Source organism: Lathyrus oleraceus, chromosome 2, assembly GCF_024323335.1.
Source record: "Lathyrus oleraceus cultivar Zhongwan6 chromosome 2, CAAS_Psat_ZW6_1.0, whole genome shotgun sequence".
In the NCBI taxonomy this organism is placed as follows: domain Eukaryota; kingdom Viridiplantae; phylum Streptophyta; class Magnoliopsida; order Fabales; family Fabaceae; genus Lathyrus; species Lathyrus oleraceus.
Genome location: NC_066580.1, coordinates 104,851,616 through 104,923,704, shown reverse-complemented (window position 1 = coordinate 104,923,704; position 72,089 = coordinate 104,851,616).

Genomic DNA, 72,089 nt, shown 5'->3' with positions numbered 1-72,089 from the left:
TACACCTGGTCATTTAAAATAACACATTTCAATTATCATGAATATTCAAGAATATGCGTTCGCAGCGGAAAATAATGAATATCCATGCATTTCATAAAGTGATTCATGTCCCATACAATGATCATCTCTCAATAATCTCTTTAAGATAAACTAAAACCATATCCGTTCACAAGTAATAACATAATACATATCCAAATAAGATATGAGTTCAATACTACTAATCTACCCCGTGTTACATGACCAGAGCATTGACTCACTACTTAGTCTCTAAAATAAAGCACCGAAGCTCTCCAGCTAATCTCGAATGAGCTACCGTTCACTTACTTCAGAAGTACTACTCTGGAGTATCTGCACGATGCCCATGTAAAGACAACATTCAAACAGAAGGGTGAGAATTCAAATCATTATGAAGAAGTATAATAAAGCACAATGATTAAATTAACAATGAACGAAATTCATCACGCCTTGTATAACCATGTCAATAATATTAACCAACATTTATTTCACATGTTTCAAGCACACATAAAAACTCAGGGAGTATAATATTACAATCCAATACTATATTCCCAATTATACACATAACTACCATTATCACATAATCACATATTTTGCCAAATTATGTATCCAAACATCACCAAATTCAATTACTATATCTCATACACACCTCACAATCACATCAATGCAAACATTCAATTATCACATAACTCTAACGTGACTCAATGCAAGACATGTGACTCTATGCATGTGGTACCGCAATGTGAACCCAACGTTTCATCGCTTTCCGAGTCAATCTCTAAAATCCAAGCCACGCTTCCGATCCGGACAAGATCAAAGCCACTGCGTCTATTTCCCATTAAGGATCAACGTCTGCTACGCCTATTTCCATTCAAGGATCAACGTCTATTACCGTGTGAACCCACAGTTTCACCGCTTCCACCATGAAGCCGACCATGCCATGAATGAATGTACAAATACCAACACATATGCAATTAAGATCATCTCTACCATCTTAACATTTCACATATCACCATAATTCAACTCTATGAATTATCCACCAATGGTACATATACACATTCATAACAATATATCATTCACAAATATAGGCTAACCGGTTAACACAAAACAGAATGCAGAATTTTCTGCATTTTTCATCGTTGGAGGACTTTCGGACCTCCGATTTTGATTCCGTAAAAAGCCAAACGCTCAGAAAATTATAACTCATACAATACTCTAAGTATATAAATTTAATTTTCAGTTTTAACACAATTAAATCACCACAATCAAGAATACTCATCAAAATCTAACAATTCCAAAAACCATGAAATTTAGGGATTTCAACGTAAACATATTTCTACCCATTGACCCAATCATACTAACCCATAATAATAAGGATTCTCCCCCTTACCTCTTCAATTTTCTGGAAACCTTAGTTTCTCTCTTGTTCTTCCCCTCTTCTCCTTACTTTTCCTCTTTTCTTTCTCTATTGCCGTCAATGACCAAATGAGTCCTACTTCTCACTCCCCTCTTACTATTCTAGTATTTATATTTGGGCTTAAAGAATGATACCTCTAATTTAATTATTAGGCCCAATAAGACCTAGTATTATAATATCTCTATTTAATTCAAATAAATTAAACCAACCCAGTATACACACCAAGTTAATTAATATAATCAATTACTCAATTATATCTCATATCAACTAAATAATTAATTAACACACCAAATTAATTAATATAATCAATTATTCAATTATATCTCATATCAACTAAATAATTAATTAACACACCAAATTAATTAATATAATCAATTATTATACTACTTAACAACCAATTAATTAATTAACACTCCAAATAAATAAAATAAAATATAATAATAATATTAATATAAGAAATAATTACTAAAATTGGTTTGTTACAACTCTCCCCCACTTAAAGGATTTTCAGCCTCGAAAATACCTCAAACGAACAATTCCGGATACGATTCCTTCTTCTTATCCTCGAGTTCCCAAGTAATATTGCCATTGGCGGCTCCGCCCCATATCACTTTCACCAAAGCAATCTCCTTACCACGAAGCTTCTTCACTTCTCGATCTTCAATTCGCATAGGTGATGTATCAACCGTCAAATTATCCCGCACTTGCACATCATCTAATGGGACAACATGCGATGGGTCCGCAATGTACCTCCTCAATTGAGACACATGGAACACATCATGAAGATTAGAAAGTGATGGTGGTAATGCAATCCGATATGCCACTTCACCTATCCTCTCAGAAATCTGATAAGGACCAATGAAACGCGGCGTCAACTTACGCGACTTCGAAGCTCTACCAACACCCGTTATTGGCGTAACTCGAAGAAACACATGCTCATCTTTCTCAAACTCAAGAGCTTTCCTCCTCTTATCATGATAACTCTTTTGACGACTCTGAGAAGCCTTCATCTTCTCTTGAATCATCTTAATCTTATCCGTAGTCTCTTGAATCAACTCGGGTCCAACCACAACACTCTCTCCTGATTCGTACCAACATAAATGAGTTCTACACCTTCTACCATAAAGAGCCTCAAAAGGTGCCATTCCAATACTCGAATGGAAACTGTTGTTATACGTAAACTCGATCAAAGGCAAGAAACTATCCCAATTTCCTCCTTGTTCCAAAACACAAGACCTCAAAAGATCTTCAAGTGACTGAATAGTCCTCTCCGTTTGACCATCAGTTTGCGGATGATATGTCGAACTCAAATGCAACTTCGTACCCAAAGTACTTTGCAAACCTTCCCAAAATCTCGAAGTGAACCTCAGATCTCTATCCGAAACAATGCTCGACGGAATACCATGTAAACATACAATCCTTTCGATGTACAACTTAACAAGTCTCTCCATCGAATAATCCATCCTCATGGGAATAAAATGAGCACATTTCGTCAACCTGTCCACAACGACCCAAATCGCCTCACAATTACTCAATGTCCTCGGCAAGCCCGAAACAAAATCCATAGAGATACTATCCCACTTCCACTCGGGAATAGATAACGGTTGCATCAAACCAGACGACTTTTGATGTTCAATCTTTGACTTTTGACAAGTCAAACATGAATACACAAATTCCGCTACATCCTTCTTCATACCTTGCCAGCAAAACATCTTTCTCAAGTCTTGATATATTTTAGTAGCACCAGGATGAATACTCAGACTGTAAGAACAAAAAGTGTTCTACAACAGACTCCATGATTTTGATGATAACAAAGGATGAAACCAAAAATGGCACCCTAACGAAAAGTTTCTAAGTGTGCAGGGTTCTAAAGAAAGAAGAAATAAATCTGATGATGTCATCAGATGCAAAACAAGATCAGATGCAAAATCTCAAGTATCAGAAGCATCTAAAGAGGAATCTCATTCAAGAAGCTCTGACTCTGGACAAAACTGCAAAGTATCAGAAGCATCTGAACATGAAGTTAAGCCTAGAAGCTCTGATTCTGAACATATGTCTTCTGCAAACTCTGAAGTTATCAGCGCCATCTGTACTTTCAAGAGATAACATCAGAAGCAAGATCTCCAGATACACGAAGACTCTAATCAGAATTGTTAATCATGATGAAGTAACGTTTAAGCCAAGTTAAAGTTCTGCAAATGGATTTCCTCAATTAGAAAGAGACGTTAATCTCCACTTCCAAGAGAGAAGATACTAATTGTGGTAAGTAGTCACTTCTAAGAGAAAAAAGTCTACTGCAGAAGCTATTAATGGAATGGCGTAACTACATCTCAATATCCAACAGATTCAACGCTACTTCAACTCTACTTCAACTCCTATAAATAGAGAAGAAATCTCATTCAGCAAAAAAAGAAATCACTAGCCAAAACTATACTGAAATTATATCACGCTCAAGAAAAACATCTTTGTTCTTCAAGGATTTTCACTAAGCTTTTGCTTATCAAGTGAAAAATTTGTTCTTAAGTTTGTAATATTTGCTTTCTTAGAAGCACTCTAGATTACACATCTTGTATCTAATTTTTATTTGATTTCCTCAAGTGACTCTTTGTAGTCTGTAGACTTGAGAGGACTAAGAGATTTTCTTCTCTCTTAGGGGTTGTTTGTAATCTTTCAAGATTAGTGGATTAAGTCCTTGTTGAAGGCGAAATCACCTTGGCCGGGTGGACTGGAGTAGCTTTGTGTTATAAGCGAACCAGTATAAAATCATTGTGTGATTTTCATTATTGCAAAAGCGCTTATTTTTCAAACAATTCAAACCCCCCCTTTCTTGTTTTTTTCTCACCTTCAATTGGTATCAGAGCTCCGGCTCTGTTATTGATTTTCAAATCAAACACTTAACCGTGTAGAGAGATCCAGTGCGAGAAAAACAAATGGCCCACTCAAATGAGAAAGATTCTTACAATGCCAAGCCTCCTGTTTTTGATGGAGAAAAGTTTGATTACTGGAAAGATAGAATCGAAAGTTTCTTTCTGGGTTATGATGCTGACCTCTGGGACATTGTCACAGATGGATACAAACCTCCAACCTTAAATGGAGCTGAAGTTCCCAGAAGCAAAATGTCAGAAGATCAGAAACGTGAGTTCAAAAATCATCACAAGGCCAGAACAATACTTCTAAATGCTATATCATACAACGAATACGAAAAGATCACCAACAGAGAGACGGCTAAAGATATACTTGACTCTCTGAAGATGACCCATGAAGGAAACTCCCAAGTCAAGGAGACCAAGGCTCTGGCGCTGATCCAGAAATATGAAGCCTTCAAGATGGAAGATGACGAAGCTATAGAAGCTATGTTTTCCAGATTCCAAACTCTTATTGCAGGTCTTAAAGTGCTAGACAAGGGATACACGACTGCAGATCATGTTAAGAAGATTGTCAGAAGTCTGCCAAAGAAATGGAGACCTATGGTTACTGCTCTGAAGTTATCAAAGGATCTGAACAGTATCAGCCTTGAAGAACTTGTTAGTTCTCTCAGAAGCCATGAGATAGAACTAGAGGAGGATGAGCCTCAGAAAAGGAACAAGTCAGTGGCGCTGAAGTCCAGACCTGAAAGACGGAAGTCAGACAGAACCAAAGCTCTCCAGGCAGAAACTGCAGATACTGACGACTCTGAACCTGAAGACTCTGATGATGAAGAAGAACTGTCCTTACTAACCAGAAGAGTTAAGCAACTCTGGAAAAGAAGGAACAACAACAACTTCAGAAGATCAAGACCCAGAGGGGATAGATCAGAGTCAACTTCAAAAGGTAAACCTAATAAAGATATTACCTGTTTTGAATGTAAAGAAACAGGTCATTATAGAAATGAATGCCCCAAGCTGAAGAAAGATAACTCTAAGAAAGAAAGCTTCAAGAAAAATGCCTTCAGAACAAAGAAGGGATTAATGGCCACCTGGGACGATAGTGAATCCGAATCATCAGAATCTGACTCTGATGAACAGGCCAACGTAGCTCTTATGGCTACCACATCCAGCAGCTCAGATGAAGAATCTGAAGAGGTATTTTCTGAACTTTCTAGATCTGACTTAGAATCATGTTTATCAGAAACTCTTACCTCTCTTCAGAAATTAAAACAAAAAGTTAAAAACATTAAAGGTCTTCTTAAAGCAAAATCTGAAGAGTGTAGTAAACTTGAGACAACAATTCTAACAAGAGATGATACAATCATGTCTTTAACGTTAGAAAGAGATGAAGCTAAAACGAAAAGCTTAGAATTAGAAGAAGTGTTGTCCCAAGCACCACAAACTTCAAATGAAATTATTTATAAATATGAAGAAGCCTTTCAACAATTTCTGAAGAATGGGATAAATAGGAGTATTATGGCATCCATGATTTATGGAGTAGGTCAGAATAATAAAAGGGGAATTGGGTATGATTCTGAGGAAAATAAAACCTCTACCAGTAACCAAATTAAATCGCCTTTTTCATACCACTACACACACACACAGGAACACAAATTTAAAAATGCTAGAAGACCCAAAGTTGTAAGAAACTCTGGGAAGACTAATCTAAAAGGACCCAAGAGATTCTGGGTACCGAAAGATAAGATTATCTATGTTGCAGATATCCTATGCAGCAAAGTTCAGACACCAATCATGGTACCTGGACTCTGGATGCTCGCGACATATGACGGGAAGAAAGTCTATGTTCCAAAGCCTGGAACTTAAAGACGCTGGATTTGTAGGCTTCGGAGGAGATCAGAAAGGAAGGATCAGAGGCTCCGGAACTATTGGTAACGGTACTCTTCCCTCTATATCTGATGTTCTTTATGTAGAAGGATTAATGCATAACTTGTTATCCATAAGTCAATTAAGTGATAACGGTTATGATGTAATCTTTAATCAAAAAACGTGTAAAGCCATTAGTCAGAACGATGGCTCTGTCCTTTTCACAGGCAAGAGGAAAAACAACATTTACAAAATAAATCTTTCTGATTTAAAAGATCAAAATGTTAAATGTTTAATGTCAGTTCACGAAGAGCAATGGGTATGGCATAGACGCTTAGGCCACATTAGCATGAGAAAACTTTCTCAGCTAACTAAACTTGAGTTAGTCAGAGGCTTACCTAAACTGAAGTTTGCTTCAGATGCTCTGTGTGAAGCTTGTCAGAAAGGAAAGTTTTCAAAAACATCTTTTAAAAAGAAAAATGTTGTTTCTACCTCCAAGCCTCTGGAGCTTCTTCACATTGACTTATTTGGTCCTGTGAAAACAGCATCAGTCAATGGAAAGAAGTATGGACTAGTAATCGTTGATGATTACAGCCGCTGGACATGGGTAAAATTCCTAAGGCACAAGAGTGAGTCTCACTCTGTATTCACCAGTTTCTGTTCTAAAGTGCAAAAAGAATTTGACTCTAAAATTGTTAGAGTCAGAAGTGATCATGGTGGAGAATTTGAAAATAAAGATTTTGAAGAATTATTTGATTCTAATGGAATATCCCATGATTTCTCCTGCCCTAGAACTCCACAACAAAATGGAGTTGTAGAGAGGAAGAATAGGACACTCCAAGAAATGGCCAGAACCATGATCAATGAAACAAATGTTGCAAAGCACTTTTGGGCAGAAGCTGTAAATACAGCGTGTTACATTCAGAATAGAATCTCTATTAGACCTATTCTGGAAAAGACTCCCTATGAACTGTGTAAGGGAAGAAAACCCAACATTTCTTATTTTCATCCTTTTGGATGCATTTGCTTTATATTAAATACTAAAGAACATCTGAACAAGTTTGATTCCAAAACACAGAAAGGTATTATGTTAGGATACTCAGAACGCTCTAAAGGCTATAGAGTATACAACACAGAAACCAAAATTGTGGAGGAATCAATTCATGTTAGATTTGATGATAAGCTTGACCCTGAAAAGTCAAAGCTAGTTGAAAAGTTTGCAGATTTAGAGATCACTCTGGTAGAATCTGAGAAAACTCCAGAAGCAACTGTCACTCCAGACTCTGAAGAAATTAAATCTCCAGAAATTCCAAGGAAAGTCAAGAGTCGTAGCAACGTATCTGAAGATTTGATTTTGGGAAACAAAGATGAACCTGTTAGAACCAGATCTACCTTCAGAACTTCTGAAGATATTCCTCTGGGACTAGTGTCTCTGATTGAGCCTACGTCCTGTGATGAAGCTCTTCAAGATAATGATTGGGTGGCAGCTATGCAAGAAGAGTTAGATCAATTCTCCAAGAATGATGTCTGGGATCTCGTTCCTAAACCCAGAGGCACTCATGTCATTGGAACCAGATGGGTTTTCAGAAAAAAACTGAACGAGAAAGGAGAAGTTGTCAGAAACAAAGCACGACTGGTAGCTCAAGGTTATAGTCAACAAGAAGGTATTGATTATAATGAAACTTTTGCTCCAGTCGCAAGGTTAGAGTCTATTCGTCTTCTTGTATCATTTGCTATTAATCACTCTATAAAATTATACCAAATGGATGTCAAGAGTGCATTTCTTAATGGTTATATCTCAGAAGAAGTGTATGTCAATCAACCTCCTGGTTTTGAAAATTCAAACTTTCCAGAACATGTTTTCAAACTTAAGAAATCCTTGTATGGACTTAAACAAGCTCCCAGAGCTTGGTATGAACGCTTAAGTAATTTTCTTCTGGAACAAAATTTTATCAGAGGGAAAGTTGATTCTACACTCTTCTGTAAAAACCTTAATAATGATCTCATGATATGCCAGATTTATGTTGATGACATTATTTTTGGTTCTGCTAATATCTCTGTTTGCCAAGAATTTTCTAAGCTAATGCAGGCAGAATTTGAAATGAGTCTAATGCAAGAACTAAAGTTCTTTCTGGGAATTCAAATCAATCAAACTCCAGAAGTCACGTACATTCATCAAAGCAAGTACATTAAAGACGTTCTGAAGAAGTTTGACATGACTGAATGCAACTCTGCAAAGACTCCCATGCATCCAACTTGCATTCTGGAGAAGGAAGAGGTAAGCAACAAGGTTTGTCAGAAGCTCTATCGAGGTATGATAGGCTCTCTTCTCTATCTGACTGCTACTCGTCCTGATATTCTCTTTAGCGTTTGTCTTTGTGCCAGATTCCAATCAGATCCTAGAGAATCTCATTTAACAGCTGTTAAGAGAATTCTTAAGTATCTGAAAGGAACTCCTAACCTGGGCTTGATGTATGAGAAAACATCAGAGTATAGGCTTTCTGGTTATTGTGATGCAGATTATGCAGGAGATAGAATAGAACGAAAAAGCACATCTGGAAATTGCCAGCTTCTGGGAAACAATCTAATCTCCTGGGCTAGCAAAAGACAGTCAACTATCGCTCTATCAACTGCAGAAGCAGAATATATCTCAGCGTCACTGTGCACAACTCAGATGCTCTGGATGAAACATCAGCTAGAAGATCTTCAGATATTTGAGAGTAACATTCCTATCCTTTGTGATAATACTGCTGCTATTTGTTTGAGTAAGAATCCTATTTTACATTCCAGAGCCAAACACATAGAAATTAAACATCATTTTATTAGAGACTATGTTCAGAAAGGAATAGTAACGCTGAAGTTCATTGATACAGAACATCAATGGGCAGATATCTTTACTAAGCCTCTGGCTGAAGATAGATTTCGTTTTATATTAGAAAATTTGAACATTAAAAATTGTCCTGAATGAAGTATGGCTCTGAAAAATATAAAATAAGATTCTGATAAAAAAAAAAACAAATACACTTCTGCCTCTGACTCTGATACTTCTACAAGTTAAGAAGATATCTGAGTTAGAAATCTTCAGAAACCAATCTCTTGGTATTCCTGAAGATCAGATACATCAACGCGTGGAACTCTGAAGCGTCAAACTTTAGAACTTCTAGACAGCTGTCAAGAAATTCAAAAGGCAGACGTTTGAGTTTTCCTCGAGCAGTGTGCAAACTGTGGGATTAGACATTCATTAATGAGCTGTAATCATTTTTCCCCCCAAGCGTGCCTTTTTGAGTTTTGTGTCTAACGCATTCTGAGGTGTCGTTTTGCATGTGTTTTTACTTAGGTATATAAACACTTTTCTCACATTTCACACACTTATCACTCTCACTCACTCTTAAACCCTAAACCCTCTCTCGAAGTTTTCTCTGCAACTTTCAAATCTTCATCTTCTTCATCACAATGGACGCTCAACAACAAGAACTCTTCAACCATTCTCAACAAGTGGAATCTAGTTCCAATCCCCAAACCTCAAACACTCAAACACCCATGGTTATAGGCGTCACCACGACCCCAGTCTATCAAGAACCTCACATTTTGGAACGTGAACAACACATTCATCTTTCAACTTCCTTTGAAGGTTTGGATGTATTGTGTGAATCGCTGGTGGATTTTGAGAACTTGAGAAGAAACGGTGTTGATCTTACTGAAGATCTTCGCAAGCAAGGTTGGGAAAACTACTTCAACAGGCTTTATGGTCCCATTTACCCTCTCCTTGTCAAAGAATTCTGGAGATGTGCAGATGCTGATGACCAGTTCATTGTCTCGTTTGTTCTGGGTGTGAAGATTGTCATCACTGAAGCATCAATTGCTTCCTTGCTAAACATGGAGAAAGCTGGAGGTAAGAGGATTTACAACATTCCTCCAAGGTCCAAGCGCATCACAGAAGTCATTAACCCTACAATCTTCAAAGCAAACGCTGAAGGAAACCCCTCTAAGAACAAGGAGCTTCATCAGAACCTCCGAGTTTGGCTGAAGATTATTCTGGGAACAATCCATCATCGTCCAGCCTCCAACTCTTCAGATTACATAAATGCTGATCAGAAATGCATCCTTTACTGTATTCAGAAGGGTATCCAGATCAACCTCCCTGTTCTTCTCTTCAGATATCTGAGAGATTCAGTCAGAGAAACGAGGAATAATATGAAGCCCAGATCCTACATTCCTCTGGGAAGATTGCTCTCTGATGTCTTCATTGAGCATGGCTTGGTAGATGATCTGGAGAAGACCAGATGTATGGATGATCTGGCAATTGACGTTGGAAAGCCTCTGAATGCCAGAAACCTGAGGAGCATGGGAATCATCAAAGACATTAGAGTCAAGCCCACTATGGATGTGACCTGGGAAGCTCTGAAAGATCAGAGGAAGATGCCTCATGGCCTTGAAAGGTTCTTCAAGAATGAACCCAGAGATGCCATTGCTATCTACCTTCAGGATCGTCTGGATGAAGGCATTGATATTTCTGATTTCCGCCTTGAAGACTGTCTGGACTCTGTAGAAGATTTGGTCAGATACAAAAGAGGTCTTTCTGAGAAGAAGATAGCTGAGGAAGCAAGGAAGGCAAAGAAACCCAGACTTGGAGAATCTTCTGGTACCAAAGCTCCTCTGAAAATCTCTTCTTCTGGTAAGTCTATTCCTCCTGTTACTTCTGTAATACCTATGATGGCCTCTTCTACTCCTCTCCCAACACCTCCCATATTTACAACCTCTGAAATCCCTCCTTCAACCATCAGAACCTCTCAACCTCCACCTGTTCTAAAAATTGCTCGTAATTTCACAACAACCTCTGACCCTAATCAACTATATCACCACAGTTCTTCCTCATCCTCTGAATATGAATCACCTCCTTACCTTTCCCCTTCTTCTGACCAAGAGCTCTCTGAACAAGAGTCCTCAGACCAAGAACACTCTGACCCAAACTCCCCAACCATAGCAACACTCTATGCCCATAGACTTGCTTCACAAAGAACACAAACCACAGAACCTGAAGTAACCTCTCCCCTCCAAACTTCACTTCCACCACAACAAACAACAACCTTACCCTCTGAAACTCAACCATCTGATCCCTTCACCTCTAATATCACTCCACCATTTATTCCCGCTGTACCTGGACCAGACTCTGACCCATTAGACCTAAACCCACTCTATGCTTCATCCCCCAGTCTTCAACCAGACGCAGATTCTGAACTTCAAGCAGAATCTGAACCTCAACAAACTGAACCTCAACCTCTAAATCTCAGCCCTCAAAACTCTCCACCTCATTCACCTGAACCTGAACCTGAACTTACCATACCTACCCTTGAGGAGGCCATTTTACAGGTTGCAGAAGCTTCAGTCCAGAAGATCAAGTCTCTGGCTAAAAACTCTGAAGTTAGTGATGATCCTAAATCTGTTAGGACACACTGGAACAGAGTCATTAGTTGGATGACCTCTGAGTCTTATAGGCTGAAGAGTATCTCTGAACAAGTCAGAAATGGCTACATCAGAGACTCTGAGGAAAGGCTCCAAGAGAGATTGGCCAGAGAAGCTGAGGCCAAGAGATTAGAAGAGGAAAGATTGGCTAAGGAAGCTGAAGAAGAAGCTAAGAGGTTAGAAGAAGAACGCCTGGCAAAGGAAGCAGAACTTCTAAGGATTAAGGAAGCTGAAGCCAAGGCTCAGGCAGATGCAGAAGCCCAAGCTGCTGCTGAAGCTGAAGCTCAGCAAGCTCTGATTCAGGGGGAGTCTTCCTCTGCGATCCCTCTGATTCTTAACACTCTGAAAGAGATAAAGCAAGATCAGCAAGAGATCAAGAAAGATCAGAATGAGCTTCGTGCCAGGATGGACAAGCAAGATGCTTTGAATGAAAACATCCAGAACATGTTTGCCATGTTGCTTCAGAGACTTCCTCAACCTCCAAACCCTTAGGCACTTAGGATTTATTTTGTTTGCTTGCCTAGTGTTTTTGTTTCTGTCTTTTTTTTTTTTGCTCTGATATTCTCTTGAATCTGATGTTTTGACGTCTGTTTGCCTTTGTGCTTTTTAATGAAGTGTTTTTCTCTTTATTATTCCTTTTTTTTTATGCCTTTTTGATTATGCCAAAAAGGGGGAGAAATTATTAAATAGCTCTGATGAAAATTATGTCTAAAACCTTAGGCATTCTGCAACAATTGTAGAAATAGCTCTGATTAAATAATAGCTCTGATTAAATAACTCTAACATTAAAATTAAGAAATTGCAGAAAGTTTTTCAGAAATCTCATTGCTTGGAAAGCTCTGGTAAGAACTTCTGAACTCCCTAGTACTAACTCAGGGGGAGCTTTTGTCTATCTGATCTAATATTTTTCATGTTTCATCTGATAATTTTATTTGTTTTGTCATCATCAAAAAGGGGGAGATTGTAAGAACAAAAAGTGTTCTACAACAGACTCCATGATTTTGATGATAACAAAGGATGAAACCAAAAATGGCACCCTAACGAAAAGTTTCTAAGTGTGCAGGGTTCTAAAGAAAGAAGAAATAAATCTGATGATGTCATCAGATGCAAAACAAGATCAGATGCAAAATCTCAAGTATCAGAAGCATCTAAAGAGGAATCTCATTCAAGAAGCTCTGACTCTGGACAAAACTGCAAAGTATCAGAAGCATCTGAACATGAAGTTAAGCCTAGAAGCTCTGATTCTGAACATATGTCTTCTGCAAACTCTGAAGTTATCAGCGCCATCTGTACTTTCAAGAGATAACATCAGAAGCAAGATCTCCAGATACACGAAGACTCTAATCAGAATTGTTAATCATGATGAAGTAACGTTTAAGCCAAGTTAAAGTTCTGCAAATGGATTTCCTCAATTAGAAAGAGACGTTAATCTCCACTTCCAAGAGAGAAGATACTAATTGTGGTAAGTAGTCACTTCTAAGAGAAAAAAGTCTACTGCAGAAGCTATTAATGGAATGGCGTAACTACATCTCAATATCCAACAGATTCAACGCTACTTCAACTCTACTTCAACTCCTATAAATAGAGAAGAAATCTCATTCAGCAAAAAAAGAAATCACTAGCCAAAACTATACTGAAATTATATCACGCTCAAGAAAAACATCTTTGTTCTTCAAGGATTTTCACTAAGCTTTTGCTTATCAAGTGAAAAATTTGTTCTTAAGTTTGTAATATTTGCTTTCTTAGAAGCACTCTAGATTACACATCTTGTATCTAATTTTTATTTGATTTCCTCAAGTGACTCTTTGTAGTCTGTAGACTTGAGAGGACTAAGAGATTTTCTTCTCTCTTAGGGGTTGTTTGTAATCTTTCAAGATTAGTGGATTAAGTCCTTGTTGAAGGCGAAATCACCTTGGCCGGGTGGACTGGAGTAGCTTTGTGTTATAAGCGAACCAGTATAAAATCATTGTGTGATTTTCATTATTGCAAAAGCGCTTATTTTTCAAACAATTCAAACCCCCCCTTTCTTGTTTTTTTCTCACCTTCACAGACCACTTCTATGCCCTTCCTCATAAATCCTCTTTCTCAAATCCGCAACATCCGGAACACAAACTCGATCACGACACCTCATGATACCATTCCCATCAATCCGAAAGTCACCACCTTTGTCTTGATTAATCAATGTCATAACATCGACTAATTTCAAATCTGACTTTTGACCTTCTCTAATCTCGTCAATAATGCCACACGTAAGTGTAACACCTCAAAATTTGCCCTCCTCTCTTGGGACTAGCTTTGCATTTTTGCATATCATTTTTAGGACATTAGGCATTGCATATTTGCATATCATGTTACATTGTGCAAGTCTTCCTCCTAAGTCTTGGTCAGAAGATAAAGAGGTTGAGATTCAAGCCTGGGGGTTTCATTGAATGGATCACTAACTATCTGAGGATGTGTGATTCAAATCAGGGTTTCTTGGTTGTCAAGGAGATTGATCTTCATCTTAGGTGCAATGATACATCATCATCATCATGGTCTTGTTATCAGCCAAAAGATTCAGGAGATTGATCAGATACTTTGGAATTAGGGTTTTGACCACTGGTCAACCCTAATCAGTTGCATTGGGCCAATCAGGGCTTGGCAAGGAGATGGGGTCTATAATGGATATGGGGATCATTTCATGATTACATTGAGCTTATGGAAGCTAGTGTATCACCATTGAGCCATTTCATCAGAAGTTTGAGGCTCAACTTGATCAGTGCATTGCCAAATTCATCTATCAGCTGAAAAAGTCAACTGCGGTCAACTGTGCTTGATTTTATGGATTTGGAGGTGGGAGAGGGTTGGATACACTTCATTCATGTTGAAACAAGTTTCATTTGACATTTCAAAGCTCAAGAATGAAGAAAATAAAATCAGGAGAAAAGTTGCCAAAAATGGAAAGTGACTTGTAATGGAAGTTTCCAAAAATGGAAAGTTTTTCACCACAAAATTACATGTCCAAAAAAGGTTCAAATGAAAATTTGTTCAACATGAAAGTTGTAGACCTTGTTCTCACCTTTCCAAAAAGTCCAAGAACTCGAAATTCCCATGTATGGTTGACAAGTTATGGTCCATTCATTTTCCAAAAATGCCTATAATCAAAGTGGCATAACTTTCACATGGAATGTCCAATTTGAGTGATCTTTTTATGAGCAAACTCCATTTCACATGTACTTTCATGGTGCATAATCAAAATTCATCAAAAATGGTCAATGCAAAAAGTCAAAATTCAAGTGGACTTAAGTGTATTTTTGGTGTGAACATGTGATTTTGAGATTTACAAGGCCAATTGACATGAGACCAAAGCCAACACACTCCAAATGCCAATTGAAAGTTGTTTGAGCTGTCATCTTGCTGTCACATAGCCAATTTGGAAAGGTCACTTTTGCCCTTGCATTAAGAAAACACATTATGCTAATCCAACTCATTTTTGCTAATTTGAGATTAAGAAGTGATTAAGGCATTGGTATAAAGCTCTAATTGTAACAGAATGCTAAACACAATTGCACATTCCAAGAAATCTAACAAACTTTCCCTCCATTTTCTCCCAAAACCTCTCAAAATTCATCAAGCATTTTTCAACTTTTCTTCATCAATTCTCAACCAAATTGAGTGATTCCTTTTGATTCGTGCTCCATGAACCAAGATCCACAACTGTTTTGATAAGCCATTGCCAAACACATCAAGATTCGTGACTGTCCAAAGCTTGTGCAACAATGGAGTTTTGAGATTTCTTCCAATTGAAGCAACATTGAGCTTGGTTGATCGCTCCATTAACCTTCCTATACCTTGATGTTCATCTGTTTTGGCAAAATACATCCAGAAACATCAAATTCGAGCGTTGTCTTCAATCTAAGGTGCAATTTCGACCTTCTCCACTTCTTAAATTATCATATGTGTATTGTAGTGCATTCAACGTAGATCAACATGATATGCTTGGTTTGTGAATTGATTGACTGTGGAGAAAGATATCGCGATTTAAATGTTTGATGTCATAACTTAAAATGCTCGATCCCGATTGTATGTTAGGAATTAGGTTGAATTGATCACATATCTTGAATCTACATGCTCATGCGGTTCTTTTGACTATCCATTTGTTGATTTTGATGAAGATTAGTTGTTCATGATTTTCTGCGTTTTCTGGACATTGTTTGATGAAGAACGATGAACATATGCATGTTTGATCCATTTTTCTGGATTTGTTTTCAAATTACATGTTTCCCGCGCCTTTCCACCAATGAAAACATTTCCTGGCCACTTATTGATACGGCGTCGTTTTGGTTTAGTGTATCAGAATTACAATCGTGCCATTTCCTATTTAATTTAGTTATTATTTCTTTATTTGTTTTTCATTTCATTTTCATTTTGTTACAAGAACTTCAAAAATGCATAGAGGCTTCATTTTTCATCCAAATTTTGTGAAAATTTTTGCATTATTCTCATGATGATGTGTAGAATTTAATGATTATTTTTGTGGATTTTTTGCATGTGTAGGAAAATAATTATCCTAGGGTTTGTGGAATGTGTCACATTTATGCATGTCTTACCAAATCCTTCATGAAATGCTCATACCTTCAAAGAAATGAATGAAAATTTTTGTGCTTATTCTGGACATGTTGATGGTTATTTTCATGTAGAGTTTTTGATTTTTGGATACTTGGTTGATTAGATATGATTTTTTGAATAAAGGTGTGACAATTTGTGTCACACCAAGCTAGGTCAACTTCATGATTTTATTTGCCTGACCTAGAACTGTTGAATTGCTCCAATTTTTTGTATGAATGATCATTGATATGTCACGATTGCATGTGATTTTTGCTGGAATTTTTGATGGAGTTTTCTAATTGATTGATAATTTTCTTCTCTGTTGGCTCATTTTGTGAATTTGTGTGACACATGTTGGCATTTTGTTTGTGAAATTCTCATAGTGTATTGGATGAAGATGAAATTTGACGTGAGCATTGTAGACACATTATAGGACATCATGGTTTTGATCCCATTCATTTCTTAATTGTTGTCACTGTTTTATGATTTTTGGAAGATGATGCTTGTGTTGATACCTTGAATTGGCTTGTATAAATGTGTCTGGACTTCTTGATTTTCATTGATCTACTTTCTTTTGTCCAATTGAGCTGAAAATTGACATGCTATACATTGAATGTGTCCTATTTAGGTGTGAATTTTTGTGGAATTAATTGAATTGTTTTGATATGGATTTGATTGAGATAGTTCTGTTTGGTCATTTGAAGTTGCAAATTGCATGATTGATGTTAAATTGTGCATGAAATGATAATGGTGATTGATATGAGCATGGGACCAATTGCATTTGCTTTTAATTTGTTTGAATGTGATTTTGGTTGGTTTGCACTTGCTGTTTTGATTTTTTTATCCCCTTTGGACCCTAGGCTTGGCCTAGTGGTCTAGTTTCTCACATTTGGTTTGGATTTTCAGGTTAAAAGTGCAAAAGGCTTAAGGAGAAAAATTCAAGTTGTAAATTGAGTTTTGTTTGATGTTGTGAACTAACATTGGTTTTGTTTTGTAGGGTTAGAAGCTTGAGTTTGAGCTCATGGCTTGCACTTGTGTGCATTAACTTGTGTTTGACTGTACAGATTAACATTTGCTGTTTACTGTGGTTTGTCTGAGTACTGATGATACTTGATTGATTTCAGGTACATTAAGTCGCTTACAGTTCTTTAAGAACTTGCTTGCTGCTGCTTGGTTTTATAAACCAGTTGAGGTAGACTCTCTTGTCTCCATGTAGTCTGGAAGACCTGGCTTGTTATTTAGCCAGGCAACTGTCTGAAGTCCTCCTTAAGAGGCGATGTTTGTGATTGTTTACTTTTGTGCCAAGCAGGTAAAGACCTCTATGAGGCAATTGGCGGAATCCAAGGGATATGCAATCTATCCCCCGCTATTCTGTTGAGTCGTCCCTCTGCTCACACCACTGTGTAGATGCATTGGGGCACAAACCCAAGATCTTGTACTTTGTACAGTTGTGTCAGAGTCTTTGAGCGTAGAAGGGTCCCTCCATTCTGGACCCACGCTCCTTTGTCTGAAGCTCTCCCTGGTCAGGGATAAGAGCTGTGAAGTCTAATCTTCACTCACCTCTCATCAGCTTCACCTTAGCCTCTCAATGGCAAGGTTAAGAGCTAACTCTACCTTGTACAGATGACTTGCCTCGGCAGTCCACCCTTGTTTGAGCCTCACTTGACTGGATATAGTGTGTGCTATGTGAAATGTTTGTTTTGTTTTGTTGATGCTTGCATGCTTGCTTTCTTCCTGGATAGGGTTAGCTTGCTGTTGTGCAAGTAGGTAGAAACCATAACATAGGGCAATGATGCATGATAACACTAGGCTCGAGTACAGCTCCCTGGTAGTGTGTCTCCCCTTTGTCTCTGGTTAGAATTTCTTTCCCTTTCAGGGGAACTACGTCGCCCTGATCCTCATACCAGATGAGGTACGTAGGCAGGAGACCGTGCGAGGTCTCTCCGGGCACTTTTTTTTCTTTTTGTGTGTGTTTGCTTGTTTCTTCTTGTGTGTCAGGATATGGATGTAAGCCCAGCGATTGGCTGTCCGTATCCTGAGTGTGTTTGTTTGGTTCGGAAGCCGATGTAAGTCCAGCAATTGGCATTCGGGTTCCAGGTTTGCCTGTGGGTGTGTGTGTCTTGTTTGGCGTGCGTGAGCCGAACTACGGCAGCTCTGATTCTCGTTCCAGACGAGATACGTAGGCATAGGATGCAATGTCCTATCGAGCTCTCTTCCTCTTAACCCCACCTGTGTTGTCTTCGGTGCGTGTGTGTGTGTGGTGTTTTAGCAACCTTTTCTTTTCTTAGAGCGTGGATCCCGTCGAGTACGGCGGACGTGAGGGGTGCTAATACCTTCCCCTTGCGTAACCGACTCCCTTACCCTTTCTCTTTGGTCGCGAGACCATGCTTTTTCCAGGTTTACTCTGAGCGTTTCCTTTCCCTCTTTTGGGATAAATAACGCACGGTGGCGGCTCTGTGTTGTTTTTGTTTTAGCTCGCCGGTTGTTTTTCGCGGATGCGACAGCTGGCGACTCTGCTGGGGATTTGCTGAGATGTTGACCTGTGCTGGTCCATCTTCCCTAAGCGAGTCTCTCCTAGCGTTCTAGGATAGTTTAGGCTGCTTGTTTTGTTTTATTTATTGCATTTATTATTCTGACCATGTATATTTGCATAAATATTTGCATGCATCATACTGTCATGTTGCCGTCCTCTGTGCAGGTGGTTCCTTTGTTTTGGGGTGGGTGTTCTGAGTGGGGCTAAAACCCAGGCCCGAGTATACACCTAGGATTAGTGTGGTCTCATGTTGCCTCCTTCATGTTAGGTCAACATGTGCCTGGCAACGTGATGTACCACTTTGGTTGAGTTACTTCATTTGAGTTGTTGACTCTGGTGACCGATCATTTCCCGGATCTTTGGTTTAGACGATCTTAAGAGAGCTACAATGGCACACCCGAAAGGGCAAACCCATTGAGTATCTTTGCCCGATTGTCGAGACTATTATCCGCCTTAGGGTGACCTGATTAGAATTTACCTGTGAGGGGAGGGTGATTCTTACATATGCTTGTTCAGATGGTGACTTTGATGGTGACTATTGGTTCCGTGGATCAGAGTCGTATTTATAAGTCGGATTTATGGCCGTTTATTGCCGAGACGCCGGAGTGCTGTCCGTGGTATTTATCAGTGGGGATCCGTTTATTTCAGGATTCCTCGGGCCGATTCAGAGATGGTTGGGTATCTGCTCAGAGGTTGTCTAGTGATGATGATGATGTATCTGTCAGTTCCGTTTATTTCGGAAACCATTGAGTCGGATTTGTGGTTACATTTTCCTTCAGATGGTTGTGATCAGGTTCAGAGATCAGGACCAGGGTTCAGTGTAACAGATGATCAGATGACTTGGAGGATGGCTCAGTGCATTGCATTCATACATCTGCATCATTCTCATTTTGCATTCATCTGCATCAAACCTACGTCTAGCCATATGGGGAGTATTACGGATTGAGAAATCTGGTGGAGAGACATTCTAAATGTCAGAATGTGGATGTCAAAATATTATCTGTCTCGATGAAATCAGGATCAAAAGACAGAAGCTTCCTCGTATGGATAGACGTTGCATTCATGCATATTAACCTGTTTGCTGTTTTGCAGGTGTCAGTTCTAACCTGTTTGATTGACACAGGAATGATGAATCCGCCCAACGCCGACATTCTCGAGCTGAAAGAGAAGATGGGAGAGCTGATCAATGTCATGCAAGAGTTCGCCTTGGGGCAGAAAGTAATCGCCGAGAAGGTGGGGAGGATTGAAGACTGGCTGAGGAAGGGGGAAATACAAGGAAATGCTTCGTTGTCTGGACCGAAGAAATCCTTTGGTAACGACCAGCGCAAGAATGAGGGGGAATCAAGTGTTGTGTATGCCCAGAGAGGACACGGTAGGGGTCGTTACTACCAGCACACTGCTGCAGTAACCATCCCTGCTGGTAATCAGTCAGTCCGACAACATCAGCCAACTCCACAGAGAGCACAGGGAGCTGGGAGCCGAGTGAGAGTAAAGGGGGTCGATCGCCATTTCGACAAGCCGCCCGTGACATATGCTGCTCTGTTTAAAAAGTTGATGGATTTTGGGTTGGTTCAGCCGAGGGCGATGGTTCCGATGAGATCAGATCAGAAGCCTCCTAACTACGATGAGAACGCCCAGTGTGAATTTCATTCTGGAACACCGGGGCATAACATTGAGGGTTGTAGAGCATTCAAGAATGTTGTCCAGGATCTGGTAGACTCCAAGGCTATCAGTTTTGCGCCATCACCGAATGTTAATGCTAATCCCATGCCGGCGCATGGTCAGGCGATGGTGAGTGCAATTGCTGAAGATTCGGGTCACGCCTGTACAGTGGGTGAAGAGATCGACAGTGACTGCGAGCTGGAGTCGTGGATCAAATCGTGCGTACCAGGAAGCTGGAAGGCCTAACAGATCAGCACTGTCACTCGTCCGGAAGAGTAATATTTCTTGTTTTTCAGTTTTATGTGCATGAAAGCCTTACGTGTTGCCCGACACGTAATGGTTCATTGAAAGGGCCACCTCATGTTTCATTTTGCAACATTTTGCATCATCAATAAATGGATGTTTTTCACATCAAAAGCGGTGTTCCCTGTTTTTCATTTATTTTTGCAGTTTAAAAAACAAATAAAAATGGCAATGTTTGTTTTCATTTTTTCCTTTTTGATTTGTCTCGTTCCGACTTAGAAAAGCAATTCTCCGGATCTCGTTGATAACAATTCGGTTACACCTCATATGACTTCGACAATCCGATCTATCATGCCAAAGAAGAAGGCGAAGAAGATTGTGATCTGCTGGAATTAGCCAGGTTGTTCAAACAAGAGGAGAAGGTGATTCAGCCGCATGAGGAGCAGTTGAGACAGTAAACCTATATACTGCCGAGGTCAGAAAGGAAATGAAAGTTGGGGCCGCTTCAGAGGCAAGTCGAGAGCAGAATGGTAGCCCTGTTGAAAGAGCATGTGGATACCTTCACCTGGTCGTGTCAGGATAGGCCAGGGTCGGGTACCGATGTCATTGTGCACAAGCTACCATGGAAAGAAGATTGTCCTCTAGAGAAGCAGAATGTCGATGCCACGTATCAGAGTGACTTTGTTTCATGATATGATTCATCATGAAATTGATTGCTATGTTGATGACATGTTAGCAAAGTCCCAAACAGAAGAGGGGCATCTGGTGGATCTGGCCAAGCTGAGTGGACTGGTTGAGACAATTCAAACTGAGGTTGAATTCAGATAAGTGCACTATCAGAGTGCAGTCCGGTAAGATGTTGGGGTTCATTGTAAGAAAGGAATCGAGGTTGATCCTGCAAAAAAAAAAAAAAGGAAGTGCCTGAACCGAGAACAGAAAAAGAGGTTCGTGGTCTCCTAGGTAGATTAAACTACATGTCATGGTTCACATCTCACCTAACAGCCGCGTGCGAACCTATACTCAAGCTATTGGAAAAAAAGAGATCAAACGGTCAGGTGAAATAATGATTGCCAAGGGGCGTTGAAAAAATAAAAGAATAAGTTGCAGGAACCTCTGATTCTGATACCTCCTGTGGAAGGAACAATTGTTAATCTGGTACTTGACAGCCCTCGAGGGGTCTACGAGGTGTGTACTGGGGCAGCATGACGAGTCTTGTTGAAAAGAGCATGCAATTTACCTTAGCAAAAAGTTTACCGACTGTGAAACAATACATTCACTGTTCGAGAAAACTTGCTGTATTTTGGCATAGGCTGCTCGCCGACTGAGACAGTATATGCTGATTCATACCACTTTGTGGATTTCCGAGATGGATCCGATCAAGTATGGGTTTGAGAGTCCAGCATCGACCGGACGGGTTGTGAGAGTGCAAAATAATGTTGACTGATTCGGGATACTCTCAGAAAGCGATCAAGGGGTGTATTGTCTGATTACCTCGCCCAGCAATCCATTGAGGATTGTCAACCGATGAAGTTTGAATTCCCTGATGAGGACATCTCGAGGTGCTCTGATCGAAAGATTGAGAGTAACCGATCCCGGAGGAGGGGCCTGACCCTGAATCCGAACGGGTTCTGATGTCTGATGGGGTTAATGTGGATGAGTTAGTACCGTGTTGGTTAGGCCAAAAGGATCCCGTATTCTTTTTGTTGCCCAGATAACATTTGAATGCACCAGCAAGGGTGGCAGAATATGAAGTTGTACCCTGGGTATCGAACTTCGATGCGTGCATCCACTGGGGCAACGCCTTTCTCATTGGTATATAGAATGGAAGCCGTGCTACCGGTTGAGGTTCAAATTCCCTCTTTGAGAGTCCTGATGGACGTGAAATTGCAAGAGGCTGAATGGGTAAGGACCCGGTATGAGGAGTTGAGTCTGATTGAAGAAAAGAGGCTGGCAGCCATCTGTCATGGGCAGTTATACCAGCAACGGATGAAACGTGCTTTTCACCGAAAGTTGCGACCTCGTGTATATCACGTGGATGATATGGTGCTGAAAAGGATCCTTCCTCCTCAAAACGATCGAAGGGGCAAATGGACACCTAATTATGAAGGTCCATTCGTGGTCAAGAAGGTTTTCTCTGGCGGAGCCTTGTTGTTAACGACCATGGATGGCGAAGATTTTCCATCCCCTGTGAATGCGGACGCAGTTAAAAAATACTTCGTATAAAGAGACCCGCTGGACGAAAAGAATAAAATAGTCCAGGAAAAAATGGGCATCCCGGCAAACCGAAAAAGAGAAAAGGTTCGGGCAAAAGTTAGGGATAATAATAGAAAATAACTGTACACCCGGCAAGTCGAAAACATGAAAAGGCGACTTGGGCAAAAAGGGGTATCCCGGTGGACTGAAAACCCGAAAGGGCGGTCCAAGCAAAAGAGGGATTGAAACGAACAACTGCGTCTAGCATGATCGTTTGTGCTTTGGTTAAAGCATCATGGATAATACCCGGTAGGGATCAATCAGAATCGTCTTGTTCAGAAGGCAGAAAGCACGGGGAGTCTGAGGACATATGGGGTGTAACCGAGTTGGAACTCGATGAGATCACGGGTTTCACATTGCCATTAGGATAGATTTTTCCTTTTGTGCAATTACCTCTTTTCAGGAATTGCTTCCTTTGTATTGCTCATTTGTGCCACACCTTTTCAGTCAATAAAATGCAAATTCAGTCAAATAATTTTGTTTTTGTTTTTCATTACCGCTTTGATTGCAAAAACATCCAGATATTTTTGATAAGGAATCTTGCATTTTAAGACATACAGGTCCCTTCCAATGCATGTTTATAAGATTGAAAGCTTGAAATCTTATTTGGAAGGTTGAGCGACCCAAGTGATGAAATCTTGACACGCCTGGGGCACGGTTTTATCTAACGATCTCTTTTGCAGGTGCTGTTAGGTATTTTCACTCACTTGCAGGTTGTGATGTGGAAGCTTTTGACAAGACAAATCCCCGTGGAGTCCGGTCAGGGACGAATGAATTGAAGGAATGACGAAAAGACGTCGAGACGTACGACGACCCTTGGAATTAATCAAGAAGACTCTTCAAAGTCGGAAGATTGAAAATCTGTATAAACCCCAGGAGTTCGATCTTCGTCGAGCGCGGAGCGGTTGGGAATACAAGATGATGGAGCAGAAAAGGTCCAGACGAGTCTGGGAATTCTCAAAAGTGGAAATCGGATGCGAGATTGGGAGGTGGATACCATGGTTCGACAAGTCGACGGGTGTTCTGTACCAACTTTTCTCATTTCCCCAGCGTAGTCCCCAAGCAGAATCAGAGGACTAGCTCCCCAGCAGATCCAAGGTCTGTGGATCCCCTAGCTGAGTCAGGGTGGTTATCCCCGGCAGGTTTAAAACGGTGTTTCCTCAGCAGCCAGGCCTGAAGGTTGCTATTCCCCGAGTGGAGCGGGTTTCAATGAAATATATCTCCAGCAGTGTATCCTACATGTGGATTGGATGGATCGTCCCCAGCGGAATGGCATTCGTTTCCCCTAGCAGGGTCAGGATGGTTATCCCCGGCAGGTGTCAGATCGATGCTTCCCCAGACGACAGGCCGGGAGGTTGCTGTTTCCCAGTAGAGCTATTTGTGAGCATTTCCCCAGTGAAGTTGCCAGGTATCTGTGAGGGTTCTCCAAGCAGAGTTGGGATGTATATCCCCAGCAAGTCAAAGACTGGTGTATCCCCACAGAGCGTTGGTGATTTCTTCCCCAGTGAAGTCCCCAAACGGATTGGGTGCAGAGGGGATTATTCAGCAAGGGTTGCCTGTTTCCCAGCAGCAGCGATATTCCCCAGCAGGGTGGAGTTGGAGTGATGGCGAGTTCCTCAGCAGAGCGCCTCGAGCTCCCCAGAAGAGTTCCTTGAGGGGGATACCTTTTTATGCATTCATCATGTAGATAAGCATAGCATATTGCATAATAAATCGCGTAGCATTTCCATAATTATGGGGCATTACGCAGAAAAATATCATGCATCATATTGCAAGCATAAGCTAGTCTCAAGCCGTGGTTATTGTTTGAGAGGTGGTTTTGCCCAAAGGTGAAGGTGTTACTCTGAGGAGTTTAGCATCATGATTTTGAATCAAAGTTTCTGTCGAGCAGAGATGGGAATGTTAATCAAGAAAGTTTCGGGGTCCAAAAAGAAAAACAAGAAAGAAGATAATCCCCAGCTAAACACGAAGTGTTTGTCTGCCAGGGTTGAATAGAGAGCAGTCGGCTCAGGGCTTGTCATCCTCAGCATGGGTCGTTGTGGCACTCCGGCCAGTTTCCGATTTCCAGATCGAAGAAGTTCTCAACAATCAGGACGAAGAACTTGTGGCACTCCGGCCAGTTTCCGATTCCCAGATCGAAGAAGTTCTCAACAATCAGGACGAAGAACTTGTGGCACTCCGACCAGTTTCCGATTCCCAGATCGAAGAAGTTCTCAACAATCAGGACGAAGAACTTGTGGCACTCCGGCCAGTTTCCGATTTCCAGATCGAAGAGGTTCTCAACAGCCAGGACGAAGAACTTGTGGCATTCCGGCCAGTTTCCGATTTCCAGATCGAAGAGGTTCTCAACAGTCAGGACGAAGAACTTGTGGCATTCCGGCCAGTTTCCGATTTCCAGATCGAAGAGGTTCTCAACAGTCAGGACGAAGAACTTGTGGCACTCCGGCCAGTTCCGATTTCCAGATCGAAGAAGCTCACGATGATTAGATCGATGCAGCTTGCGGCAATCCGGCCAGTTTCCCGGTATCCAGACCGAAGTGGTATCCAGACCGAAGAGGTGTTCAGGCCAAAGTGGCGTTCAGGCTAATTCCCCCGGGTGGTCAGGCCATGGTTATCCCTGCGTTACCATTTATTTTGGTATCCAGGTCGACATTTCTGTTTCGGCATTTCCGGCCGACTTTCTCCGTACCATACGGGTTCTTCTTTGAAGATTGTGCTTCTTCGCCGATCCTGACAGACGTTGTTAATTATTTCCCATCAGAGTGCAAATTGTTCGTCTGTTCTTGGTATTCAATCACTCTTCACCCTGATCATCTGAAAGCCGAGGCTATTTCATATCGACAGGTTCACAGTGGATTGAATAGGGGCAGCTGTAACACCTCAAAATTTGCCCTCCTCTCTTGGGACTAGCTTTGCATTTTTGCATATCATTTTTAGGACATTAGGCATTGCATATTTGCATATCATGTTACATTGTGCAAGTCTTCCTCCTAAGTCTTGGTCAGAAGATAAAGAGGTTGAGATTCAAGCCTGGGGGTTTCATTGAATGGATCACTAACTATCTGAGGATGTGTGATTCAAATCAGGGTTTCTTGGTTGTCAAGGAGATTGATCTTCATCTTAGGTGCAATGATACATCATCATCATCATGGTCTTGTTATCAGCCAAAAGATTCAGGAGATTGATCAGATACTTTGGAATTAGGGTTTTGACCACTGGTCAACCCTAATCAGTTGCATTGGGCCAATCAGGGCTTGGCAAGGAGATGGGGTCTACAATGGATATGGGGATCATTTCATGATTACATTGAGCTTATGGAAGCTAGGGTATCACCATTGAGCCATTTCATCAGAAGTTTGAGGCTCAACTTGATCAGTGCATTGCCAAATTCATCTATCAGCTGAAAAAGTCAACTGCGGTCAACTGTGCTTGATTTTATGGATTTGGAGGTGGGAGAGGGTTGGATACACTTCATTCATGTTGAAACAAGTTTCATTTGACATTTCAAAGCTCAAGAATGAAGAAAATAAAATCAGGAGAAAAGTTGCCAAAAATGGAAAGTGACTTGTAATGGAAGTTTCCAAAAATGGAAAGTTTTTCACCACAAAATTACATGTCCAAAAAAGGTTCAAATGAAAATGTGTTCAACATGAAAGTTGTAGACCTTGTTCTGACCTTTCCAAAAAGTCCAAGAACTCGAAATTCCCATGTATGGTTGACAAGTTATGGTCCATTCATTTTCCAAAAATGCCTATAATCAAAGTGGCATAACTTTCACATGGAATGTCCAATTTGAGTGATCTTTTTATGAGCAAACTCCATTTCACATGTACTTTCATGGTGCATAATCAAAATTCATCAAAAATGGTCAATGCAAAAAGTCAAAATTCAAGTGGACTTAAGTGTATTTTTGGTGTGAACATGTGATTTTGAGATTTACAAGGCCAATTGACATGAGACCAAAGCCAACACACTCCAAATGCCAATTGAAAGTTGTTTGAGCTGTCATCTTGCTGTCACATAGCCAATTTGGAAAGGTCACTTTTGCCCTTGCATTAAGAAAACACATTATGCTAATCCAACTCATTTTTGCTAATTTGAGATTAAGAAGTGATTAAGGCATTGGTATAAAGCTCTAATTGTAACAGAATGCTAAACACAATTGCACATTCCAAGAAATCTAACAAACTTTCCCTCCATTTTCTCCCAAAACCTCTCAAAATTCATCAAGCATTTTTCAACTTTTCTTCATCAATTCTCAACCAAATTGAGTGATTCCTTTTGATTCGTGCTCCATGAACCAAGATCCACAACTGTTTTGATAAGCCATTGCCAAACACATCAAGATTCGTGACTGTCCAAAGCTTGTGCAACAATGGAGTTTTGAGATTTCTTCCAATTGAAGCAACATTGAGCTTGGTTGATCGCTCCATTAACCTTCCTATACCTTGATGTTCATCTGTTTTGGCAAAATACATCCAGAAACATCAAATTCGAGCGATGTCTTCAATCTAAGGTGCAATTTCGACCTTCTCCATTTCTTAAATTATCATATGCGTATTGTAGTGCATTCAACGTAGATCAACATGATATGCTTGGTTTGTGAATTGATTGACTGTGGAGAAAGATATCGCGATTTAAATGTTTGATGTCATAACTTAAAATGCTCGATCCCGATTGTATGTTAGGAATTAGGTTGAATTGATCACATATCTTGAATCTACATGCTCATGCGGTTCTTTTGACTATCCATTTGTTGATTTTGATGAAGATTAGTTGTTCATGATTTTCTGCGTTTTCTGGACATTGTTTGATGAAGAACGATGAACATATGCATGTTTGATCCATTTTTCTGGATTTGTTTTCAAATTACATGTTTCCCGCGCCTTTCCACCAATGAAAACATTTCCTGGCCACTTATTGATACGGCGTCGTTTTGGTTTAGTGTATCAGAATTACAATCGTGCCATTTCCTATTTAATTTAGTTATTATTTCTTTATTTGTTTTTCATTTCATTTTCATTTTGTTACAAGAACTTCAAAAATGCATAGAGGCTTCATTTTTCATCCAAATTTTGTGAAAATTTTTGCATTATTCTCATGATGATGTGTAGAATTTAATGATTATTTTTGTGGATTTTTTGCATGTGTAGAAAAATAATTATCCTAGGGTTTGTGGAATGTGTCACATTTATGCATGTCTTACCAAATCCTTCATGAAATGCTCATACCTTCAAAGAAATGAATGAAAATGTTTGTGCTTATTCTGGACATGTTGATGGTTATTTTCATGTAGAGTTTTTGATTTTTGGATACTTGGTTGATTAGATATGATTTTTTGAATAAAGGTGTGACAATTTGTGTCACACCAAGCTAGGTCAACTTCATGATTTTATTTGCCTGACCTAGAACTGTTGAATTGCTCCAATTTTTTGTATGAATGATCATTGATATGTCAAGATTGCATGTGATTTTTGCTGGAATTTTTGATGGAGTTTTCTAATTGATTGATAATTTTCTTCTCTGTTGGCTCATTTTGTGAATTTGTGTGACACATGTTGGCATTTTGTTTGTGAAATTCTCATAGTGTATTGGATGAAGATGAAATTTTACGTGAGCATTGTAGACACACTATAGGACATCATGGTTTTGATCCCATTCATTTCTTAATTGTTGTCACTGTTTTATGATTTTTGGAAGATGATGCTTGTGTTGATACCTTGAATTGGCTTGTATAAATGTGTCTGGACTTCTTGATTTTCATTGACCTACTTTCTTTTGTCCAATTGAGCTGAAAATTGACATGCTATACATTGAATGTGTCCTATTTAGGTGTGAATTTTTGTGGAATTAATTGAATTGTTTTGATATGGATTTGATTGAGATAGTTCTGTTTGGTCATTTGAAGTTGCAAATTGCATGATTGATGTTAAATTGTGCATGAAATGATAATGGTGATTGATATGAGCATGGGACCAATTGCATTTGCTTTTAATTTGTTTGAATGTGATTTTGGTTGGTTTGCACTTGCTGTTTTGATTTTTTTATCCCCTTTGGACCCTAGGCTTGGCCTAGTGGTCTAGTTTCTCACATTTGGTTTGGATTTTCAGGTTAAAAGTGCAAAAGGCTTAAGGAGAAAAATTCAAGTTGTAAATTGAGTTTTGTTTGATGTTGTGAACTAACATTGGTTTTGTTTTGTAGGGTTAGAAGCTTGAGTTTGAGCTCATGGCTTGCACTTGTGTGCATTAACTTGTGTTTGACTGTACAGATTAACATTTGCTGTTTACTGTGGTTTGTCTGAGTACTGATGATACTTGATTGATTTCAGGTACATTAAGTCGCTTACAGTTCTTTAAGAACTTGCTTGCTGCTGCTTGGTTTTATAAACCAGTTGAGGTAGACTCTCTTGTCTCCATGTAGTCTGGAAGACCTGGCTTGTTATTTAGCCAGGCAACTGTCTGAAGTCCTCCATAAGAGGCGATGTTTGTGATTGTTTACTTTTGTGCCAAGCAGGTAAAGACCTCTATGAGGCAATTGGCGGAATCCAAGGGATATGCAATCTATCCCCCGCTATTCTGTTGAGTCGTCCCTCTGCTCACACCACTGTGTAGATGCATTGGGGCACAAACCCAAGATCTTGTACTTTGTACAGTTGTGTCAGAGTCTTTGAGCGTAGAAGGGTCCCTCCATTCTGGACCCACGCTCCTTTGTCTGAAGCTCTCCCTGGTCAGGGATAAGAGCTGTGAAGTCTAATCTTCACTCACCTCTCATCAGCTTCACCTTAGCCTCTCAATGGCAAGGTTAAGAGCTAACTCTACCTTGTACAGATGACTTGCCTCGGCAGTCCACCCTTGTTTGAGCCTCACTTGACTGGATATAGTGTGTGCTATGTGAAATGTTTGTTTTGTTTTGTTGATGCTTGCATACTTGCTTTCTTCCTGGATAGGGTTAGCTTGCTGTTGTGCAAGTAGGTAGAAACCATAACATAGGGCAATGATGCATGATAACACTAGGCTCGAGTACAGCTCCCTGGTAGTGTGTCTCCCCTTTGTCTCTGGTTAGAATTTCTTTCCCTTTCAGGGGAACTACGTCGCCCTGATCCTCATACTAGATGAGGTACGTAGGCAGGAGACCGTGCGAGGTCTCTCCGGGCACTTTTTTTTCTTTTTGTGTGTGTTTGCTTGTTTCTTCTTGTGTGTCAGGATATGGATGTAAGCCCAGCGATTGGCTGTCCGTATCCTGAGTGTGTTTGTTTGGTTCGGAAGCCGATGTAAGTCCAGCGATTGGCATTCGGGTTCCAGGTTTGCCTGTGGGTGTGTGTGTCTTGTTTGGCGTGCGTGAGCCGAACTACGGCAGCTCTGATTCTCGTTCCAGACGAGATACGTAGGCATAGGATGCGATGTCCTATCGAGCTCTCTTCCTCTTAACCCCACCTGTGTTGTCTTCGGTGCGTGTGTGTGTGTGTGGTGTTTTAGCAACCTTTTCTTTTCTTAGAGCGTGGATCCCGTCGAGTACGACGGACGTGAGGGGTGCTAATACCTTCCCCTTGCGTAACCGACTCCCTTACCCTTTCTCTTTGGTCGCGAGACCATGCTTTTTCCAGGTTTACTCTGAGCGTTTCCTTTCCCTCTTTTGGGATAAATAACGCACGGTGGCGGCTCTGTGTTGTTTTTGTTTTAGCCCGCCGGTTGTTTTTCGCGGATGCGACAGTAAGCTTCAACATACCAAGCTTAACACACGAAGGTGTCGCTTCATAAACCAAACTCAAATCTCTAAATTGCTCCAACAATTCAAACTCTTGAATCATCAACATAGACATGTGCAATGACTTCCTACTCAATGCATCGGCTACAACATTCGCCTTTCCAGGATGATAATTCAAACCAAAATCATACTCTTTCAAGAATTCCAACCATCTCCTTTGCCTCATATTCAATTCTTTCTGATCGAACAAGTACTTCAAACTCTTGTGATCACTAAACACATCAAACCTCGATCCAAACAAATAATGTCTCCAAAGCTTCAGCACAAACACAACGGCGGCTAACTCTAAATCATGCGTCAGATAATTCCTCTCATGAACTTTAAGTTGCCTTGAAGCATAAGCTACCACTTGCCCTTTTTGCATCAGAACACCTCCCAAACCCAACAAAGAAGCATCACAATACACAACGAAAGTTTCTAACGGATCCGGTAAAATCAAAATTGGAGCCGTAGTCAATCTTCTCTTAAGCTCTTGAAAATTCGCTTCACACTGCGAAGTCCAAATGAAAGCTTGACCTTTCCTAGTCAATTGCGTTAATGGTAACGACAACTTGGAAAATCCTTCAATGAACTTCCTATAATAACCAGCCAAACCAAGGAAACTTCTAATCTCAGCAACAGACTTAGGAGCTTCCCATTGAGATACAACTTTAATCTTCGTAGGATCCACAGAAATACCACCACTCGAAATCACATGTCCAAGAAAACTTACTTCACTCAACCAAAACTCACATTTAGAGAGTTTAGCAAACAACTTCCTCTCTTTCAACACTGATAACACAACCTTCAAGTGCTCGACATGATCCTCTTTACAATTGGAATAAATCAATATATCATCGATGAACACAACAACAAACTTATCCAGATAATCATGAAATATTCTATTCATATACTCCATAAATACACCAGGTGCATTAGTCACACCAAAAGGCATCACGGAGTATTCGTAGTGACCATACCTTGTCCGAAAAGCAGTCTTTTGAATATCCCCGGCCTTTACACAAATCTGATGATACCCAGACCTCAAATCAATCTTGCTAAACACACAAGCTCCAACCGGCTGATCCATCAGATCGTCAATCCTCGGAAGTGGATACTTGTTCTTAATTGTCACTTTATTCAGTTGTCTATAATCAACACATAATCTCATAAAACTGTTATACCCCAAAAATTACCCATCATTTTTCCTAAAAAAAAAAAAAAAAACGAAAAAAAAAAAAAAAAAAAAAAAAAAAAAACGAAAAAAAAAAAAAAAAAAAACGAAAAAAAAAAGAAAAAATTTTTTTTAATTAATTAATTAATTAATTAATTAATTAATTAAATAATTAAAATAAATATATAAATAAAATATAACAAATTCTTTTGGACTTGGGTCTCCCTCATTTCAAGCCCATTACCCACGAAATTAGTCTATAAATACTGAAGTTTCAGTAGGGGAGTGACACTTGGAGTTTACACTGGGAGATTCACTGGAGAAAGAAGGAAGAGAAGCAAAACACTCTGAGGTTTCCTTGGAACAAAACCTTGAGGAAAAAGAAAGAGAGAGAACAGAGAAGGACGGATAGAAACTTTGGCATAGGAACCCTGCCCACCCGGAGAATTCAGAGTAAAGAAACCCTGAAGGCAGCCCATCTGCACCGAAGCCATCGCCGTCCAATTCCCGCTGCCTAACTTATTCCGATACTACAAGGGGTCAATCCCTTCAACCTTGAATTGGCAAACAGGTTTGCGTATCTCTATTGTTTATACTTTCAATTGGCCATATCTACATATATAATGCATCATGATTAAATGTTGATATATAATTTGCTTTCGTATGGGAATTTAAATATGCCTGAATACCCTGAATGTTTGACCATGTTATTCCTGTGATAAAATGCCATAAAATTCAAAGTTCCTAACGTGGGGCTGTTTTCAAATTCAAAATCCGTGGCCTATTCTGTTTTTTTTTATGTTTTATCATAGCCATGCATTATTCATCCTATCCTATTTATTGTTGTGATATTTCTCCGGTGTAATCTTCGATTGCACCCTGATTTGGTGTTCTGACATGTTTCTTTTTTTTGAGTTTCGTAAAGGTTCACATATCCCAGGAAAAGGTTATTGGCTAGGTATTCCACTTTATTTGTGGGATACCCTTGTGGAGTTTCACCCTAAATTAATTTTTAATGTATTAATTTCTAATGTATTAATTTTTTTAATATATTATTTTTAATAATTTTAATGTGGAGTTTCATCCTAATTATATAATTAATTGTAAAACTTTGCCTTTGAATAAGTGATCTTGGACCTCTCTTTGTTGCCTTACGATTACGATATTACGGTCATGTCCCGCGAACGTGGGGATACCCTTAGCAAAGACCCTTCGGTTAAATCATCATAAAATAAATTATAGTCCCTCGGATGTTGCCTTCGAATATACAACTTTGTCCCTCGATGACCCTCCGATGTTGCCTACGGTTAAAAGATGATAGTCCCTTCGAATGCTAAGATATCCTCGTAACTGTTGCCTTCAATGACCTATCGATGACCCTACGATGACCCTTAAACATCCAAAGGATAAAACTACTTATTTCTCAATAATAAGGACAGTTTTACCCTCATAAGGATAGGAAATGCTCATAAAGACCTTGGGTCGGTATAACTCTTAATTGCTGGCTCACAACCTAAAACATTTTTTCACACCTCACACCTTTCAAAATACCTTCAGAAAATCACCACTTGGTATACATTCATACTAGAATCATTACCGAGTTATATTTTTCTAAACAATTTTCAAAACTAAACGAGATAATCATTTTGTATACATTCATACTAGAATCATTACAAAGTTAAATTCTCTTTCCAAAAACAATTTTCCAAACAATTCACAAACACTTTTTTTTTTCAGACAAAAATAATATAAGTGATCGAGCAATTAAGAGCCCATGGATAACCATGGATACAAAGGGTGCTAACACCTTCCCTTTGTATAATGTACCTCCCGAACCCAAAATCTAAATTAAGGTCTTTCCTGTTCTTTTCCACCTTTCCTTATTGGATAAAAGAAAAGTCGGTGGCGACTCTTGCTAACCGCGACATTGCGATTAAAACCACAAAAAAGTCCAGTTCACCGTATGACAGAACTGGCGACTCTGCTGGGGACTCGGAATATTTAAAAAGAGAGGTTACCTTAAAAACAAGATCACTTATTCAATTTGTCTGATTTATTTTTAAGGGATTGCTTGGGTATGTTATGCTTGAGTGAAAGATCCTACACCCGGATCTAGTGTACCTTAGGTAAGTAGCAAGAGATCATCGCGACTGTCCGGCGTATACTGGAATGGTCAAAATGATGGCTACGGTTAATGTGGCACTTTGGATGTCCTGATGTTCCTCATGTTAGTTGAGGAAATATTTGGCATTCGCGTGGTGTCATAAAAGCATTAACCAGACCTTTAGAACCCTAATTGACTCATCCTGGCCATTAGAAAGTAGTGAGATAACTGGCTTCGGTTCCGACTGGAGTTGGTTGAGACTCGATACTACACTCTTTGAGATTGGACTTTAGGGAAGCTTCGGTCAACCACTTGGTGTTGCACTGAAGTGGACTTAAGGAAAGGTCAATGATTTGAGATCCTTCTAGAACCCGGTTACTATTCTAAGACAGGTTGAACCAACCAAACTTCAGTGGGGAGGGTATTTACCTATGGAACTCACGCAAGCCTTAAAACCTAGGAATGATTGTTGTGTGACTTGCTTGTGCTTGTTATTTATCTAACAACATGACATCATAACAACATAACATCATAACATCATGGCATTGTACTAACCATTTCAAGGATTTAGGGATTTAACTCTGCTAAAAAAAAAAACAGAAAAAACAAAAACAAAAGCAAAAACAAAAGAGAAAAGAAAAAAAAGCTCTTTTTGTTAGTTTATGCAAAGTTAAATCCCGAAAGTCCTTGAAAACATTTCATACATTGCATTGCATCGCATAACAGGTATTCTAAAGGATCAGTGTTCTCACGATTTTCCTATCAAACAGATTCCAGCAGATTCAAACAGATTGAACAATGGCTCTCGAACAAACTGTCAAAGATCTCCAGGCCCAGAATGCTCAATTCCAGGAAATGATGCTGAGCTTATCTAAGGGGCAGGAAGAACTGAAAGCTCTTTTGATGGAGAAGAAGAAGGACCAGAAACCTGTGGGTTACATCAACCCGGGGAGAAGGCTTAAGGGACAGGTTACAGGAGTCAAGATTAGAATTCCGAAGGATTCAGAAGAAGAGACCGAGAATGATTCGGAAGATGAGAATCCTAACCTCGTCAATTCTGAGGACGACGATGAAGATTATGAACATAAACAGTACTCTCCGAAGGATGATAAGTACAAGTTGCTGGAAGAACGTATGCTAGCTATGGAGGGGCAGAAAGTGCCCGGTCTGGATTTCGAAAACTTAGGTCTGGTCTCTGATGTGGTCATTCCCCGCAAATTCAAGGTTCCCATTTTCACTAAGTATGATGGTGCCTCTTGTCCTCAGATGCATCTAAGGGCTTATGTGAGAAAGATTCAGCCGCACACTACTGATAAGAAACTGTGGATCCATTTCTTCCAAGAGAGTCTATCTGGCACACAGTTAGAGTGGTATTATCAGCTTGAGAGCTCTAACATCCGCACATGGACTGATTTAGCAACAGCTTTCTACAAGCACTACCAGTATAATTCTGAGTTAGCGCCTACTCGACTACAGCTACAAAATATGACTATGGGCTCTAAAGAAAGTTTCAAAGAATATGCTCAAAAGTGGAGAGATTTGGCTGGCAGAGTCAAACCCCCTATGACTGATCGAGAGTTAGTGGACATGTTCATGGGTACACTGACTGGCCCATTCTACAGCCATCTACTGGGAAGTTCCTCGTCAGGTTTCACTGAACTTATCTTGACAGGTGAACGGGTTGAAAGCGGCATTCGAAGTGGAAAGATACAGGCAGCTACTTCTGCAAGCACCAAAAAGTCCTATCAGGGAAAGAATGAATCAAATGCTGTGTACACTGAGAGGAAGCATAACAAGAAGAATCGTGACCATACTGTTGGGGCAGTTACAATTGCCGCACCGCCATCTCAGAACTTCCAACACAGACAAGACAGGTCGAGAAGACAGTTTACCAAGATCAATATGACTTTAACCCAAGCACTGCAGAGTATGTTAAAGGCCAATTTGATTACCCTCAGAGGCCCTCCTGCAAATCCCAACACTACTTCTCCTCGTTATAATCCCAACGCCAGGTGTGCCTATCACTCCGATAGCCCCGGGCATGATACGAATGATTGCTGGTTGTTGAAGAACAAGATTCAGGATATGATCGACGCTGGAGAAATTGAATTTGATCCTCCGGCGACCCCCAATGTCATCACAGCACCTATGCCTAATCATGACCAGAATGTTAATGTTGTGGACGACAATTCTCACGTTACTGACGTTGCTGATTTAGCATCTCCTCTCCTGATCGTTAAGAAGAATTTATTGCAAGCTGGTTTATTTCCAGGTTGTGCTGAAGATTGCGATCTCTGTGTACTCCGACCCAATGATTGTTTGAAGTTGAAGAACGGCATTCAACGGCTGATGGATGATCGTACAATTCTACTTGAAAGGGTTCCTAAGGTGGACAACTCTATTGAAGAGGTATCTGTGATTGCTAGGTCCAAAGCTCCAGTGAAGATTACCGCTACTAGAGTGCCTGTGAAGATTACCACTGAGCCCAAAGTGGCTCCCCTGATTATTACCGCACCTGGCCCCGTGCCATATTCCTCCAGCAAAGCTATTCCGTGGAACTATGGAGGCGACGTTTACATCCATGGCATAAAGCAAGTTGGTAGTTCTGCTAATCCTAATGATATTGTGGGGACTAGTAAAGTTACTCGAAGTGGAAGGATCTACTCCCCAGAAATCTCACCTCCCGCTCCCGAAATTCGAGGAAAAAGACCAGTCAATCCTCCTCAGTCAGAGACATCGGTCGAAGTTACTTCTGAAGATGTTGCCAAACAGGAAATGGAAGAGATGCTGAAAATCATCCGTAAGAGCGATTTTGATGTAGTGGAACAATTGGGGCATACTCCGTCTAAAATCTCAATGTTGTCCTTGTTATTATCCTCTGAATCCCATGCCAATGCATTGATGAAATTCTTGAAGACCGCTCATGTGCCTCAAGAAACATCCGTCGATCAATTCGAACATTATGTTGCTAATTTGACTGTTGACAATGGCCTAGGCTTTTCCGATGCTGACCTGACGCCAGCAGGAAAGAATCACAATAAAGCTCTGCATATCTCCATCGAGTGTGAGGGGATCACCCTGGCTCACGTGTTGATCGACAACGGCTCTTCCTTGAATGTGCTCCCGAAAGCTGTACTCGATAAATTTGACTACAAAGGCATTGAACTGAAACCTAGTGATGTTGTGGTGCGTGCTTACGATGGTGCGAAGAGTGTTGTCTATGGTGAAGTGGTTCTCCCTATCAAGATAGGACCTCAAGTCTTCAACACTACCTTTCACGTGATGGACATTCGTCCCGCCTACTCCTGCTTGTTGGGGCGCCCTTGGATCCATGGGGCAGGTGCGGTAGCTTCGTCGCTTCATCAAAAGCTGAAGTATCCAATAGCAGGCATGGTTGTCACTGTATGTGGAGAAGAAGAGTATATTGTCAGTAGTGTGCAAGCCTTCAAATACGTCGAGATGGATGGTGAATTCTTTGAGACTCCTTCTCAGTCATTTGAAGTGGTTCCTCCACCCAGTCCTGTCCTTAAGCCAACTCCCCTTGTGCCCAAGGTTGTTCGTGCTCCCCCTGTCATGATCTCTCTGAAAGATGCTCAAGCCGCGGTTGAAAGTGGTGATCGTATTGGTTGGGGTCAACTGATCAATGTACCGTACAAGTCTGATAAAGCTGGCCTGGGGTTTAACTCTGGAAAGATAGTCAAAAATCAGATTAATGCTATGGAAGATGCTGATAGTGATTGCGACTTGGATAGCTGGATTTTCCCAACAATTGGTGACGGACTCAACAATTGGAAGACTGAAGACATTATCCCGATTTCCTTTAGTCAGGAGTAATTGTTATTGTTTATTTTAGAGTTGCAAATTTTAATTTTCTTTTACAATTAAACTTCTTAAGGCATCGTGTCTATGCCCGGGGCACGATAGCTAATTTGTTAAGGGTTTTTGTCATTTTCATAAGCATATTTATATTCAATAAATCAATGGACGTTTTGCATTCAAATATTGCGCTCTTTGTCTTTCCTATCATCTTTCAAACAAGCTATGTTTTCTTACACACACGCACGTAACGAATTGCAGATCCCTATCCACTCTGGATCCTGTTGATAATAGTTCTACTACTGTTCATTATGACTTTGAAAATCCGATCTACCGAGCCGAAGATGGAAGGGAGGAAGATTGTGAAGTACCTGAAGAACTTGCCAGACTGTTACTGCAAGAAGAAAGGACTATACAGCCGCATGAGGAGTCAGTTGAGACTGTAAATCTGGGTACCGAGGTGGACAAGAAAGAAGTCAAAATAGGAGCAGGCTTGGAAAGCAGTGTCAAAGGAAGGTTGATCCAGATGCTACATGACTATGTGGAGATTTTTGCTTGGTCTTACGAAGACATGCCAGGGCTGGATATCGATATAGTGGTGCATCGTTTGCCGATGAAGGAAGATTGTCGTCCTGTTAAGCAAAAGGTTCGTCGCATGCGTCCTGAAATGTCCGAGAAAATCAAAGCCGAGGTGATGAAACAATTTGACGCTGGTTTTCTGGCTGTTACTTCTTATCCTCAATGGGTTGCTAATGTGGTACCAGTGCCAAAGAAGGATGGTAAGGTGCGAATGTGTGTGGATTACAGAGATTTGAATAGAGCGAGTCCCAAAGATGATTTTCCACTGCCACATATTGATGTTCTGGTAGACAACACCGCTCAACACAAGGTATTCTCCTTCATGGATGGATTCTCGGGTTATAACCAGATCAAAATGGCACCTGAGGACATGGAGAAGACTACGTTTGTGACGCAATGGGGCACCTTCTGTTATAAAGTAATGCCATTCAGTTTAAAGAACGCAGGAGCAACATACCAGCGTGCTATGGTGGTTTTGTTCCATGACATGATCCATCACGAAATAGAAGTGTATGTGGATGACATGATAGCCAGATCTCATACTGAAGAAGAACATCTCGATCATTTATACAAACTGTTTGAGAGGCTGAAGAAATACAAGTTGAGATTGAACCCGAACAAATGCACCTTTGGAGTAAGATCCGGTAAACTCTTGGGCTTTATTGTCAGTGGTAAAGGTATTGAGGTCGACCCAGCCAAGGTGAGAGCTATTCAAGAGATGCCAGTTCCCCGTACGGATAAAGAAGTCAGAGGTTTCTTGGGACGTTTGAATTACATTGCCCGATTTATTTCCCATTTGACCGCTACTTGCAAACCCATCTTCAAGTTACTGAGAAAAAATCAAGAGATGATATGGAATGATGAATGTCAAGAAGCTTTCGACAAAATCAAGAAGTACCTCCAAGAACCTCCGATTCTGGTACCACCAGTTGAGGGAAGACCTCTAATCATGTATTTGACCGTTTTAGAAAACTCAATGGGGTGCGTGTTGGGGCAACATGACGAGTCTGGTCGAAAAGAGCATGCCATATACTACCTTAGCAAAAAGTTTACCGACTGTGAAACAAGATACTCACTGCTCGAGAAAACTTGATGTGCTTTGGCCTGGGCTGCTCGCCGACTAAGACAGTATATGTTGAATCACACCACTTTGTTGATTTCTAAGATGGATCCTATCAAATACATATTTGAGAAACCCGCCCTCTCCGGAAGAATAGCAAGATGGCAGATGATTTTAACAGAGTATGATATCCAGTATACCACCCAAAAAGCAATCAAAGTAAGCGTGCTAGCTGATCATTTGGCTCATCAGGCAGTGAATGATTATTAGTCTATGAATTTTGAGTTCCCAGATGAGGATGTCATGCTTGTTACTGATTATGAAGAACCTGGACCAGAGGAAGGACCTGAAGTGGGATCCCGATGGACTATGGTTTTTGATGGATCGTCTAACGCATTGGGCAACGGTATTGGCGTCGTGATCATTTCCCCCAAGGGTGGCCATACGCCTTTCACCGCTAGACTATGTTTTGAGTGCACCAACAATATGGCTGAGTATGAAGCGTGTATTTTGGGACTCAGAGCTGCTATAGACCTAAGAATCAAGTTCTTGAAGGTGTACGGAGACTCAGCCTTGGTAATCAGTCAGGTCAAAGGAGAATGGGACACTAAACATCCGAATCTCATCCCTTATCGAGAACGGGTGTTGACATTAATCCCATACTTTGAAGAGATCACATTCGAACATATTCCACGAGAGGAGAACCAGTTGGCAGACGCATTAGCTACCATGTCATCTATGTTCAGAGTCAGATGGGACAATGAAGCTCCCCGGATTACCATTGAACGACTAGACGAACCAGCATATTGTTATGAACTTAACGCTGATGAAGTAGAAGAGAAGCCTTGGTTCCACGAGATAAAAAGATATTTAGAAGCTCAGGAATACCCTTAAGGGACATCCATCAATGACAGGAAATTTCTGAGGAAGTTCTCCGCTAAATTCTTTTTGAGTAAAGGAATATTGTACAAACGTAACCATGATTCGACTTTGCTTCGCTGTGTGGATAGAAAGGAATCAGAGAAGATTATGGAAGACATGCACGACGGTATCTTTGGGACTCATTCTAGTGGACATACGATGGCCAAGAAGATTCTGAGATCAGGGTATTATTGGTCTACCATGGAAGCTGATTGCCACCATCACTCCAGAACTTGTCATAAGTGCCAGATCTATGCGGATAAAGTACATGTGCCTCCTGCTCCATTAAACGTGTTGACGGCGCCTTGGCCCTTTGCAATGTGGGGCATTGATATGATTGGCGAGATTAAACCTACCGCCTCTAATGGACATCGTTTCATCCTTGTTGTTATTGATTACTTCACAAAGTGGGTGGAGGCAGCCTCATTTGCTTCTGTTACTAAGAATGTGGTGGCACGATTCATCAAGAACAGCCTCATCTGCCGATACGGCGTCCCTGAGAGAATTATCACTGACAATGGCACTAATTTGAACAACAAGATGATTACTGAACTCTGCACGCAGTTCAAAATAAAACACCATAACTCTTCTCCGTACCGGCCAAAGATGAACGGCGCTGTAGAAGCGGCTAATAAGAATATTAAGAAGATTATACAAAAGATGACGGTAACATACAAAGACTGGCATGAGATGTTACCATTTGCTCTTCATGGTTATCGTACTTCGGTACGAACTTCGACAGGGGCAACTCCTTTCTCTTTAGTCTACGGAATGGAAGCCGTTTTACCAGTGGAAGTTCAGATTCCCTCTCTAAGGATCATGAAAGAGGCGGGCTTAGACGAGGACGAATGGATTCAGACTCGACTCGATCAGATAAATTTGATGGATGAGAAGAGACTTGCGGCTGTATGTCACGGGCAGATATATCAGAAGCGCATGACCAGGGCATTCAACAAAAAGGTCAAGAGACAAGTGTATCAAATTGGCGACTTGGTAATCAAACACATCATCCTACCACAAACTGACCCCAGAGGCAAATGGACTCCCACATACGAAGGGCCATTTGTAGTTAAGAAGGTATTCTCAGGTGGAGCCATGATACTCGCTACAATGGATGGTGAAGACTTCCCACATCCCGTGAACGCGGACATAGTTAAAAAATACTACGCATAAAAGAGACCCGCTAGATCGACGTATCTAGGCAAAAGTAAGGGCATCCCGGCGAACCAAAAGGGTTCGGGCAAAAATTAGGGATATATAAAAAAAAATGTACACCCGGGAAGTCGAAAACCTGAAAAGGCGGCTTGGGCAAAAAAGGGTATCCTGGTGGACTGAAAACCTGAAAAGGCGGTCCAGGCAAAAATTAGGGATTAAAGCGTATGACTATGTCCCGTTCTCAGTCAACTTTATCCAAGTTCAAGGGATTGACCAAGCCAATCACTTCTATCCGACAGCAGGGGATGAGATGCTTGAAGACATAATGACAGTAGTAGACTTAAAATCAATAAGACTTTTCTGCATAGCTTTCTCTTTGTTTTTGACAATTTCCTCTTACTAGGATTTCTGTCTCCTTGTACACAAATTGCCTGTTCATAGGCCTCCTTTCAAAATCAATGCGATTCATTTCAAAAAAGATGCTTTTGTTTTACTTTTTCTGTTTTGTTTGCGTAAATGTCCATTGATTTAATTTGAATTAATATGTGCATTTGAATATGATAAATGTTTACCAAAATATATGCGTAGAATAGCAATAGCAATTACTACCCGACTTCAGGATCGAGGAGAAGGTCTAACCATGCTTCCAATGAATCCGCTACCAATTCTACTCCCCCAGCAAGTCTGTTATTCCTCAGAAGAAATTAGCAGTATTCCCCGGCACAGCCAGTTACTCCCCAACAGAGGTCGGCATCATCAGACAGATTGATCATCTCATCCATCCTCAGCCAAGATCTGTGGAATATTTCTACCATCAGACAGAATCAAGAACCCCCTGCCGAGAAAGGGTCATCGTTACAAATATCTCCAATCAGTAGATGGGGATTTATTTTCCCCAGTAGAGTCCCCAAGCAGAACTTCTCATACGCATAACTCATTCATTACACCATTTCACAGCATACGCATGCATACAACATTCGCATTTATTTTAGCATAACACGAAACATCTCATACATCATGACATAGCATGAAGCTAACTTTTCTTTGCAGGTTATTTATCCTCCTGATATAGTCAAAATAAAAGGTTCATTCAGACAGACACCTTTATCAATCACATTCAAGATTCAGATACATACAGTTCATGGGAACATTCATTCTGACAACACTTCGATATCCTCCTAACGATGGCATCTTTAAGCCCATCCCAGACATTTATTGCAAGTACAACATATACAGGTTATCAGATACAGCCTAACGTACGGTTCATTCTGATTCAGCCCAACATATGACTTCTTCAGCAACTCCAATGCGGTCTAAAGTACGACCCATTTGGACCTTCAAATCCTCAGATGCTGCCTAGCGTACGGTACATTCAGGGGTGTAGTCTAGCGTACGACTACTTTCTTCTTCGGATACAGCCTAACGTACGGCTCATTCTGCAACTCAGATACGATCTAGCGTACGATCCATTCTGAACTCCAGCAACTCCAACGCGGTCTAACGTACGACCCGTTTGGATCTTACAACCCTCAGATGCTACCTAACGTACGGTACATTTCTGAAGTGTAGTCTGGCGTACGACTACCGCTTTCATCATCAGATGCGGCCTAACAGACGACTCATTCTGCGACGGTCTAACGTACGACCCGTTCGGATGTCCATCCCCTCAAATGCTACCTAACATACGGTACATTTCTGAAGTGTAGTCTAACGTACGACTACCCCTTTCGTCATCAGATTCAGCCTAACGTACGGCTCATTCTGCAACTCAGATACGATCTAGCGTATGGCCCATTCTGATCCTTTATCCCCAACAGCATATGACACACTCCGACTCCCCAGCGAAGTCGGCAGCCTAATGGATGACTCATTATTCGGTCTAATGTACGACCCAGTGTGGCACCCATGTCTTCAAATTGGCCTAATGTACGGCTCGATCTGAAGCTTTCGTCATCAAACCTCCCGGATGGCATCTTTAAGCCCATCTCCATCAAGACCAACTGTCGATTCTCAAGTGCAAATTTTTGGGGCATTTTAGTGTTCAATAATCTTCCACCTCCAGACCACGAATGGCATACACGCCATCCTAACTCTCTCGATTCAAGAATATTGAACAGGGGCAACTGTCATACCCCAAAAATTACCCATCATTTTTCCTAAAAAAAAAAAAAAAAAAAAAAAAAAAAAAAAAAAAAAAAAAAAAAAAAACGAAAAAAAAAGAAAAAAATTTTTTTTTTAATTAATTAATTAATTAATTAAATAATTAAAATAAATATATAAATAAAATATAACAAATTATTTTGGACTTGGGTCTCCCTCATTTCAAGCCCATTACCCACGAAATTAGTCTATAAATACTGAAGTTTCAGTAGGGGAGTGACACTTGGAGTTTACACTGGGAGATTCACTGGAGAAAGAAGGAAGAGAAGCAAAACACTCTGAGGTTTCCTTGGAACAAAACCTTGAGGAAAAAGAAAGAGAGAGAACAGAGAAGAACGAATAGAAACTTTGGCATAGGAACCCTGCCCACCCGGAGAATTCAGAGTAAAGAAACCCTGAAGGCAGCCCATCTGCACCGAAGCCATCGCCGTCCAATTCCCGCTGCCTAACTTATTCCGATACTACAAGGGGTCAATCCCTTCAACCTTGAATTGGCAAACAGGTTTGCGTATCTCTATTGTTTATACTTTCAATTGGCCATATCTACATATATAATGCATCATGATTAAATGTTGATATATAATTTGCTTTCGTATGGGAATTTAAATATGCCTGAATACCCTGAATGTTTGACCATGTTATTCCTGTGATAAAATGCCATAAAATTCAAAGTTCCTAACGTGGGGCTGTTTTCAAATTCAAAATCCGTGGCCTATTCTGTTTTTTTTTATGTTTTATCATAGCCATGCATTATTCATCCTATCCTATTTATTGTTGTGATATTTCTCCGGTGTAATCTTCGATTGCACCCTGATTTGGTGTTCTGACATGTTTCTTTTTTTTGAGTTTCGTAAAGGTTCACATATCCCAGGAAAAGGTTATTGGCTAGGTATTCCACTTTATTTGTGGGATACCCTTGTGGAGTTTCACCCTAAATTAATTTTTAATGTATTAATTTCTAATGTATTAATTTTTTAATATATTATTTTTAATAATTTTAATGTGGAGTTTCATCCTAATTATATAATTAATTGTAAAACTTTGCCTTTGAATAAGTGATCTTGGACCTCTCTTTGTTGCCTTACGATTACGATATTACGGTCATGTCCCGCGAACGTGGGGATACCCTTAGCAAAGACCCTTCGGTTAAATCATCATAAAATAAATTATAGTCCCTTGGATGTTGCCTTCGAATATACAACTTTGTCCCTCGATGACCCTCCGATGTTGCCTACGGTTAAAAGATGATAGTCCCTTCGAATGCTAAGATATCCTCGTAACTGTTGCCTTCAATGACCTATCGATGACCCTACGATGACCCTTAAACATCCAAAGGATAAAACTACTTATTTCTCAATAATAAGGACAGTTTTACCCTCATAAGGATAGGAAATGCTCATAAAGACCTTGGGTCGGTATAACTCTTAATTGCTGGCTCACAACCTAAAACATTTTTTCACACCTCACACCTTTCAAAATACCTTCAGAAAATCACCACTTGGTATACATTCATACTAGAATCATTACCGAGTTATATTTTTCTAAACAATTTTCAAAACTAAACGAGATAATCATTTTGTATACATTCATACTAGAATCATTACAAAGTTAAATTCTCTTTCCAAAAACAATTTTCCAAACAATTCACAAACACTTTTTTTTTTCCAGACAAAAATAATATAAGTGATCGAGCAATTAAGAGCCCATGGATAACCATGGATACAAAGGGTGCTAACACCTTCCCTTTGTATAATGTACCTCCCGAACCCAAAATCTAAATTAAGGTCTTTCCTGTTCTTTTCCACCTTTCCTTATTGGATAAAAGAAAAGTCGGTGGCGACTCTTGCTAACCGCGACATTGCGATTAAAACCACAAAAAAGTCCAGTTCACCGTATGACAAAAACCTTCTTTCTTCTTGACCAACAGAACAGGTGCTCCCCACGGCGACACACTAGGATGAATAAACCTCTTCTCAAGCAAGTCTTCAAGTTGACTCTTCAACTCTTTCAACTCACAAGCAGACATTCAATAGGGAGCCATCGATACAGGACTAGTTCCAGGAACTAAATCAATCAAAAACTCAACCTCACGTTCCGGCGGTAAATCACTTATATCTTCCGGAAGTACCTCCGCAAAATCACAAACTATTGGCAATTCTTCAATCGTCCTCTTCTCATGAATATCCAAAGTTGCCAACAACATAAACAACTCGGCACCATCTTGCACCGATTCATCAACTTGCTTAGCAGACACAAACCAATCTTCCTTAGCACCAACCTCAGGAAAAATAACCGTCTTCTCAAAACAGTTGATATACACCCGATTAAATTCTAACCAATTCATACCCAAAATCACATCAAGTTGCTCTAAAGGAAGGCAAGCTAAATCAATTCCAAAATCCCTACCAAAGATACTCAACGGACAATTCAGACACACATAGGAAGTAGAAACAGAACCCATAACAGGTGTATCAATAACCATACTTCTACGCATATCAGATAATATAAGATTCAATCTCTTAGCATAATCCAAAGAAATGAAAGAATGTGTTGCACCGGTATCAATAATGGCAGTCAAAGGTGTACCATTAATAAAGCACGTACCTTGGATTAGCCTATCATCGGTAGTGGCCTCCGCACCAGACAATGCAAACACCTTTCCCTTCGCTTGCTCCTTCTTCGACTTATCACATTTGGTACTAATGTGACCTTTCTCACCGCAATTGTAACAAGTCACACTCGAACCAACTCCACACTGGTTTGCTCTGTGACCACTCTTGCCACACTTGAAACACGTCACAGAATCCTTACTACAATCAACAGCACGATGACTTTCAACGCCACATTTGAAACACTTAAGTGGAGTAGAAGATCCTCCCCCACTTGGCTTCTTGCCAAAACCAGATTATCTCCTCTTGTCATCATACGGTTTCCCACGATCCTGGTTTTTCCCCTTCAAACTCTTGTAGAAAGAAGCACTTTCCCTACTATCCTCATCGTAAATCCGACTCTTGTTAACCAACTCCGCAAAACGAGTAATCTGTTGGTAACCAATGGCCTTCTTGATATCATGTCTCAAGCCATTCACAAACTTCAAACATTTAGATCTCTCAGTATTAGCAGTATTGTAATGAGGACAATACTTGATAAGCTCCTGAAATCTAGCAGCATATTCAGCAACAGTACCATTTCCTTGCTTCAATTCAAGGAACTCCACCTCTTTCTTCCCACGACAATCTTCTGGAAAATAGTTCTCCAAGAAGACATCACGGAAAAGAGCCCAAGTAACCTCAATGTTGTCTCCTTTAAACCTCTGAAGAGCGTTACTCCACCAATCTTCAGCTTCCTTCTCAAGCATATGAGTACCAAACTGCACTTTCTGAGCATCAGTATAGTTCATGACTCTGAAGATCTTCTCAATTGCCTTCAGCCAAGCTTGAGCTTTATCAGGTTCATGCTCACCCTCAAAGACAGGAGGATTGTTCCGCTGGAATCTCCCCAAAGCACGGAACTCATCATCATCTCCATTTCGGTTACCAGCATTCGCTTGAGGGATCTGACCAATGGAGTCAGCCAACATCCTCAGCGCCTCAGCAATGGCATCATCATTCCTGCCTGCAACCATCGTCCTAAACAGCCTGAACAACCAGACAAACAATATCGATCGTGTCAAATGCACAAATCAAATACAACGGGATGGAAAACCCTAACGACTATTGACTAACTGGTCAACCAGGCTCTGATACCGCTAATGTAACACCCCTTTTTCTACCCCAAAATACTTAACATATAATGAGAGTAAATAAGCACGCATATAAACAAAAGGGCGTCACATCGACGTTTTCAAAAATTAAAAGCTTTCAAAAACCAAACATCATTCATCATTAATATACAATACACCTGGTCATTTAAAATAACACATTTCAATTATCATGAATATTCAAGAATATTTGTTCGCAGCGGAAAATAATGAATATCCATGCATTTCATAAAGTGATTCATGTCCCATACCATGATCATCTCTCAATAATCTCTTCAAGATAAACTAAAACCATATCCGTTCACAAGTAATAACATAATACGCATCCAAATCAGATATGAGTTCAATACTACTAATCTACCCTGTGTTACATGACCAGAGCATTGACTCACTACTTAGTCTCTAAAACAAAGCACCGAAGCTCTCCAGCTAATCTCGAGTGAGCTACCGTCCACTTACTTCAGAAGTACTACTCTGGAGTATCTGCATGATGCCCATATAAAGACAACATTCAAACAGAAGGGTGAGAATTCAAATCATTATGAAGAAGTATAATAAAGCACAATGATTAAATCAACAATGAACAGAATTCATCACACCTTGTATAACCATGTCAATAATATTAACCAACATTTATTTCACATGTTTCAAGCACACATAAAAACTCAGGAAGTATAATATTACAATCCAATACTATATTCCCAATTATACACATAACTACCATTATCACATAATCACATATTTTGCCAAATTATGTATCCAAGCATCACCAAATTCAATTACTATATCTCATACACACCTCACAATCACATCATTGTAAACATTCAATTATCACATAACTCTAATGCGACTCAATGCAAGACATTTGACTCTATGCATGTGGTACCGCAATGTGAACCCAACGTTTCACCGCTTTCCGATTCAATATCTAGAATCCAAGCCACGCTTCCGATCCGGACAAGATCAAAGCCACTACGTATATTTCCAATTAAGGATCAACGTTTGCTACGCCTATTTCCATTCAAGGATCAACGTCTATTACCATGTGAACCCACAGTTTCACCGCTTCCACCATGAAGCCGATCATGCCATGAATGAATGTACAAATACCAACACATATGCAATTAAGATCATCTCTACCATCTTAACATTCCACATATCACCATAATTCAACTCTATGAATTATCCACAAATGGTACATATACACATTCATAACAATATATCATTCACAAATATAGGCTAATTATCAACTACGCACACTTAGATTGCATTTCAAAATGAATACAACTTTTAAAATCTCAATTTTTCATTTTTCAACAGTGGTAATCGGTTAACGCTCGGAGGGTAACCGGTTAACACAAAACAGAATCAACTTCTGGGTAGGTTTTTAGCAAGTAACCGGTTAACGCTCGGAGGGTAACCGGTTAACGTAAAACAGAATGCAATTTCCTGCGCAGATTTTTAGCAAGTATCCGGTTAACGCTCGGAGGGTAACCGGTTAACGCAAAATAGAATGCAGAATTTTCTGCGTTTTTCATCGTTGGAGGACTTTCGGACCTCCGATTTCGATTCCGTAAAAAGCCAAACGCTCAGAAAATTATAACTCATACAATACTCTAAGTATATAAAGTTAATTTTCAGTTTTAACACAATTAAATCACCACAATCAAGAATACTCATCAAAACCTAACAATTCCAAAAACCATGAAATTTAGGGATTTCAACATAAACCTATTTCTACCCATTGACCCAATCATACTAACCCATAATAATAAGGATTCTCCCCCTTACCTCTTCAATTTTCTGGAAACCTTAGCTTCTCTCTTGTTCTTCCCCTCTTCTCCTTACTTTTCCTCTTTTCTTTCTCTATTGCCGTCAATGATCAAATGAATCCTACTTCTCACTCCCCTCTTACTATTCTAGTATTTATATTTGGGCTTAAAGAATGATACCTCTAATTTAATTATTAGGCCCAATAAGACCTAGTATTATAATATCTCTATTTAATTCAAATAAATTAAACCAACCCAGTATGCACACCAAGTTAATTAATATAATCAATTATTCAATTATATCTCATATCAATTAAATAATTAATTAACACACCAAATTAATTAATATAATCAATTATTTAATTATATCTCATATCAACTAAATAATTAATTAACACACCAAATTAATTAATATAATCAATTATTATACTACCTAACAACCAATTAATTAATTAACACTCCAAATAAATAAAATAAAATATAATAATAATAATATAAGAAATAATTACTAAAATTGGGTTGTTACAGCTTACATTATGCGCAACGAAGAAGCAGTGTTTACTCTTTCGCTATAACATGATCCTATGATTGATGAGTTAAAGGAATTATTTATGATTCCTAAAGATATAAATGATATGATTGGTTGAAAACGGTGCTTGGACATAGGTATACTACAATTTTGTTGCACGTAAGTATATCTCATTATATGGTATATTTATTGTTTTGTATAGAATTAATTTCTCATGTGTTTTTTGTACCTTGTTTAACATTTTAAGTAAATCCATGGTGTATGTATAGAATTACATAAATCGGATACTTATGGATTGTTGAGTCCAATTAGAGTATGATTTACAAATAATTATGCTAAAATATTGAAGCATGCTTAACATCACGGATAGCGAATGGAAAAGAATGCTACTTAACACCAGTCCTCAATAACTGAGTAGTGTTAAAAAATTATGGTGTCTTTATTATATTTAGTTTTCATGTTTTACGGGATAGTAATTATATATGTTTGTATTGTTCATTAAAAGAATATTATCAATTGATCATGATATCTCTTCGTACAAATATGGTAATTACATTGTGTTCGTTACACAAAGAACTTGATCATATGATGAAACAAATTATTATTAGGTATAGTTTATGTTTATGAGACTTTTTGTGAAGTTTTATCTTTGAATTTGGAATTATCTTAGTGTGTAATATTTTAAAATCATTTTTGATATATAGGGTTGTCGAGAGACACGATAGATTGAACAACTCTAGAAAAAAACCAGCATTTTGTGAGTCAAAGATAAGTGGTTTAATTGTGACATTCACACACACTCACACACACACACACACATACATACGCACACACACACACACATGATGAGGAGACAAGCATATAGATATAAGTGTGGATACTATGTAATGAAACACATGTTTAACATCGTCGCTGCCTACATTGTTGATTCGGGGGATCAACCATATAATGTCACGAAATATTTTCAATAACATATTAATTTGCTATTATAATTTAAATCGTGTGATATTCAATTTTTTTTACTTGTTTATGTACACGTTTAACGACATGACATCTTTCTCTTTTGAATACTTAGATGAAATCCGTAGACGTTGGACGGTTATTTTTAATATGTTGGTTGAAAAGAGGGTGGTAATGTAGTTAATTTGATATATATATATATATATATATATATATATATATATATATATATATATATATATATATATATATATATATATATATATATATATATATATATATATATATATATATATATATATATATATATATATATATATATATATATATATATATATATATATATATATATATATATATAGGTTTGTAATATATATGTAAATCAATAAATATAGGTTGGTAATATATGGAAATATAAATTAATATTTTTGTAAAAATAAAGTTTTTAATCATGGTTATTTAAATCAACTATTGTTATAGATAACGCGTATCATATTATTAATAGGGATGACAATTGGATTCATTAAGACAAAATTCATCCAATCCATCCACTACATAAAAACTAAGTTAATGGATTGAATTAAATCCATCCACATATGCATGGATTGATCCAATCCATCCAATACATTTTAATGTTTAAACGATTTTTTTTTTCATTATATATTTTTTTTAAAATGAATTTTTTCAAAAAATATATCATTTTTTATCAAATATTAAAAAATCTTTGCTTTTGGAAAATACAGAAGTAGATATTTTTCCCCGAAAAATCAATTTATTTTTAAAAATACGATTTTTCCCAAAAGGTAAAAAATTCTTTTTTTGAAATTTAACAAAAGTTGATTTTAGTTTTGAAAAAGTCATTTTTTTACGAAAATATAAAAAATTAAAATTTCCGAAAATATAAAAGAAAAAAAATTTCGAAAATACAAAAAAAAAAAATCCTTAAAAATAAAAAAAAATTGATTTTTTTCCAAAAAATAAAAATAAATCTTATTTTTCCCGAAAATAAAATAAGTGTTTTTTGTTTGGAAAAAAATTAAAATACAATAAATCAATTTTTTTCTTTGAAATAAAAAGAAATGATTTTTTTGAAAAAAAAATGATTTTTTTTTTAATTTATATTTTTCAAAAATAGAAAATAAAAATAAAAATTGGATGGATGGATATACATCCACTTAAAATATGATAATTCACGGATTCGATGAATTTTATTCTTAATGGATGTATTGGATTGAATATTTTTAAATAACCCATTAGTCCATTAACAATCTGATTCATCCTATTTGCCACCCCTAATTATTAACCATACATTCATTGGGTTTCAAACCCCTGACCATTCTCTTTATATCACAACGGTTGATTATCTTGACCGTTGTGATATATAACGTGCTATCTAACTTATCACAACGCTCCAATGCCCGTGTTGGAAAGCATTATACATACAATCACACCCTACCTCACAACGGTTGGTCGGACATAGTTGTATCCCTTTTCCAACCGTTATGGTAGGTGTTTTCCATAGTAGTGACATACTACCGTCAATAGTTTGATATTGCTTGTCACCTATTTTGTCTTCCATATACACCCTTTGGATAACTTGGAGTACAAGTAAACCAAACAAGCCCCCCCCTCCCCAGTTGTACTCATGGATCCGCTCGAAGTCAATAAAGTCTCGCACGTAGATGACATCCATATATGTGACACTCTTATCCATAAAAAATGGTAGTTCCAACCAAATACAACATGTATGCCCTCATAATGTATGCTCTATTTTGCACAACCTACTCGTCATCAGGAGCAGCCTTCACTGTTTTAAGCAACTCATATGTATATGCCTTCTCCGAGAATTGAAACCTAGCACGAGCCCCTCATGTGGCTTCATACTTCTTCATGGAAACCTCTAGGTTAACTCCCAAATAGTCTACCATCATCTCTAGTGCATCATCTCTATTAATCATCCCATGATCTAAAATCTCCCCCCTAATTTGAAAATGAAGGAGACACGATACATCATCTAGTGTGATAGACATCTCTACAAACGCAGATAACATATCATAGTTAATCATAACATAACTAGTATTGCACAAGCCTCTCATCCCAGATAGTCGCGAAAAATCCTGAAACCACCGCTCATGAGGCTGTTGTAGGCCAGTAACCTTTCGCCCATGGTTGATGAATTTTGGAGCATCACAATCCTGTAGAAAAATAAAGGCAAAATTACACTAGAAGTTATTTAAGATTTTTTTTTTGTAACAGGTTGGTCCTTTAAGTTTTTTATGTAACAACTTGGTCCTTTATGGTTATTTCTACATACTTTTTCTCACATTTTAAACATTTAGAAATGTGTGACTGTTATATTTTTTATTGCATTTCATCATTTTCATACCATTCAAAATAATACAATCATAATTAACACATTCACTCTGTTAAAAAAGGTAAAAATGCACACATTTTGTAACTTAAAAGCACTAAGTTGTTACAATAAAAAACTTATATGACCAATATGTTACAAAAAAATAACTTAAATAACCTCTGGTATAATTTTGCCTAAAATTAATTAATCGTCAGAAACTTTTCATACTATAACAAACATGATTTAAAAAGAATTAATTCAAGTAAACTTTACCTCTCCGTCCTAGACATGTCTGGCAGTATGGTATGGGTAAAGAGGCAGCAGTGACAAGTATGAAGGGCCTCCTCCAAACCCCTCAGGTGCCTGCGGTGCCTCTGCTGTCTGGGTACCTTCGTGACTCAGATACCTATATGGAATCAGGTGCTTGAATAGGTAAAACATGTCACCTACAGGAAGACGGAGGCAAATATGCATGAGTAGGTGACACTCATCTCCTATGAGAATAAGAAGGTTGAGATACATGAGCCCTAAAAGCTCACACCTCCACATCAACCAAGCTAGAGGTAACAGGAGCATGCGATGGTTGACTCTTTTCCCTCTGAACAGATGCATGATGTGCAATCCTGTCGTGTCTCAGTCGGTCTATCCTTTCATTAATAATGCATGTAACTAAACCACATAAGCGTTACACTTATACATATGAAACACAATGAGTTAAAGCAAAAATTGCCAAAAAAATGCACTAAAAAACTCCGAAGATGCATCTCAGGTTTTTGATAATCAAAACATTGGAAAAAATTCTAGAGATGCATCTCCGAAATTTTATGCAACTCACATAAGCGTCAATGGCGAAAATGCATTCCCCCAAAACAACAAAAATAATGCATTGATCAATAAAACTACCTATCAAACACGTTTCTTATTTACATAACATGTATAAACTACCTATTTCATTATATAATCATCAATTTCTACAAATTTATACATAAACTCAAAAGAGTTTAGAAAAAAGAAAAAACTTACAAGCTTTAAAGTTGGTTGAACGATTTTAGAGAATGTGGGATCTTTGATGGACTTTATGTTGATGGAATAAGCTTTGAAGTTGGTTGAATAATTTTGAGAGAATGTGAGTTAAGAGAGTTTGAGAATCTTTAGAGTGTTTTTTTAGAAGTGAGGAAGGAGAAGGGGTTATGACACACTTTTTAACAAACAACGTCCGAAGATGCATCTCTGTATCTACACGGAGATGCATTTTCGTAATTTTTTTTACAAAGTTTTAGGGTCCAATTCAAGAATATATTGAGTTGGGGTGCATCCAGAGATGAATCTGTATAATATGGGAATATTATTGTATTTTCACGAGGGTGTGGTAATAATACATAGAGTACATTAAATATTTCCCTTATTTTATTTGTTAAAAATAATATTTTTCATAATTAAATTGACATTTTCAAGAAATTTCATATATTTTACTCCTAAATATACCATTGCAACTCATAAAGGGCTCGTTTGTTTTAACTTTGTTTTCTTGAATGGTTTAATAGCGTTGTTATTTTTATGTAAAAAAAAATTCACAAATAAACTTTTTATAAATGCTTCAAATGAAATAGTGGTTTGAATAACTATTTTTAAAATGTTATTTTATGTATTTTATTTTTTATTGAAATTTTTTTTATATTTAAATTTTAAGAAATCACTTAATTTTGAAGCTATTTCAAATAATTTTTCATAAAAGTTATTTTTAAAATATAATTTTTTTGAAAAAATTTGCGATTTAACTATGTTTTGATTTTTAATATAAATATTTATGTTATAAAGTATCAAAATTAATCTTTAAATTATATATATATATATATATATATATATATATATATATATATATATATATATATATATTTATAATATTTAAAAAATATTTGTATAATTTTTTTAAAAAAAATTATTTATTTAAAGCTTAAATAAACAAGTGAAAAATTTCAAATCTTATACACCAAATAGATATATATTGGGTTTGGATTAGAGAAAAATTATCTAAATTTACATATGGATGGTTGAAGCTACATATTGAAAATACAAGGTTACATAATCCCTCACATGAGTGGGATTATCGATCACCATTCTCAATGGAGTACCTCGTAAAATTTGAAACATCGTCTTTACTTTGAAAAGGAATCATGAAATTTTTTTATCATGATAGAAATGGTCACAAATATTCTTATTCAATTAAACTCCATATACCAGCTCATGATAGTAAAATCTTAATTATTTACATTAATTCAGATATTTGCGGTAGTTTAACTGTGTTGCAAGTATGTGATTTGCAACAACACAAATAGATTGTCACAAATAGACAATATTAAAATTTTATTAATCAGTTAGTTTTTCATCTATATAAGCTCATGCATATGGTTGTAATTGATTTAGATAAATACCAAGCCTCTCTTTTCCTAATAATGTTAATTAATTTGTGAATCAAACAGTCCCAACAAATTGTTATCAAGAGCACCGTTTCGATCCCAACAAACTAACAACAATGACAAAGGAAATCACAACCTTTAATCAATTTCCTGCAAATCTATTAGTGTTCAAATAGAAATACAACGATAGAGAGTGCATGCAAATGAGAGACATATTTAGATTTTAAAATGTTAAATCGTGAATAATGGATTTTCCGCAATGGAAGACGATGCAAATGAGGTACATAAAGTAGTTCATCGTGAATAGAACAAGAAAGATGGAAAATGTTTGTTTTTGATCAGTCAATGTGTCAATCCAAACATCTTTGAGAAGATCATAGAGGAGGAAATGACTAAGGGAATGTTAGATACACTCGTGAAGTTGTATATAGATGATGAGAATTTGAAGAAGGTGAACTTGCAATCTTTGAGGAAATAGTATGAGAGCACAAAGATGAATGATGGCGACACAATTGTATATTTCTTCTCAAGATCGGTGTTGCTAATCATTCAGATGATGTCATGTGGTGAGAAGACCACTGAACTGCAAAAGATAGAAAAACTCTTTAAGAGCCTTAACTACCATATTTGACCATATAGTTGTGGCGATTGAAGAATCAAAGCCTCTAACTGAGACGAAGCTTGAAGATTTGCAAACATTATTGGAGGTTTCTGAGTTAAAGATAAGGTAGATAAATTATGAGAAGGTCACCAAACAAGTTATACAATCTAAGTTCTTTAAAAAAAATGAAAGAAGATACCTCAAAGATAAACAAATGGAAATAAAAGTGGAAGAAGAAGAAATGAAATGATAAAGGTGCTAGAAAGAATTTAAAGACTCAAGAAGATACAAACAATTGTGGTTTCTCTCACAAATGAAATTCAAAAAGAAGGTGAATATGAAGGAAGTGCAACGGTATTGCTTCCAAAAGTTTGGCCATTATGCAAGGGATTGCTACTTTAATGAATAATCAAATGTTAGTGACAAAGATAGATCACAATTTTCACATGCAGGCACTTGTGATTATGATGACCAATGCTTATTTGGAACAAGATAAAATCAATGTATGGTATCTTGACATAGGGTGAAATATTTACATGAGAGAAAAAGACTAGTTTATCAAGCTTGATAAGTATGTAAGTCGGGCCATTAGATTTATTAATAATAGCAAAGTTACATATGAGGGTATATGGAACATTATTGTGAAGAGGAGTGATAAACAAGAAATAATCATAAGTGATGTGTTATATCTTTCTTAAATGAAAAGTAACTTAATAAGCTTGAGTCAATTGCTTAACAAGAATTATACCATGAGGTTAGAAGACACAGAGTTGAAGATGTCACATCAAAAAGGGAGAGAGTGTGGATTTATGTGCTTGTATGTAAAATGTCTATAATAGTTAGATAATCTTAATGATTGTCATGATGAACACATTATGAGGTGAATTAGTCATCTAAAGTTAGATGATCAAGTTGTTATTCCCGGAAAATCCAATCTAACAACACCTAATGTCAAGCGATGTTCAGTGGAATCCCAAATGGTCACCAGTCAAGCAATCTCTTAGATGGTGATGTCTATCGAGAAGTCTTGTCAAGCCTCATCAGTATGAAAGTGAGATTTTTATACCAGAAAATGTATTTAGACATAATTTTTCACTTTCTACTCTCCGTTTTCTCATTGTTTTCACTGAGTTATCTTAGTTCTTTAAGAATGAAAAATATACGTGAGGCATTTCTTGTGTGTTATGATGTTGGGGTATTATTGTAATTTGTACAAGAGGAATTTTTATCTTGTGAGAAGTTGTGTTGTTTGGTTCATGAGATTGTCTGTAAAACTCTCCATTTGGTTTGTGAAATTTCACCTAGTATAAAAGCTCTCATTTGATTTGTGGGATTGTTCGTGAAAATATTTGTTTGGTTCGTTAACTTAACCTAGCGTAAATGCTCTCATTTTTTTCCCGATATTAGCCTGGGTAAAATCTCGTGTTTAGTTTGGAGGATAAATGGTGTAAAACTTCTGTTTATTTGTAAGAGACTTTATGGGCATAACTTATGAAAAACTCACATCTATACTGGAAACTCTAAAGAAGAAGTTCTTGGGGAGAGGAGTCGGCTAAGTGGTTAGGCTGAACCTCTATAAATCCCTGATGAAATTCTCTTATCCCTTATCCTTTTTTAATTCTTCTATTTTATTTATTTATTTATTTATGATGTTCTTTTATTTCTTCTCTACTGTGATTTTCTTTTTACTTATTTTGCTACCTATATTTTTGTTCGGTTTGAAAAACTATTATTAAACAGTTAATTTAATAAAATAATTTATAATTGAACATCATTTTTCAAACACACACTAATCATTATGTTTTCTCTCGTGTTTGGAGTCTCTTATCCAACAAATAAGATAATATTTCTCTATAGCAAAAGAAAATAATAAATGTGATAATATATAATATAAATAATTATAAGTGTATGGTGATTGACCAGTGTATTTTAATACATCACATTTTACTTTGTGCTAAGATATTTTTATGACTTCTTGATTTTATTTTATTGTTTTTAGTGTGTTTCCTAAGTTTAACTTATTTATGCTTTTATTTTAACTTTGTTATTTATTATCTAAATAAGCAGTAACTTGACACCTTCTCGTTGTGCAGATCATAATTTGAGCTACAAAATGTCATTTTACGCATTCTAATATATGTTGAAAAACTGGGAGGATAAGGTACATGTTTTGTGTCGAAGCTAGAAGCTAAATTGGAGTGAAGAAGAGTCTAATAATTTGTTTTATCTCTATACTTAATAAAATAATTAATTTTGGATCACTTTTTATGTTTTTTGGGTCGGATGCTATTAGGGTTTGATTTCCCCTTTATTATTTAAGTAAATTCGCAACCTTGTTTTTATTCATTGAGTATTTACTAAATTATAGGATTAATATTCACAAAACCACACACCTTGTGAACCTCCATATTTTCCACTCGAATTGTCAAAATCATTCACATACCCAACACCTTGTGAACCTCTAAAATATTAAGAAAATCTTTAAATAAACATTAAATTCAATAAATGAATCTCCTCAACAATTACAAATATCCAAATATGAGATTTAGATCCCTGCAAAAATGGAAAAAGAATGAGCTAGAAGATGAAAGAAATTGTTTGTAAATGTTTACAAAAGATTCAAAACTCTTTTGAAAATATGAGAGAAGAAGTGGTTTATGAGTTTTCCAATCAATAATAGAAGTGTATGTTTTCTAACATTGTGAAGGTTTTGAAATAATTTTTTTTATATGTGCTAGAGATCTAGCATAAAATGAAAGAAAAATGGTATATGATTCGAGTTAAAAGCAAGAGTTATTATTGGAATCAGAAAACTAAGTGATTTGAATCAAGAAGAAAAAACTATATGAAACACATTTGTGTGATTCAAGTCTTAAGGTGTCATATTCGAGTCACTTGATTCGAATCAGACAATCTGTTGATTGGAATCAGAGTTCCATAAGCTATCAGGAAGATTTCCATTTGACTGTGATTCGAATTAGGAAATTCTGTGATTTAAGTCTGATTGCTTCATTTAAGTCAAACCTGCCTTTGATTTGAATTAGGAGATATGGAAATCCATTCTTGAGCTCATTGTGAGTCTGATTCGAGTCAGACCAACTGTGTGATTCGAGCCACCCAGGTAGAATCCATTTTTCACTAAATTTGAAAGGATTTTTGAGACTATACAATGGTGATGACTTGAATCATTCTCAAGCCTAGTTCTTGACTCAAAAACTCAATACATTTATTTTAATCATATTGATTAAGCTATAATCAAACACCTTGATTTATGCATGCTAAAATATGAATCTAAAACTCAAACTAGAAATGTGCAATTGATAAGAAGACTTAATAACATAAAACTAAAACTATAACCATTAAGGTATCAGAGACATGTAACTTAAGTTTTATAATTTATCTTTTTTATATAAATCACTTCTCTCCCAAGCTTATTTTATCCGGTTTGTAAATAGTCTAACATAATTTGAAGTCTCTAGGTGTCGCACCTAACCAAGGGTATCTTCCTCTTACCATCCCAAAGTTCATTAATAAAAATTAACAAAATTTTAACCAAACTATTATATTAGTTTGAAGTTAAAACAATAAATTTATATCGTTAAACCTCAAGTAGAAACTTATAATTTCTTATTCCTAATTTTGATTATTAAGTTGAATGGTTAATCTAGTTCGAAATTATAAAGTTAGAGTCAATAATCCCTACAATACTAGGTTTCATATATGAACTCATTAACACATACATGGTAGTAAACATAAGATTAACTGAATAACAAATAATGAATATTCAAAATATGTAAATTGTAAGAAACTATGACAGATAATCCAACAGGTTCATACAAGTTCATCTAACAAATCCTAATCAACGAAAATTTAGCTACTAATGATAGAAGAATTCATAACAAAAAAAATAGAAAAACATTACATGAAATTCCGGTAATAATTTGGCTTCCAATGATGAAAACCATCGTTCTAGAGCTTCAAACTCTGTTTTTCTTGTCATAATCCTTTGCCAAGAAAAAGACACTCAATAAACTATGCATTTCCCCTTTTATAGAAATCAAAACACATCAGAGTTTAGGTCAAAATCGTCCAACAATCACTTTAGATTGTGTCACAATGTTCTGTTACGGTTGGACGCCATGGTGCCTTTTGATCGTGGCACAATCTGTCATGTCGCACGTGATCGTGGCACAATCTATGATGCGATTTTTCCAATAAGGAATTTTTCTTTCCTTCACAATTTTCACATTTTCAAAGTCTTGCTTTGTTTCATTAAATCTTCACTTTTTTCTTATTTCTTCATAAAACTCAAACAAAGACTACTAAAAGTCATCAAAAACATATGAAAATTATTAATAAAATTACATGATAATGGTGTCATCACATTACATTTATGTAGTCTTGTAAAACTCAATATTCATTTGAACAAGAAACAACTTAGTTGTAATAGCGGATCATTTTGGTAGAATTCCAAGTCCCGGAGATGAGTTTCCCGGAAAGGGTTTCCAGAGTGTAAGCTCCATTAATCGTACTAATCGAGACTCGATATGATCCTTTCCAATTAGTAGAAAAATTTCCTTTGCTAGCGTTCCTACCTCAAACATCAGCCTTGCTGAGTATGAGATCACCAAGTTGGAAAATTTTGGGTTTAACCCTCCTATTTTATTTAGGGGAAACATCTTTCTTAATAATGACACTCGTGAGGAAGGCAAATCATCTTCATTTGTATAAGAGATTAAATTCTTCTCTGATGGCTTGCGAATTGTTCCTTTCTTACAAAGAAAGTGTCATTATCTAGGTGAATTTCCCGACTTCAGTCGGAATAACAAACACAGTAATGTAACTGATCCGGAATGGGGTCTCAACAGACATTGAGTATGGCATACTTATTCATTTAGGGGTCCTTGGTTTCCTTGGTTTGTTCATATCCCTTGATATTAGAAAATATCACTTGTGAATTTGTTCGTAATGTGATTTCTTCTACTCCCATCTCAAAAGCTTCATATTCTACTTAGCTGTTGGTAGAAGGGAATTCATAACACAAGGATACTTTGATTACCAGCCGTGCTTCACTCTCAAAGACGATCCTCACAATGGTTCTCTTGCTATTGGATGATCTATATCCTGCATGGTTCCTACATAGGTGAACTCATTTTGCAATGAAATCTCTGAATACTTGGGTCGTTAGAGATTTACTTGGTTTAAATAATTTATCGAACTCATATATTTGGATTGAAAATTTAGTCGTTCGTCTTGCAAGGTCCGTTCTACGGGGGACTTGCTGTTGAGGTTGGTTACTCCGGAAGAAGATGGTATGAGCCAAAAAGTAATGTCACAACTTTTTCAGATTTCTTATTAAAGCCAAAATGATATCCTCAATTTTCTGGTAACGTGTTTATGGATCATCTGACACTTTAGATAATAAATATAACATGCTTTGTACTTAACCCACGTCTTAGTTGAGGACGACCCTAATAACTTTGGTAGATACGGCAAGGTAGAGGAATAAAGTTTCACCAACTAATGATTTTGATAGAACTAGTAGGGTTTCATAGTGATACCTTTAAGAACGCGAAGGCTTGCTCACATTCTGGGATTAAATCAAATTGTTCGTCTTTACTTAGCATCTTATATCATGGTAGGGAGTTCTTGACTGGCCTCTTTGCGGCTATCACTAACAGAAGCCATTCATTGAGAACACTATCCATTTTTTCATCTCAGAACCGTATGATTGGTCTCTCATCTCTTGTCTCTCCTTTTTTGTCTCTCGTATGTGATCATGGGGAATTTCGTTTTGCAGATCTCTTAACTGAATCCTCTAGGATGACGATCTTTCAATAATTTGTAGACAACATGATATGGTAACGGGATGGAGGGTGAAATATGAACAATAACTCCACTCTCAATATCAAGTATTACCATGATCGGTGGAAAGAGTTAGCGGAGATTAGATTGTGCGATAGAACACTTGTAACAAATATTCTGTATTCTAAAGGAAGTTCTATGTGGCCCTATAAGTTTTACATCCTTTTTCATCCTTTTTGCACCCATTTCTTCAAAAGTGAATCAAACTCAACCATTTTATTGGTAATACTAATTTTAAATTTTTGACCAAATAATAAACCACTTATTTAGAGAGTTAATTAGATTTTTTTCTAATTATTCAACCTTTAAAAAAGTGTACTACTTTAAATATCAAGTAATTTTGATAAAACCTCTCCCTTTCTAAGGAACGACAAAAAAAATTGTGAATCCTTGTTTGGGAATCATAGGAAACCATATTTGGTTAAAACCACAAGAGACATATATCCAATACAGACTCATCTTCTCAATCTACGAAGAGGTTAACTGATCATCACATATCATAAGTGTTGAGACCATATTCGATGAAGAACGTTCTTTGATCACAAATGTTGATATACATAATATAGGGAAATCATGCATACTTAAAAGCATACACATTACTTTACACAACTTCATTTGATATGCATTACAGTTTCATTAAACTTGTCAAGCTTTCCTGCAAAGCACACTAGATTTTCACCTTCGGTATCCAAGTTTTCTTAGGTTCAGGTGCGTTAGTAGTTCTAAGAGGTAAGGGGTTACTGACTTTATACCTCCTTAATTTATCAAAGAAAAATGGCCTTAGGTTCCAAATTTATCACAATAGGAACATTTGTAAGTAGGGTGATTCAATTTCTTCATATTAAAACCTTTACTATGTGATCTAATGGATTAAAAGTTTAATTCACTTTTATTCAAGGGGTGCCTTTGATTTGATAGAATAAAATCTAGGTTTTCTTTCCCCTTAGTAAATTTACTTAGGGTTTCATGAACATCTTTCACTTCCTTTTTTTTTTTATAAAGATACAAGTTTCAGATGTTACAACTTGACTTCTAATATTAGTTATTTCATACTTAAGCGTTTCATTACTATTTTCTAGAAACTTTATGTAGCTTTTAAGATCTACATTACACTTTTAAATTTTATCATGTTCCTTATTAGTTTAGAGTTTTATTTAAAGAATTGCTTGTATGATAGATTTGTTACCTCAGAATCATCTTCTTTTTGAGAGATTTTAAAACAAACTTGTTCATCTTCTTCATTGAAAGAATATTTTTTGAATTCTCTACCAGAGGTTAATTCTTAGATATTTTTCCTTGATGTTGATTCTATGAATATATTTCTCATCGAGACTTCACTCTCATTTCTTATTTCAAAGATTCCACTTGATGAAACTTCTTCTTCATATTCTCTTCTTGATGAAGTTTCTACACTAAGCGATGAATTTTTCGAGGATTTTTAACCACCGAGACTGTTTCTGAAGGAGAATACTGGAGTTTATTCTTCTTTATATGAGTTCTTTGATGAAGTTTCTAGAGATTATTCTATGTTTAAGTTCATGCCTTGATTCTTTAATAGTTGAATCAACTCGTTCAATTTTTCAATGATTTCTCCCTTCTTGGATTTTCCTTGAAAATGGTAAACATTCTTACCTCTTGATTTAAGGATTGTCTGGTTTCTAATTCCAATTCTTAATTCTTATTTGTAAGTGATGAAGGTTCTAATGTTATTTCCAAATTTCTAAAGATTTAAAAACATTTATGAAGGAAACATTCATCTTCTTTGCCTCACATGTTCATTCTCTCTTGTTCGATACTTGGAGAAACTCCATAAATCATTTCAAGAGTGTCCCACATTACCTTGGTGGAATTACAATTGAAGACATAGGAAATTAATTTTCATTTAAATACATGACTAATAAGTTTTTTGTTTTAAAATCAATTACAAACTTTCTCTTTTCGTTTGCGATTTAAAGAAATTTGATTTATCTACTACTTCACCATTTATGCAATATGTAGGGATAAACGGATCGTTGACTATTATTTTCCAAGATTCAAGATAAAAAATTTGAATGAATATTTTAAATCTAACTTTCTACAATTCAAAATAATCACCATTAAAAGGTGAAGGTGTGTTTAGGAGAATCCTATTGTTAAAAATTGTGTTGGAAGTCATCTTCCTCTTGAGACGATTATAGTCTTTAAACAGGAGTTAGGTTTTGATGCGTCACTTGTTGGACACGTGACTTCATACATAAGAGGGGATGAATTATAGAGGTTTGAAAATAATTTATTTAAATCAAATTTTTTTGAAATCAGAGTTTGAAAACATCTTAACAATTTTTTTTGAATAAGTATGAAATTGAAATTGAAAGTAAAGAAATCAAGTGGAAAATAAAAGAGATAAGGGAAGAGAAAACAACTTAGAGAACTATAGAGGTTCAGTATAATAATGTGAATACTCCCTTTTTCAATAATTGATCTTGAGAGTATCCACTATTGCCTGAGAGATTTTAGAAGGTTAAGCCCACGAACCCCCTTAAACAAGGAAATGAAGTTTTTCAGGATAACTTCCAACCGAACAACGTCTGGAGTGGTTAGTCTCTAAACCAAAGAACGAACATGGTAGAAACTGTTAGTCTTCACAACAAACGGATATTTTGCACAGGCTGATATCGAACCAATAAGGAGTTTTAATTTGGCTATCCTCTGAACCGAACCTAGGTTTTATACGAGCTTACCAAGAACCCAACCAAGATTTCTACCGGGTTGATCTCAAACCTATTGTTTTTTATACCATGATGAACTCATAAAGCAAGAGAGATTTTACCACCAGGCTGATCTCAGACCAATATAGCTTTTAACTGGGCTGGGATAAAAAATCCTTATGAAGATTTCTACTGCCTGATTTTCATGAATCAAAATGGAGACTAAAAGTGATCCCCCAAATACAAAAAGAGCTTTTTAGATGTGTTAGTTTTCAATCAAAATAATCACTTCCTAAAGAAGAATAATTTACTCAAGAGAAAATAGCCTACTCTTGGTAAATTTACAATATACCCTCAGCTTGAACAATATCTGTAGTGAAACTAAAAAGCGCTCTCAAAGCATTATGACTAAAACATGTGAAAAAAACAAGAATGATTTTGAGAGGTGATGAGAGAAATGAAAAAGTGAGGCTTTTCATATTTTCTGAATGTTTTGAAATAATAGAGAAGTTCTCTATTTATACGCCAAGAAATTGTGTAATTTTGGAAATAATCCATGGGGCAATTAAATGACTTAATAGATTAGGCAATGTCAATAATTGGTTGTGGTTGCCCAGAATGGAAGGTTTAGATATAGAGCTGTTACAAATCATTAAGAAACTATCATAATCCATTTAAGACTCGATTAGACATTACCTAACTGATTATGCTATAAACCTAATCGATTAGACAATTTGAAAAATAATTTCATAATCAAATAGTCAACCCCCTAATCAATTAGCTAGACTCTAAAACATTTTTTGGTTATTTTAATTAAGAATGAGAGTCTGCTTAATGTTTTAAGTGTGTGTGTGTGTGTGTAATTTAACCATAATACTTTAGAAAATATCCATATGTCTTTACAAGACATTTATCATTAAAGCGAATGCAACCAGGTGAACTTTCATTCTTCCTTTCTTTCACACTCTGAAGGTTCAAGACTTAATATCATTATCTTTGATCACACAAGAGTCTCGAGTCTTTTTGTTAGGAATTCCTTGTGACATCAGACTCTTTTTGTCGTTTCGATAGATTTCCCCACTATTTGTCTCTAACAAAAATCTAGCAACCAATTTAGAAATTGATTTTCAAAATATCATGATTTAGTGACCTAGTTAGCATTTTTGTCTTTAAATCGATCACTATATGATATTACGGGCTAGTTTGTTTTAGATTTTAAAAAATATTTAATATTTTTTAAAAAATTAAAAAGTAAAAGTTTTTTTAAATTCTTTTTTTATAAATAAAAAAATTAATATTGACATCCTGTAACATAAATATAGATTATTGAAGATTAAAATATATTCAAAATTACAATTATTTTAAAAAATGTATTTCAAAAGTGATTTGTATAAAAGTTCTTTATGCAAGAAGAGATGGTAATAAATGATGGATGTTATGTTGGGAAAAAATCATTAATGTTGTATTAGAATTGTAAAGGGATTTATAATTTGAGACAAATATTTTTGACGAAATGATTTATAATTTGGGATAGAGGGAGTAGAAGTTTAGAATGTGTCAAAAAAACATAAATGAAGAACAAATGGTGAATGAGATTCGAACTCTTAGATTACATTTTTTAAAAGGATTAAACTTATGTAAAATTGTTTATATACTGAGATTCTCCATTAATAATATAACACGTGTGTCGCATTACGCGAAAAACCGGCGGGAAAACAAGAACAACAGAGCCGCCACCGTGCGTTATTTATCCCAAAAGAGGGAAAGGAAACGCTCAGAGTAAACTTGGAAAGAACATGGTCTCGCGACCAAAGAGAATGGGATCGGGAGTCGGTTATGCGAAGGGAAGGTATTAGCACCCCTACGCATCCGTCGTACTCGACGGGATCCACGCACAATAGGAAGGGAAATGGTTGCTACAATCACTGCTCATAAACAAATAAATACCGGCTGAATGAGACACAGGAAACAAACAAGACTGAAACTGACTCGGCAGGATACCGCATCCTGGGCCTACTTAGTCTATCAGGCATAGACATCAGAGTCAAAGTAGTTCGGACTGGGGGAAAACATGCTCGCTAGGATGTCGCATCCTATGCATACGTATCTTCTTGGACGAAGAAGAATCAGAGCATTCGTAGCTCGGCTAACACGCACACAAAACAAACACATGCAAAGGCAAACGTGGAGCCTGAATGCCAATCACTGGGCTTACATCAGCATCCGAACCAAAACACACACGAACACTGGAACCCGAATGCCAATCGCTGGACTTACATCGGCTTCCAAGCACACAACGAGAAAAAGGGTCTTGATTGCAACTAGGGCAAGAGAAAGGGAAGGTCTCAATCGCAACGAGGGCGAGAGAAAAGAATTAGTGTTAGTTGTTAGTCAAACTCGACAAGACATCGCATCTCGTGCCTACGTATCTCATCTGGACATGAGAATCAGAGTTGCCGTAGTTCGGCTAAACTATTCCTGTTGGTTTGTGTTTTTAAGTGGATAACGTCACTACGCAATCTACCGGATGCTCGACCTTTGGAGACTTACTCACCTGTAGTAGAAGGAGTTGACGTATCCTTAAGAGGGGATAGTGTTTGTTTGTGTTTTAGGAAAGCTCAAGCAAGAAAGGAAGTCCTATACGAAGGAACCGTGCTACCTTAATTGACATGCAAACGAGACTACACGGAGTCTAGCAAACCTAGGGGATACAATCACACCACACAAACATATACAGCATGAAATAAACACACCAACAAGGGGCTCAAACATCAAGGCTAGGCTTTAGTCGAGGGGTCATATCAACCTCGACAAACAAGCCTCTGTATCGGGGTAAGGTTAGCTCTTAACCTTGCCATTAAGGGGCTAAGGTGAAGCTGATGAAAGGAGAGTGAAGATTAGACTTCACAGCTCTTATCCCTGACCAGGGAGAGCTTCAGACAAAGGAGCGTGGGTCCAGAATGGAGGGACCCTTCTACGCTCAAGACTCTGACTCGATTGTGCAACAGCACAAGATCTTGGGTTTGTGTCCCAATGCATCAACACACAGCCGTGTGAGCAGAGGGACGACTCAACAGAATAGTGGGGGATAGATTGCATATCCCTTTGATCCACCAATTGCCTCATAGAGGTCTTTACCTGCTTGGCACAAATGTAAACAACCACAAACATCGCCTTTTAAGGAGGACTTCAGACAGGTGCCTGGCCAAGTAACAGACCAGGTCTTCCAGACTACATGGAGACAAGAATGTTATACCTCAGTGCAAATTGCTTATCAAGCAAAGCAAAGAAATATTAGCGACTAATGTACCTGAAATCAATCAAGTATCATCAGTACACCAATCACATAACTAAACAGCAAATGGTTTACAATTAGCTATATACAGACAAACACAATCCAATGCACCAAAGTGCAAGCAACTCAAAGGCCAAACATCCTACAACACAAACAAGTTAGTTTACAATAGTCAAGTGAAACAATTCAACTGGCATTAATTCCTTTTAAGCACTTTACTTCTTAACCTGAAAAGTCAAAGTCAAACTCAAACATGAGTAATAGGACCACTAGGACAAGCCTAGGGTCCAAAGGATGGAAAAAATGTAAAACAACAAGTGAAACATGATCAAAATCAACATTAATCACATACAAAGAGAATCCAATTGGTCTCATGTCTAAACTATACACCAAATTAATTTCATGCACAATCTAAGTCAAACTAGGCAAGTAAGGATCATATATACACAAACAGAATGACTTCAATTAAACCCAAACCAAAGCAACTCAATAAATCTCACAAAAATTCATGTCTAAACAGAACCTATTCAGTGAGCTACATATCAATTTTCATACCATTTGGACAAAAGGAGCTATGGAAATTAAATCAACATGTTAAGGCATGCAAAAACACAACCAAATTAGATCACAAATCACATGTCAACTTCAATAAATTGTAAAACAGTGATATCACATGGGAAATTAATGGGACCAAAGCCAAAGTGAAGCTTAATATATTAGGAAACACTCCACCAAATTTCACATTCATAGGATTAGGGATGAGCATTTAATGACACATGTGAAGTTTGTTACACAAGAAACAACCCAAAGATGCTAAACAGCAATCAAAAATCCAAATCAATTAGAAAATGGATCAATTATATTTACAAAAATTCATGTTGAAAGTTAACATATATATGTCATCTCATGCAAAAAATCAGAGCCATAGGCCTAATGGAAGCATGGTAAATTAATTCATGAACTCAGCATGGCATAATGTGACACATATTGTCACATTCAAAAAGAAAAAATCATATCTAGCAATCCAGAGATCCAAAAATCACAAACGATATACCAAAATCTCCAGAAATGTGTCAAGAATCATTATATGAAATTTCATTAATTTTGGATAATGTATGAGCATTTGGTGATTAAAATGGTAAAACATGCAAATTTGTCACACATGTCAAATATCAATATACCATTCCAAAATTTTACCAGGCACAACTTACACTACTATGCCTAAAAAAAAGTAGATAAAATTTGGAAACTAACAAAAAAAATCCCACCTAATTTGGACTAATATTGAATTTTTTATGATTTTTTAAGATTTGTTAAATTTATTGAATTGTTATTTTAATGTTATACGAATTAATTATGGATTTTTTGAATTAATGGTACAGTGGATGGCAATAGCAGTAACGTGACATTCCAAAGCCAAGCCAAAATGCAGGTTCTTCATTTATTACGTGTCAGCGCGCTATTGGCCGGTGCTTGGAAGTTACAGGCGGGAAACAACATTCGAAATTGGCCAGCGAAAATGATGGATCAAACGCAAGGAATTTCCAGATTTCACGAAGCTTCCACACCGTTCTTCATGTTCATCGTGCCGGCATCGGTTACGAGCAAACCTCAACCAAACTGCACAAGCCGTATACCAAACTCTTCCTCTCGCAACGTAGATCAAGGATATGGCCATGGAATCGTCTAAAGATTAACGTACAAAAAGATCTAATCGAAAGAAGTTTCACACACAAATATTCGGATCAACATATCTAGCTCAATACTTAACGGAATCGCGCGATTCAAACATCAAATTAACCTACATTCCACGAACTATCTAATCCATATGGTAATTACAAGAATTAAAGAGGTTGAATTCCAACCTTCTTGATGAACAGCTGCGAAATCCGTGTGTTCTTGGCCTTGATTCGTGGAAACAGATGAAGAATGAGGATTAGGAAGGTGATTGGTGAAGAATTTCCAGCTCACAAGTGCTTGAATCCGTGTGAAATCGCGACTGCCATTGAAGAGTGAAGCTTGGACAGTTGGAATTTTTGTGTGTTTCTTGCTTCAATCGCTACAAACAGATCTTTAGCATCACCTGCACATGAAGAAATCACCAAGAAATTGCCAAAACAATGGAGAATTATTGAAGAATTTGATGAAAAAAGTGAATGAAAATTGTGAGATTTTTTTGAGAGAATTGGAGAGTTTTTGGCTTTGATCTGAAAATTGTGATTAGTCGTTAATGAATACAGTTGCAATTATCTATTTATACCAAGGCTTAATCACAAAATTAATCACAATTAGCAAAATGGAAGGTTTAGTGTTAATGTGCAATTTCACCACTTTTGGCCAAAATGCCCTTGGTTAATGCAGCTGATTTTTCTGTCCAAACTTGGTTCCAACAGGTCACAAATGACATATGTGATGTGTAGAAAAAAGTCTCATTTCAAAATTCCAAATATTTCTCAAATTGGACCATTTTGCCCTTGGATTTTAATTAGTGCACTTGAAAAATGGCCTTTTTATGTGAATGCTTTTGGCAAAATGTGATGATGGATTATGAAAGTACACATTAAATGTGATTTGCTCAAAGAAAAACCATCCAATTTGGCCACTCCATGTGAGAGTTATGGCACTTTGATTTCGGGCATTTTTGGAAAATGACTGAACCATATCTTGCTAACCACACATGGGAATTTCAAGTTCTTGGACTTTTTGGAATGGTGAGATCAAGATCTTCAACTTTCATGTTGGACAAAATTACATTTGAAGCTTGTATGATGAAGTAATTTTGAGGAGAGAAAGTTTCCATTTTGGGCAGCTGAAATTACAGGTCACCTGCCATTTTAGGAAACTTCTGATCTGACCTCCAAATCTTCAACCTTGGTCTTTGATATGTCAAATGAGACTTGTATGGACATGAATGAGGCCTTTCAAACCATCTCACACCTTCCAATCCATAAAATCAGGCACAGTTGACCACAGTTGACTTTCTAGGGTTTCTGAAGAGATTCAACTTGACTGTTGAGCTTTGATCATCCAATCTTTGGCCAAATCACTTCACAATGATCCATAGACCATATGAACTTGATAAATCCACCCTAGGGCTTTGTTCCAATGAAAATAGCACATGCTTGCTTGCTCAACTAAATCTCCTGACCAGTTGACCTAATCTTGTCAGTGGGCTTGCACTTGGGCAAAGGACAATGCAATGTTATGCAATGGACTATGTTATGTTAATGACCTAATATGAAAATGAATGTACAAAAGGTAGGGTGCAAATTTGAGGTGCTACAGCTGCCCCTATTCAATCAACTGGGAACCCGAACGGATGAGAGCAACGGCTGTCAGACTTTCAGGGTAAACAGGGATTGAATACCAAGAACCGTAGAAATTTGCACACTGCTGGGATTTATCTTTCTTGTTTTTGTTGTTTTTTTTTTTCAGAGGTACAAGCACATCCAAACATCGACACACGATGAATGGGAACAGAAATCATCTCAACTAGATGCCAACGGACAACTAGGAAAAACTCAACGTTTACCAAGACCAACGGAGAGGTAAATCAACTCTACTAGGGAAAACCAGGAAAGGATACAACCATACGTCAGCGGACGCAATGGGAAAAACTCAACGTTTACCAAAACCAACGGAGAGGTAACCAATCATTAATGAATGAATGGAAAGAGAGATACAACCATACGTCAGCGGACGAAATGGGAAAGACTCAACGTTTACCAAGACCAACGGAGAGGTAAATCAACTATTAATGGAAAGAGAGATACAACCATACGTCAGCGGACGAAATGGGAAAAACTCAACGTTTACCAAAACCAACGGAGAGGTAACCAATCATTAATGAATGAATGGAAAGAGAGATACAACCATACGTCAGCGGACGAAATGGGAAAAACTCAACGTTTACCAAAACCAACGGAGAGGTAACCAATCATTAATGAAAAGAGAGATACAACCATACGTCAGCGGACGAAATGGGAAAAACTCCACGTTTACCAAAACCAACGGAGAGGGAGAAAACTCAACCAGACGTCATAGGACGAAAGGGAGACTCAACGTTTACCAAAACCAACGGAGAAGGAGAAAACTCAACCAGACGTCATAGGACGAAAGGGAGACTCAACGTTTATCGACACCAACGGAGAAGGAGAAAACTCAACCAGACGTCATAGGACGAAAGGGAGACTCAACGTTTATCGACACCAACGGAGAAGGAGAAAACTCAGCCA